Here is a 71010-nt window from a genome sequence, read left to right as displayed (position 1 = left end):
AATTTATTCTCGATTTTATGTCTTTTATTCTATTTTTTCTATTTTTTCTAATTATTCTATTTTTAAATTTTTTTATGTATAAAAAAATATTTTTTTCTACATAGAAAGCTTCTGATTGTTAGTAAGAATCTATGACAAATTTTAAGTGGTTTTTCAATCATCTTATTTTAAATGGATGGTGTCTTAAAAAATACAAATGAGTTGCTTTATTGGCTTTTTGGATCTTGTCTCTAAAGTTTTATGTAAAGTTTTTATTTATAAATTTTTTATTTTTATTTTTTTCTTTCATTTGTAAGTACTTTCTTTATTGTTGCTAATACCTACTATTTATATGCAGTCAATTCTTCCAACTTGGTTTCTTGTCAATGTCTAATAAAAACTACCATGTTGATTATTGTAACCCTCTTTATATACTAGTCATTCAATCAAAGAGTATAAAGTTTTTGCAACAATGAACTTTAAACAATCATTCTCTTCTCCAACTCCCAAGACTTTTTTGATATAAATTACCATCTTTGTCATTGATTTGTAAAACTTGTCAAGAAATCTTTTAAATGCAATTTAAGTGAAGATTTTAACAACTATTATACCTTCTACTATTTCTAGCTTTTGTAAAAAAATTATATTGTAATTAGAATCCTATGAATAAATAACTAGTATATAAAGATAGTTACAATAATCAACATAGTAGGTTTTAATTAACTAAGATAAATACAAATTTATAATTGGGATTCTATAATTAAAATATACACTAATTTTTTACAATATTATATGAAAAACTAATTCGAAATTACTTTTTTTAGAATATATATTTATATATATTGATATATATATATATTTTTCTTATATGAGTGATCTTTCTACTATCCATGAAAGTTGATTCAATCATTCAACAAATTGCCTCTATACAAGCTTCTCTCCAATAACACATGTCATTTCAACATGTTTACAAAATAATCCATTTTTACCTTAACTACATCATTATCCACTTCAAATTATTTAAGATTAGGCAGATGAGATTTGTAAAATTTCTTAACAACTCAAAATAACTGTCACCATGTCTTGCCCTTCCTAAAGTATATGAATACACACGAAGCTCCTCCTCTCGCTGGGTCTTAATGTCCTCCAAGCATTCTCTAACCCTTTCCCACATAGGTCGCCATTCACGAAACCCTAATCTAACCCTAATTAAAACTCTAAACTTGCCTGAAATCCCTTTGACTCCTCCATCCAGCTCCGGCAAAAATTACGCATTTTCATATTGATTGTGTGGTGAATTACAACCATGGGTCACTTTGCATCTGTGTCGGCCGAATCAGTTCACTTTATTATTATGCTGTTCAATTTTCGATAATGGACTTCATGAGTCTTGGAGGGGGATTGTTGTGGCACTGTCCTGATTAAAGTAGAAATAAAAAATAAAAAATAAAATCTCTTGCAATCCTCACCAGCAGTCTAAGCACCCTCTCATATATGATGTTCATTTCGAGGCAACTCGAGGAAATCTCGATGAAGTGCATCATCCCCATGTGTTGTTAGGACCCCTCTATGGAAGGCCGCAATTCAGCTCTTCGTATGCAAACGCACTTACGCAAGAGTCGTGGGTCTTTTTTCTCAGATGCCATCGCAACTCGAGCTTTCCCAGAGCCTTGTTTCGAGATTACTACAATTTTTTGTCTAATAATTTTGTTGGAATAAAGATTGCATAAATGTGCAGAGCCAACGAGCACCCACCTGATACGTTGAGGCAGACTTCAACTTCACACGATGAGCTTTGTATTTTCCGTGTCTCTGTTGGTCCGTGGATCTTTGTTTTTTTTAGCTCCTGATCGTTAGCAATCTCTCAAAGCGTTCGTTACATTGTTGTTCCAGTTCAAGGAAATGGGCTTACCTGGGGCCTGCAAGGTGCGTCACTTGGCCTCTCAAGGTTGGAGCGATGGATAAAAGACGAAATATCTGCACTGAGACAGATCAGTAAGGCTTTAAAAACAGGTGTCAACTTTCGCCTTTCATGCATGCAGCAGTGACGGAACCATGCGATAAGCTCCAGGCAGCTTTACATTGATCGTGTAGACAAGTGTGGAGCAATCTGTGATCGAATCAAAGCTGGAGTGCAATCTGTCTTCCTGTTTTGAATTATCCCGTCGGATGAAGCTTTCACTTGATCACTCCAGCAACTGTGCCTCAAAAATCGTGCCAGAAATTTTTAGCATTTATGTTTCATTAGTATCACTCGGACAGCGCCAACAAGTTTCATAATGTATTAAGAGTTTGCTTTTTATATTGCGACCATGGATTAGATCTCGTCCGTGTGGCCCCCCTTTCACTCTGCTAAAGTTGCATGCTTATGATATTACGATGTCCCATTATAGATGGGTGAATTGCCAACTAAGGAAGTAGCAACTAGAATTAGTGATAGCAGTAATGAAGGCAACAACTCTCATGGAATCAGGCTTCGAATCTTCGGTCGATCTACGTGTTCAGAATCACAAAGAACGAAGTTTCCCGACACTTAGAAAAACTGGATTGGTTTCTAACATTTTAGCAGGACTTAGAGAAGTCTGAAGCCGGAGCTCGACATGATTGAGAGAGAAACCCATCACTTGATTTTTGTTTGATTGTTTGTTTGTAAGTGATTTTGATATCAAGTTTGGTTCGCTCCTGTTTTTCTTACCCTTTTCTTTGAAGGCAAGGGCCTGGTCCTGATCCTAATCTCCATGAACTCAAATGAAAAGTCCATATGTAGTGTAGTAGGTTGCAAGATAATTCAAGTCTACAGCATTATAAACCGAAAGCCCGCCAAGGATGCTTTTTTCAGTCATCTTAAGAATTGGAGTTTTTTCAAATATGGAATTGCATACATGGAAAAGCTCTCCATACTCATGTCGCCAACATTAGCGGAGTTCCTGGGGTTTCGTGCTCTCACTTGAGCACTGATTCCAACATCTGAAATTCCATGTGTCACTTCGAAAGGCTAGTTGGTTTCTACTTGAGAACAGGAATTTGGTGACATGTTCAACTCTTCCTGTTGTTGAGACAAGTGTATACAGGAAGTACTTCCATTACTACTATTATTATTATTGTTAGAACAGTGACAAGCTCACTGCACGCCGAAGCTTCATAACATTGTACAAGGTAGAGCAGCGCCAGCTGAATTCGTCAAAGAAAATAATCCACACGTACCTTGAAAAGAATTTCCAAGACAAGGAGGGAATTCGTGAGTCCTGTCCTCAAGATACACGAAGTCTCACAGTTGGAATGAAAACTTTCGGAACCTGTTACTATTATCAAAGATTGGTATTAATTTTGTCTTGACTGTGAGATTAGTGAAAATAAAACCGATGACTGCATTTGCCAACACGAGATGAAAAACCAGGATAATTGAAGTATACGCAACACTGACGAGCTAAAGAGCTGTTGTGCATTTTGTATTTCCGATCTGTGCTGAGTGACAGCAAATTGTGGTTATGATAGTTGTACAGTGGGGTACAGAAATAATTCGAATTTTTTTCTAGAGCACCACTTTTGCTGAAAAAATCTTGTTGTTCAATTGAATGCTATGATCATGTTGGAAGGAATCTTTCCCCGATACTTAGCCATCTATTTTTGGAGTGCAAGAGGTGTCTAATTACATGTAATTAGCCATGTGTCTTCAAAATCAGATTGCAAATGTGATGATTAATGTGGAAGTGGTTAGGTGAGCTAAAAAATCATAGTTACAATTAGGCATGCATGCAGCCAGCAAAATGGAGTGATAGCATAGAATGCTTGGATGGGGTGACTTATATAATCCATCTGAAGATGTGAAGCACATTGCACTGCCACAGATTGAAATTGTGAAGCACATACAGATTTTAGAAGTGTTCTTTTTTGGTTTTGGACATCGTTAGCTTCAGTGACTCCTCTCTGTTAAACTAGAAGTTGGTTTGTGTTGTTTGAAGGCTTATAGCAAGCACCATGAAGTACATAACATTGTCCCCTATGCAGAAGAATCAGATTGTGGGGATGAGGAAGGCTGGGATGAAGTGTAAGGACATTGCAGAAGTCTTCAGTGCTCCCTATTCCACCATTTCAACTATCTTGAGTCATTGGAAGGTCCATGGAAGTGTGGAGTCGTTGAAATCACAATGTGGCAGACCCAGGAAGTTGTCTGAGCGGGATTTTCGAGTGTTATGTCGTGCTGTCAGTTCAAATAGAAGGCATACTCTGGTAGAGCTTCAACTCTACCTTCGTGAGCTTGGTTTTAGAAATTGTATAGCACCTAAAAAGCCCTATTTGAATGTCAAACATAAAGCAGATAGGCTTGCATTTGCACGTGCTTATGAGAGTTGGACGTTTGAAGATTGGTGTAATATTATTTGGACGGATGAGTCGTCATTCAAAACTGGCAAAAATCCACGGCAAATTAGAGTGTGGCGGAAGGCGTACGAAAAATATAATTGGGATTGTATAGCACCAAGTTTTAAGTCTGGGTGTAGTTCAGTGATGGTTTGGGGTGCCTTTATTGGCTTTGATAAGTCTCCATTGGTCACCATTCCTTCAAATAAGAGATCATCAAGTGATTTTGTCACTATTGTTTATGAAGGAGTATTAATTGGCTTTTATTTCTTACATGATGACCTTGAGCAATTGATATTGATGGAGGATGGTGCTCCAGTCCACCGTAACTCATTGCCAGTGCAATGGAGACGTGCTCATGGTATAGAAAAGTTGTTTTGGCCTGCCAATTCACCGGACTTGAATCCAATAGAGAACGTTTGGATGGTTGTAAAAGATTTGCTCAAACATCATAGTAGACCTAATAGTAAGCTAGAAATGATAGAAAAAATTCAATCCGTATGGGATACCATATCTATAGAGTGGCTTCGTACATTGATTTCCACTATGCCTTATAGGATGCAAGCGGTGATTGCAGCTGGAGGTGGTAGTACGAGATGGTAGATAGTATGTAACAAAAAACTCTCTTGATGTATATTTTCACAATTTTATAATGAAAAATTGTTACACCATGAAACTAGATTCTACTATCTTCGCAATGCACTTTACTGCTCAAAAATGAGTTCATTTTTGAAACTGCTGGAGCTTTTTGAAGTTCAGTGATTTCTAACACTGATTCACTTTGGAAAAAAATTCGAATTATTTCTGTACCCCACTGTACACTACGAAGTAGAGCTGAGAGCTAAGTTTGTCAAACGCTGTATAATAATGGGCATAGATTTTCAGTAACTTGTGAAACGAAAAGTGCCAAAAATTTGAGGATGCAGTTATGCAGTTATAAATCAGAAAAAGATCCCTAATTTGGGAACAATCAAGCATGATAGTAGGTTCCAGAAGCGGAGGTTCGTCAAAATAATAGTGTACAACGCCAGCTGTTCAGCCTGGGAAGCTAACAATGGGGCCTCAAAAACTTGGATATTGAAGTCTACATCTCCAATTGTTGCTTTCAATCTGTTACCATAGCACTTCCACCTATGTCGTATTCTTTCAGACTCTTTTCAGGTTGAAGAAGACTTTTTTGGCAGCGGGGGCAGAGCGGCATTTGCGGCAGCAGCGATGTTCTGATTGGAACGGTTGTATTTCATGTGGCTCTTTACAAGTTGCCCTGCAGCCAAAGCAGCCATGAGAGAGATCTCACCAGCCAGCACTGTACCTGCCACTACTCTAGCAAGTGTCTGCGCATTTGCTCCTGGATACTCTGCATTCGCTCCCTTCACTCCAAGCACGTTTAAACACGCTGTTTGTGAGGCCAAGATCGTGCCACCACCAACAGTTCCCACCTGCAAAGAGCATCAACATGGAACGTAAGAAGCTTGTCATGAACAAACAAACAAACAATTGAACAATGAGGGTCTAGGACCTGAGAAGTGTTCACAACATGCAGTTCTCAAAAACTGCACAGGAAAAGGACGGCTTTACAGAAAGTCGCACACCTCAATGGAAGGCATAGTGACAGAAACATGCAAGTCTTGACCATCATTCACTGCCTCCATCATGGTGATGCACTGTGAACTCTCAACATTTTGAGCAGGATCTTGCCCTGTCGCAATGAAGACAGCAGACACTATGTTGGATGCATGTGCGTTGAAGCCTCCTACCGCTCCAGCCAAAGCAGAACCAGCTAGATTCTTAATCATATTCAGTTCCACCAAGGCAGGAACTGAAGTTTTCAAGACTTTGGCAATAACTTCTCCTTTCAGGATTGCTTCACAAACGACTGATTTTCCGCGGCCATCAACCCAATTTACAGCTGTCGGCTTCTTGTCTGCACAAAAATTACCTGCAAATGAAAATATTGTGTTAGTACACCAATTCATTAAGAGATACTACAACCACCAAGTCTCAGAACAGCATCATGTACGACCTTGTACCATTGGATGGAGCATATCAATATACATAGAAACCTCTAATTTTGAGACATGACATACACAAGCAGGATGTGTTACATACCAGACACGCTTATGGTCTCCATATCAGGGTACACATCCTGAAGATAATCCAAAACATTCTGAACGCCCTTGGATATCATGTTCATTCCCATTGCATCGCCAGTTGTTGCCGTGAAACGAATATACACATTTCGTCCAGCCAACTGACATTTGAGTTTTTTCAGCCTAGCGAAACGACTAGTCCTGGTAATCAAACCGAACGTTTCGTCAGTCATGTTCAAATTTCAATATCCGGTCACCATGTCAGTATGCTATGCTGATTAAATGATGGAGGAAAAGGAAAAATCCGATGTAGTGGTCTTCTCATGACAACCTCAAGCAATCAAGGAAAGAAATGAGACGAAATTATCCAAGATGCACAGATTCTAATACAATATTTTGATTTGCGCGCTCCAGGTAAGAACACTGGATTGGCAAGTCTGGTTGGTGCAAAGCTAGCAGAACACACACGGGAATGTTCAAAATCCCAAGAACCTGACAGGTCCTAGACAAAGAAGATATATCTACTCTCCATGACTTCCATTCGGTTAGAAAGATTGAATCTGCATTTACTAAACACAGAGCCAGACCTGTTGAACATATGAGAGATGGTATCGAAGTTGTTGGGATCTTCCAGGAAGAACTTTAGATCGGCACATCGTTTCACACTTGGAAACCTGACCACAGGTGCCCTTGTCATCCCATCCTCCAGCAATTTGCTCGTAGCACCACCAGACTGGTAGATAGCTTTGCAACCGCGATTAGTGCTGGCCACTAGACATCCTTCGGTAGTGGCCATCGGAACTGTGAACTCAACGCCATTCAGCAGAAGGGGGCCAGCAACTCCCAACGGAATTTGCACGTAGCCTACAACCATCTCGCAGCATTGTCCTATAATGGAGCTGTAATCAAGTCCGGTCAATGGCAGGCCTTCGAGAGACCTCCCCGTGTTTAGTTCTACTGCCCTACGTCGAATGGCAGCGGCTCTCAGAGTGTCCCCTAGCTGCGTCTCCAATGAGTAAGAAGGAACATCGCCATTGCTAACCGCGCGGGCAATTTCTTCATCCTCATTGTCACTTAAACCCATGCCCATTAGCTGCACAGGAGGCTTCGGAGCTTCAGGCTGCATCTGACAGCTTGGTCTAAGATGTCTAAGGTGCTCTCTCTCATCATCTGAATCCCAAGATCCATCATTGCTCTTACTAATAAAGTTCTGTACATAGTCTATTCCGAAAAATCCTAAGAGATAAATAAACGACGCAAGCTGGATTAGAAGCACAACGATCTCTCCCAAATTCAGCATGTGTAGGGGCGTCGAGTTACGGATCTTGTCCCGCCACGACCGCATCAGAAAATACGACGCTATAAAAAACAGCACGATGGATATCTTGTTCGTCAATCCCACGGGCAATGGGAGTGCGTCAGACGCGAGCGCCTTCCGCAGCTTGGCAACCGGCTTCCGCATCTCCGCATACTCATGCTTCTCACCATGAACTGCCTCACTGTGGACCCCTTGCGGAGTCTTCATCATGACCGCCTCCACAATCCGTCGTCACTCAACTACCGCTTCTCAAAACAACAATTCCCTTTCCCTCCCCCCTACCTTCTCTTCCCTCCTCACACCAATGCCAACAAACACCTCAACACCCGCACACTCACGACATAAAACATCTCCGTCCCTGTCTAGACATGATCTCCTTCCATCCAACAAGACCAGATCGAGTACAAATTAATTAATTCATGACAAAACAAAAAAAGTGCAAATCAATTATACAAACAAAAATACCAGAAACCAGAAACAACCGCCGTGCAAGTGAGAGCAGAAACGAACCACCTCTCAACTACCTCTCTCTCTCTCTCGCTTTCTCTCTTCCCACACTGAAGCTGTGTAATGCAATTTCTTTCTTCCTTCCTGCCTTCCTCCCCCTGCCCTCCACAACTACCTGCACCCTAGGCCCCGTCTTTAATACTACTGACTTTCCATCCCTCCCTCCCCTGTAGCCGCGAGAGTGCGAGACGCGGGCGATGGTTCCAAGCAACTCGTCCGAAGGCTGTGGACCTGCCACTTCAAGGATCCCCACTCGAATCGACAGCAGCGAGAGACAGGGGCGGGGAGTTGCACACGACGACGACGACCATTCCGGACGAACGAACTAGTCAACGAACGATAAAGGAAATATTGAAACGAAAAATTAAAGGAACGAACAGTCGCGTGTATTAACGACTTCGGATGAATAATTGTAATTGTAATAATAATAGAGGGTGGGGCCAGACGGAAGTGGACGGCGTTAGCCCCGGCTCCGGCTGGTCCGTCGTCGTTGTCGAACCCGCACTGGCAGTCTCTTCGAGAGCATCGAGAGCTCCCCGTCTGGCAAGCGTAGCTTTCTCATTCTCTCGCTTTCTCCCATTGCCGCTGCCTTCGGATGCCAATGACGACGGCAAATCCTCGGCCTCCACCGAAACTCCCTCCCCCACTCACTAACTCACTCACTAACCCACTAACTCACTCACTAACTCACCCACTCACTAACTCACCCACTCACTCACTAACCCACTCACTCACTCACCCACTCACTCATTCACTAACTCGCCCACTCACTCACAAACTCACACTCTGACCCACCCTGCATTTCACGATCTGCGTCGAGTTCCCACTGGGTTCTGGTGGACGTCGGGAGCTTGGGGAACTCGTGCTGACGTGACAAAACCACGTGTTCATATTCCGGGTCCCAGTTTCAAATAAAGACGCCCCTCGTGGCGTGCAGGTGGCGGTGGTTGTGTCTGACGTGGACGGGATCAATGCTGACTTGGAATGGGGATGTTGGTGGGGGGGGTGAGGGGGTCTTCCATTGGCTCATGTGTACCCAATTAAAGGACTTTGTCCTTTCATTCAAATGGAAATTTGTACCGCTGGTTTAATAATATTAGTAAATTGTCATTCTATCATGTACTGCAATTAAGCATCATGGTTTTCAATCTAGGGTGGATTAAAAAAAGAACAAAACAATAGTCTTCCGCTAAAAAGAATATTTGTATTGATTGGAGGTGATAAATCATTAGCCTTAGTTCTAGAAAAAAAAGTTGTTGGATAAGATTTAATCTACATATAGAAGAGGCTTTTGTATTGTCTTTAGATGTGCACATTGTTTGTTGTAAATAAGTAGATTAATAATTTTAATTATGTATGGATATATATATATATATATATATATATGAATGTTAAATTGACCCCCCTATGACTTTGTGGTTTGAAATTGTGTGAATGTTTCTCTTGGCTAGCTCTAATTTCTTTGCAAAAGAGAGTTTCCTAGTCTAAGCAATATGTCTATTAATTCAAGCAAATAACTTTGGATGTCTTCCTTACAGTGGGGCACCACTACCTAATATATATTGTTTAAGGCAGCCTTGGGTGTTTGAGCCTTCAAGTCTTTGTATCAACTAGTGGTGGGACACCAATACATAGTGTGTGTTGAAGGCAGCATTGAATATTTCAGCCTTCAAACCTTTGTAGTGCTATTGTGGTGGATCAAACTAAGATCTAGGTGGGTCAATTTAATATTATCCTATATATATTGGCATGTAATCTTACATTTTTGGGTTTTTGTAATACGTAACAAACATGTTATTTGTGTGTTCTTACACTCCTAGAAAAAAATTAAAAATAATCGAAATAATATATATATATATATATATATATATATATATGTATATATGTATATATTTTAAAATTTATAAAATATATCATAGATTGGGCCACAACTACTTAAACCAAAACTTACTTTAAGAGGTTAACTTATATAAGTTTTAATTATAGTTGCATAATTCTTTTAGATATATAAGCATCAATATATTATTTTCAAAAAAATGGATTTGTATTATTAATTAAAATTTGATGAAATAATATAAATTTAGTAGAAACTATATTTCATTCACATGAGTGTGATTTTACGATCTAGGAAAAGAGCCTTACAAGGAAAAATTCAAAGATATTCTATTTTAACAGCAATAGTAATTTCATTCCATATAACCATACAACACTTAATGATGGGCATGATGAAGCATTCAAGGCGGATTTGCATAATGTTTCCCAGAATACATGATAAAAAGTTCCTTTGTCATTTATTTAGGTTTTCATTCACTTGTTAATAACAGTGTGTTTGTGTTGATCATTGTATCATTATATAATTCTGTCTAATTCACACAAGTTTTTAAATGGAAAGTATTTTAGTTTTAATTTTACTTATCATCATCCTTATATTGATCCTAAAATGAACTATTGTAATTAATCACAATGTTCATATTGAGCTTTTCCTTGTTAAAAATTTGAATGAGAACGTTTCTTTTTAATTTATATTCTCTTCTGATTGGAATCTTCGTCTCCTCCCTGTAATCAACAGATAAACTTTTCAAATGAATAAATTTTCAAGAATGATTTCGTTTTTAGAATTAAAGTCAATTTTTGATAAATTTTAAAAATGGACAGTTCTAGAACTTGTTTAAATTGGAAGCCATGTCCGTAAGAAAATGTCACCACCAATATGGTGGTGAAACTGTTGCCTTTTGATTGTTGTTGGTCGAATTGTTTAAACTATTTGGTAATGAAAACAGTTTAACTGACATCATAATGATATGTCATTTATTTTATGAGGAAGGTGGAACCCAATAGTGCATGATTATAGCAAACTGCTATTCAAAGCGAATAAGCTTCTACATTTGAAAAAATTAAAATAAAATAAGTTATCAAAAAGGGAGTAATGAAAAGAAGTCATTGAAGAGTTACAGTTCAAGTTGAATGAGCAATCAAATCGTGTATATGTATATATAAATAGATATAAATACTTTTACATACGTACTCACTGTTATTTGGGTTAGTCCAGTTTTTTATGAGATGCATGCAATGGTTATATTCCCAACCAATGCACTGGATCATGGTTCCAACTCGTTCTTGAGGATCCAAGTTTTGAGGCTTTCCTCGGAGGCCCCAATGCTTTCCACAACAGCAAGTCTCTTCATATCTCTGCTAGTCTCTTAAAACTAGTGCAGAAGCAACCATTTCTACAACTGCAACCATGGATTATCACAGACCCACCAACTAGAGATTATTCTGAGGTTATTCTGAGATTATTCTGAGACCCTTCGTAAATCTAGCCGTTTTTTTTACCTCTCTGACCATGGATTTCTGTGTGCTCACAACAACACCTTGGAAATAATAACAATAATATTAGTAATAGTACCCATCTCAATCTCTTCATACTCAGTCCCAGAACAAAAAAAAAAAAAAAAAAAAAAAAAAAAGGGAAAAAAAACACATGGATCCTGAATCCACAATACGATGCAAAACGAGTGGAGATATGTGCCCATGCATGGAAGCTGAAGTGCTCGATGACTGGTTGCCCTTGCAAGATGGCATGCCACTCGTGGGTGGGTAGGTTCTCCTTCCACAATGACTCATTACCGATGCAAACAAAGGAGGTGGCTATCACATACCCGGATAACAATAACAAGGAAAAGACTGCACTTACTTCACGACTGCGAGGTAAGGAGCCTGACACGGGTGCCACCAATTGCTCTTTAACAGCACCTGGTTTTTGGAGAAGTGGGTCAAGTTTCCTGCGAGGTCCCTCCAATTGCGAAAACACTTACTGCATCTGTTATGGCCTGACAACGTGTTAGCTTTTGTTCCCAACAGATTACGCAGACGCAGAGCGCTGTTGTATTCCAACGAAGTACTTCGCGTACAAGCCAGTGTCAGTGGCTTCACACACGAATATTTCGCATCACTCCACTGTTGGATTGTATGGGAAGATGAGGACCTTGAAGACCCCTCATTTTCAACTAAAGTTCACATCACTATGCAGACATGGTAACATGCCATTGCCCCTGTTCCACTGCATGTGTGAGTGGTGGCTTGATAGTATTGGACATCAGACCTCAATTCCTGACCTTTCCGGTCAACTCGAGGCACATCGTGTTTGGAGCCCTTGTCAGCAACAGTGGCTTGTACAACAAGTCCACATCTTACCAAGCAGGGCAAATCATTGATTTCAAGTCTTTTAAAATCATCTTGGTTGAAACTGAAGATTCAGACGGACTCACTCAGCCTTAGAGAGTTGCACCAAACTCGGTATTTTTCCACCTTAAAAGTGACCTTATCCAAAAGCCCATCGGTGGCAACATCAACAACTTTATATCACTCGGAGATCAAACTTCAGCTTCTAGATCAAAATAGAATCCCAACAAAATATAAGGGTTTTAGATGTTTAGTCCGGATAACTTACAACAATGATAATCTACTTGATTCCTGTTTCCTGAAGCCACACTAGGCAAGGCCTGGCAACTTGCAACCTAACCTAGACGGTGTATCGCTAATTAGCACCATAAAATGGTTCGTTAACCAGATAGTAGTTGGATGTAGAACCGATATAAACTACCCCAAATAATGCGTAGCAATGTGACATGAATCATAAACAACGTAAATAACGAGCGAACCTGTTGCAGTCACAATTTTACTGCGGGGAATCTCGCTGCTGGTGACCGTATATCGTCGACACTTTGAACGAGGCGAAGCTCAAGTTGTTCGGGTTTTGGTTCTGGTGATGCCCCTGTCTTACTGCGGTTTGCAATTGTGTTGTTCAGCACAGCCTGCAAGCACATGAGTTGTCTGAATTTCACTCCGAGAGAGCGAATACAAACAATAAGAATAATGGCCTTTCATAGCACCAGGATAAATTGCTGCTATTCTAAAGAAGCACGATTGAAAACTCCATATAGAAAGACTGATTTGATCACAAGAACATGGTAGTAAGCACTGAAGAAATCCTACCTGAAGGCTAGAAACAGCAAGCTCTGCTGCTTTATCAAGGTCGTCAGGAAATTTCTGCAAATTTTTTGTTCTTATTAGAGCCAACTTCTAATCATAAACCCTTGAGAATACTAGGATCAGTCTAATAATACACCTCAACAAACCCATAAATAAGAAATGCTCTGGAAAGTAGTTCAAGCGAGGACAATGAAGTCCTCTAAAAAACATTTTCACCAGTTCGCGACAAAAATGACCAGTACTCACATGACTCCACCCCAGTAGAAGTGCAGTCATTAAATCCCCAGTGCCCTGCATTTTTTAAAGTCTCGTCAAGCGGGAATATTAGGAAGTGATTCTTGACCCAAACAACATATGTGTAACTATGAAGGTATGCGAACCAGTCTACATATATACGCATTGGTAGGGACAACAGATATTGTCCAAAATAACCATTTGCCATAAGTGAGGCAGTAGGAATGGAGTGATAGCAGTGAATGCAGAAAAAATTAACAGTGAATTTATTTTATTCTATTCTATTTTTAAATAAAGTCCGAAGACTTATGCGGCTTTAGATGGCACATCCCTCCCAATGACATTGGATAATAATAGTACGTTGGGAGGTTTCATTGTGACCGAAACACAAAAATGACAATGGCAAAGATGGAACAAGTGTTAATTTAAATCTTATAATGGCTGTTGTCCAGAAAATGCAATGTATGCTGATGTATCACATACAACGAAATTAAAAAGACGCAAATCACAGAGGATAGTGGACATACAGTGAAATATGAATGTAGCTTTGGCACAGCTATTTTGAATTGTTCAGGTGACTTCCCCTATGCCACACTCCAACAACACTAGACTGTGAAAAAAATGAGTCTTTTAAAACGGATGGTCATGTGACAAAAGAAAAATAGCAATCCTTCAACATAATAAACATGACAAACTCTAGAAGTTTTAGGTGAGCAGAACACGCCCCACACATTCTTAAGTTTCCTGGTCGTCAACAGCAGTTGCTAGAGTATACACAAATCAATAGCGTCTAATACTATTCAACGAACCCTCATCCTACACCAAATGCATAACACAGAAAACAACGGTACTCACTCTGCTTTGAACATGGCTGCCTACAATGGTCAGCATGTTATCTATTGATAAGCTTGTGATTACCACCTGCAGGCAAAATATCCAAGCATTTAAAGAAAAAAAAATGGCTAGCTCCCGATGCGTGTCGAGGTCATTCACACGTAAGACAAAAGTCACATTTTAAAACGTTCAAACTAAATAAATAAAATGAATATTAAAATTAAAAAGTTTCTATACTTTCGATACAACGAAGTCAATAATCCTTGTACAAATTGCAGAAGAAAGGCAACACCTTTGAAGGACCTGCAGCATGGAGATCAATGCAAGCTGCTAATGCCTCTGCCTCTGTTTCAATACTGCCAATTTTGCCTTCAGCATCTCCTTGGCACATATGTAAGGGAGGACAGGGAAAACGAATGTGGGCGCTAATAACCAGTTTGCGGACAATTAAAAAAACCATGATCGCTTACAAGAAACGCCAGGAAGTACAGAATTAAATTCTTCGTACGAAAGGCAGGGATAGTTGACATTACCGACGACCAGTGAGTTGTTCCGCTTCAAAATGATTTGGTGTAAGCATTGTTGCCACTGAAACTACCTACAACAAATTAAGCGTTTGGAATAAAATCCCCAAACGGAGAAGCTTTCTAAGCCATCTATCATATTCAGTCATCTACTGCCACTGTCTCAACATCATCACATATAACACAGTTCGGTATAACGCAATAAATACAGCCCAAAAGCATGAGACAGGAACTAGAGTAACACAGCATTCTCAAAGAGTACTTAATGAAGAGAAAGCACCTTTTCTCGATATACGGGGACCAATTCGGGGTTAACATAAAACTCGCCATCGTCGCCCATGACAGGATCACATACTGAAAAACAAAGAGCAACTCGCAAAATTCAAATATCTCATCCAAACTCATAACACATCAATCGTCCCTCTGCAGTTCTAAGAAAGAATATACGACGAAAGCTAGGAATCTGATTTAAGTCTAGATTAAATAAAGAATTGCTAATGCAATACAACAAGGAACAGAAAAATACCATAAATAAGATTTGGGTTGACTGTTCGGAGCTTCTCCACCACACGCAATATAGTTTCCAGAAAAGAGACCGATCCTATGTACCCTGCTTAAAAGAAAAGAGAGCAATCAAATAGTGCATTCAAATTACAGGGTACAGATGTGAGATAAATAAAAACACCGTCGATAATATAACCAGCTGCAATTCATCAAATGAGATTAACTTGACACGTGTATTAAGACCTGTAAGAAGGTGAGTATAATGCAGCAGATCATTCGCTTGAAGGCCTTCAATGAGAGCCCACAATTGCTCACCATCGAGCACGTCCCCCTTCACCGTTGCATAACCTGCATCTCTTTTCTCCCCCACCCACTGTTCTTCCATCAGTCGCAACGCCACCATGATGTTTCTATAGAATGTATTCTTATCTTGTAAAAGGCATGAAGGCATTTACATCTCACATATGATAACTACTGATATTATAATAATTCACAGCGTTAGTTGGCAACACGATACAATTTAGGTGCTCGCCGCTTGCTGAATTTTTTAATATGAAATGTAACCCTGTCATTAAGAAAGGAATAGGACGGAAGTTCAGGGAACAGATATTGGTTGGCCACTCCATCCTTAGGCGTCTGGAAATAGTGAATATCATGCAGGAGATTGAGAAAAACAAATCAAGAAACATGCCTGTGTGGTTGGAAAATTGAACAGAGTTGACAGGATCCACGTCAAATCCTAGAAGTTGCAACGGTAATACTGCAGCCTTATTTCCAACATAGCCCTGCGCCCATCAAAACACAGGTTCACGGGATTGCTACATTTGGCTTTACAGGGTCTTGTAATGGAGTAATTACCAAAAGACAGATCTAAGGCTTATATGCAAGAAATCAAAATCAGTGAACTCTTAGAGGACAATTTGGCACGAGAAGGAGTGCCAGGCAGTTAAAATGTAGCTTACATGTACGGTGTGAGATTGAATGCTCAGCACACGGCCAGCTGAGGATAAGCCCAAGTCGGGCTCCATCGGAGGTGCCATACTGCCCCTTGTTCGCGCTCTCGCCGATTCCCGGCAGCTCAATATCCTTCCAGCACCCCACAATCCACCTACCACCCCAAGCCTACACTTGAAACCAAAACAACAGAGCTTTCAATTTACATTCCGCAACTCAAAACGTTGCAAAGGATCTAACGAGAAGCTAACACAAACTGCAACAATAAATTATGTGTGATTCATAAATTAGACGAAAGTCGTGATTCATCCCATTACAAGATGTTATGGAAATTAGGTCTCAACACTGTATAATGAAGTTGTCAACAAATGCAACTTTACCTCAGCCACCATGCTGAGTCTTACAACCTAAAATCAACTCAAGTTCGTAACACTCAATCCGTGCTGACTGGCTGATCACATTTCTGGCCGCAGGCAGAGAGCAGCGAAAAGAAAAAGAAAAAACAACACTGCAACAGAAGTCAACAATTGCAAAAAAAATCACAGAAAATTTCACCTACAACTCTATTGTGGGCGAGTAATGTAAAAAATGCGACAAAGCTATCACAGCAAGGGTCGGCATTCAAAAGGACTAAGCAAAAACATCTCTAAAATTGCGAAATCTGCCCAAAACACATCGTTCTTCCACCCATCTTCATTACGAAACTCGCCACGCGACAAGTATATAAACACAACAGAGATCAGAACCCACAAATGTCGTCACATCCGACTCTGGTGCTGTGGGTAATGAACCCATTACAGCAGCAGATTCGTAAGCGCGGCGCATGGTTTCTCCCATTCTTTGACACAATTTCCCAGAACACGAAATCCGTGCACAATTTTCTCGCTCCAGCACAAACAACATGTGCAATTCCATGAACCCACAGCCCACTAAAATCCATCCCGACAACGAAATCCACACAACCCCACAAAATGCCAAGACGTTCAACACGGAGCTCGGAACGATGCTCGCTGACCTGGACGACGCAGTCGCAATCTTCATGAGGATTGTTGAGCGAAATCGCTCGGCAACGACGGAGCTCGGCAGGCAAAACACACAAAACATGCTCACAAGAAAAGGAGCTCTTACATGTTTTGTGAAATTAGCGACCAAAAAGTATATTTGTTACTTTTTCAGTTTTTTTTTTTTTTTTTTTTTTTTTTTTAAATTAATGTGGATGTGCTTTGAATGTACACGTAGATGAGGGTGTGTATAGTGGGATGTGCCTTTTTCTATTCTAAGTTGGTTTTGGGTTCTTTTGTTACTAGGTGTGAATGTGGTATAATGTATGGTTGTGATATAGGAATAAGTTTTTTTTATTTTTTATTTATTTATTACGGTGTGTAATTAGATCTTGAACTTATGTTGGCTTGATTGGTTTATTGATTAATGATAGATTGAGAGTTGATTCTTTGAGTGAAGATTTGAATGGATGAGGAAGATGAAAAATGGAGAGTATGGTAAAATAGAGTGAAAATCTTTTTATTGGGGAGTTGAGTTGGAATGTGAAGTTGGATTTTTAAAAGGATTGAATATGAGTAAAAGGACATTCAATAATATTATAGAGGAAATAAGTTGGATTTGAGGAGTATTGAGGTGTGTTGAAGAACCTTGGAAAAAGTTGACGGTGGCTTTGCATATAATAGAGTTTTGTTGTGGTTTGACTTTGTTGATCTTTTTAAAAGAACATATGTTGGCATTCAATAGATTTTTTAAGGCTTGAACATGCAAACGTACCTCAGATTATAAAAGATTTGCACAAGTTGCAACAAATAAAACTTTGATTTATTCAAAAACGATGAACAGTAATTAATACACTAAATACATCTGAATACTTGATTTGCTTTGACTCAATAATAACTTTATTGAAATTAAACTAAATCATGTCAAAGCTATTTGTATGTTGAGGTTTAGACCAATACACATTGTCGTTATAAAGAAACCCACTAATTAAACTGAGTGATAATCAAAAGATGTAATGTATAGAGAATTAGTTTCGAAAATTTTCAATCATAAAAATGTAAGTGATATTGATATTTAATCATTAAATTTTCTGCATTCATCAACATTTAGTTTGCTTAGACATTTTTTATTCATTCAAAATATATAAATGAATTGAAGGAGTATACTACCATACAATATCTTGTATTGGCTTGTGTAACTTAAACTTAAATGAAAAAAAAATTGTTTTGTTATTTTATTTCATTTTATGTTAGCTCACAGAAGTCTACATAATATTCTAATCTCTGCACAGTAATTCTTGAAGGGAATTCTTATTTTTGTTATTATATTGTACACTTGCAATATGAAGTACGACGTTATTAAATTAAATACTACCATAAAAATCTGACAGGATATCAAATGTTGGAAATGATCAAATAAACCATTTCAGACTGCGTTAAGGTACTAGCATTGTTTTCCAGAATGGAAAATCACTTACTAAATCAAAGCAAAGTCCCAACTAAATCAATATTACAGAGACCCACAGACATAATTTTATCAGAATTCAAGTGGGTAAGTCCCTCACAGAAGATGTAAAGCACAAAACAATCCCTCAACACGAGATCGGCGAAGCAAAAGGACTTGAATGGGAAGAATTCGGGGAACAACAATGAAGTAGTTGCAAATGCGAGATTAGACATGAAGAATGGTGCTACAGCGAAACCCTAAAAAGCGGAGGCGGCGATGCGGGGCGATCTAAAACTTGTCGGGATGACGAAGCACATCCTGTCGGTGATGCAGCTGCTGCATCTTTGCGGATTCTTCCATGTACCCACCTGCTGGGTTGAATTGCTCCGCCCCAGCGTGTACCGGATCCGAGAACACACTCGCGTACACTTGATGCGCTTGCTCGGAGCTGATCGGCGCCGGCGGGACTACGCCGTGCTGGCCTGCAAACTTCGCCTCCTCAGGTTGCCGCAATCCGCCGTAGACGTATCTCCCAGCTCCTGCAGGTGCCATCGCTGCGGCCCTGACTGATGGAATCAGATCCACACTGGGAGGTTTCGTTGGTAAAGGGTAGCCTGCTTCACTGCCTGCAGGTGGTAGTGGTGGTGGTGGTCTGATTCCGTTCAGTGGATGCTCACTGGGTCCCCTTCTGGATGGATGAGCCATGTGCAGGTTATGTAATGGGTGCTCCTCTCCCTGAAGGTCCTGGTTCTAGGGTAGAGATTGGTCTCCTTGCAGGTCCCTGTGCGCTGGAGTTGTGTCCACCGTTTTGGTTCATGTAGGGGAGAGGAGGGTAAGCTCCTGCTCTTATGCTCCCTTCGTTGTCATCCCCCCTCGGACGCGGTGATGCTCTGTCTGTCACCCCAGAGAGTCCTTGAATTGGTCTTACCTCGTCCATCTCTGGGTCGTAAGCTCCGAATGGGCCATCGCGTTGGGAGGTTGGAGGCCCCGACTTGCCCCTCACTCCATTCTGCGGTCTTGTTCCCTGGCGATCTCGTTCCGGGTCGTAAAATGCAAATGAGTTTTCGTTCTCGTATCTGCTTCCCATGGTGGTTTGCGATGTCAGTCTTGTTGGAAAGAGAATTTTCTAGGTTGAAGAGCAGGTTGTCTGCAAACAGAAATCCTCGTCAGATGGCTGGTCTGACGAAAAGAAAAGACACGAGCAAGTATGAGTCTCGAGTTCTTGAAAGCCCATGCACTGATCGCATTTGCCTTCCAATCAAATAAGATGCCGTGAAGTTTGCATTTCATCGTAGTGGACAAGATGTGACGAGTTCAAACTCCAGACTTTTAATATCAATTGTGAACGGTCTTCAAGAACAGGAGACTAGTGTCACAAATCATGGGTAATTAGCTGCACCAAGCACATGGAATAAACAGCCTCCAGAGAATGCCAAAATCTAGCAGAATCAGAATTTGAACAATAGAGACTGGAATTCACATTCTTCAGTGCGACGATCACATTCACAAGCTCATAGTGGACAGCATGACCGTGCTTGCAGAAGAAAACAAGCAATACATAGCAGAAGACACAACTCTCGCCCCACCACTCTTCCAAACTTCCTCGGTGAAATACAACGATGCACGAACAACTCGCTGACAAAACCTAGTTACGAACGATTCTCATGACCACTGCGAACTCCAGGTTTTGAAGAAGATTGAGAGTTGTCAAAGGTCGTGAGAATGCACCCCACCACGTCCCACCACATGCACACACACACGCACACACACACGCACACACACTCACACACACGCACTGAAACCAAATCTCGGACACCACACGCCACATCTCCACAAACCTCGTCGCAATTATCATGACAGTCAATACAAACACCTCAACCCCAGAATATTAAATACCCTCGCATCCACTTATCAAAACAGGCCACCATTCTTCCTCCTCCTCAAAAGAACTTATAAAATTCCCACGTGTGAAGAGACGACCGGCTTGGACCCGGGCTTCCGCCACGTGGCATCGGAAACCCCGTTCGGAGGGGAGGCGTGAAGGCTATTAACAAGCCCCGTCGTCGTCGACAAAAGCCCTTTGAGAGTGATTGAGTGAGTGATTGTGTGAGTGAGGGATCGATCAGATGGGAGTGAGACTGAAGAAGAATCAAGCTCAACATTCTACTTTCCCGTTGCTCCGTGGTGCCGGAATCGTCCTCCCTTCTGGTATATTCATTCAGGTTGCTGGGCTAGTTTATGACGGTGGGCGTTGACATGAATCCGCATCATGGATACAGCCCAGTCAATGTCTGACGTCAGACGTGGCCGAAATTATGCTTTGGGTTTGGTGAGTTGGGGATAGTTTTGTGAGTAGGAATAGTTTGGTTTCTAGGCATTGGATTAGGGAATTCTTCATGCTTAGAGGGGACGGTGATAAGAGGTAACAACTTTTTATTAAAGTTTGTAATTGGTTGAAAGTGAGAAGCTTTCTCTTGATTGGTTTCATACCTAGACAAAACAATTGAGAAGTTGTGAGTGTGAAAAATGAGGTAGAGTGCATTTTGTTCTTATATATTACATATGATGTTGTTCCTTATAAATGTGCTCTATATCTTCTTTACAAAGTGATTTAAAAAAAGAAAAAAAGAAAAAAAAGAAATCAAGAATGCATATCAAAAATTCTTAACAATGTCCACAATAATTAAATAAATAATTAAATAAATAATTAAATATATATATAACTCTAATATTTTCTTACTATTATTGTTTATAAACAATATTATCTTCAAAAGGTTGATTACTTGTCAAAAATAGACTTTAGAAAAGAGTGTCTAGGAGAAATAGAAGAATAATAATTTAGATATAAATTTCTATATTTAAAATTGTATTAGAAAAATGATATAGTACATTTCATAGCTTCCTCTTATTTTACATTTCATAGCTTCCTCATATTTCCACACAATATTTAATATTTTATTGTTAGATCTAAACAAACTAATTTATATTGCATTATAAGCGTTTTAAAGTATTGTGAAATTCATTTGAAATATATATAAAATTAATCAAAGATTCAACAAATTAAAACTTTAAAGTTTTATTATTGATAATAGTCAATAGAAAAAGTAAATATAAATTGTAGTTTATAAGTCTACTAAAAAAAACTTTTTTTGTTGGGTAGTAATAAATACCTTGCTGATGCACATGATTTGACATTACCTTGTATTTAGTGTACAATGACATTTGTTTGGAAGAATAAAAGAATATTTAATCATATCGTTATTTAATAAACTAGGGCTACATTGCACATTTGATAAATATAACAAACAATCAAATCAAATATGATTGTTCTTGTTTTTAAAACAAATGGTTTTAAAGACTACACTACTATAAAATAATTTCATTTGTATACATATATTAACAGTGTATGAAAATTAAAAATTACATATTTTAGTTGGGTACAGTTTGAAAAAAAAGAAAAAGAAAAAAAAAGACTTGAAAGTCTAAAAACTATTTATTTATTGGACTTGTAACTAGTCAATTTTTTTCATGAAAAAGACCTTTGATAAAAACAAATCCTATACATTCTTATTAATTGCAAGCATATAATAAGTCACAAATACTCAAAAGCGTTGTTGGTTATTTATTAAACATAATTCAAGATTTTTCAAATAAAGATGTCTTTTAAATGAACAAGTATTTAGTATCTAATAAATTAAAGTTGTATTATTAATTTGAAAAAAATGAACAAAACAAACAAACAAAAAAAATAGACACTAATAATCAAGAAATGAAAAACATATTTTTTACAAGAGCTTAAAAATGTATAAGTAACATTGTGGATATTTTATATTTATAAACCATTAAAAAATGAAAAATATAATATATTTTACTATTTAAAAAAAGTAATTGATTTATAAGATAAAAGAGTACAATGCAGTTTATTTTTTAAAAAACATCAACCAGAGAATTTTAGTTTTAATTTAGTAAACTACTGGTTACTAATTCATTTACTGTATAATATTATACTTCTTATTTTTTTCATGACATCAACTAAATTATAAATGTAAAATAATAGATTATGTTTATGGTTGGTTTTTTGTACAAGCATTATTATAATTCCTGCATCGCTCACATTTGTATGCACATTAAAATATTTACATTAATCTACAAAAATCAAAACCAATCAACCTAAATATTTATAACTACTTATTTAAATTTCATATTTTCATTTGTTGGTCCAGTAAAATATACTATTTTAAATTAAATTTATATCAAATTTGAAAAATAAATGTAATATATACAAAATTATAATATAAAAATATATTTACATTATCTTAAAATACTTAAAGCAAAAAAAGAAAGTTGTTTAGATTAGATTCTATTTTGTGTTTAGATTACTAATTTGATACAATTCTTTGAACAATGCATAAGTTGTACATTTAGAAGATATTAGCATTTCTTTTGTTCTCTATCTAATTATAAGATGACTGACCAAGACCTCTAAAATAATTATATTAAATCGAAGGTAAAATTTTAATAAATTTTCTTGAATCATGCTATGATCTATGGTTTAGATTTGATCATTTGTTTAATTATAAATTATTTTAGTATTCTTATAGCAATAATATTATGATAATGTATTATAACCTATCTATTTATCTTGTAGATTATGCTCAGAGTGATTGTAAAATGAATGAAAATAACCAGATTCGTAATATTTTTTTTAAAAATGATCTCTAACTCAATAAATTTTATTTAGATTATGAAAATCAAAACATGAATTAAGTTTCTTCAGTTTGAAGACCTCTCTTTAACAATCAGATTAACGTCGTCAATATCGCCAAGAAGTATATTGATTTACGATCAATTATCTTACTTAAATGTTAAAAATAAAAAAAATATTTTTTAGTTATTGTAGTTATAACCATTAAATAATATCAATGATTGAAACATATTATGTATTTGATGTAGAAAAAGAGAATTTAAAAAATCATTGAGATTAAAGTTTTGGACCAGTGAAAACATGGATTTTCACCAATGAAATCATGCACCAATGAAATATTGGATTTCTACGAATGAATTCTCATACGAAGCAGTTTTTTATTTTATTTAATTATTATTATTTATTTATTTTTTGTCCCAGTCCCAAGTACTTTCGCATCATGAAATCTTAGATTTTCTGAAGCAAAGTGCAGAGCCAAGAGTGGAGCAGCGACTCAGGGAACGAATGAGATCATCCATCATCCGTCACTCCAGTCTTGTTCATCCCATGGATAAGATGCGAAATGGATGGGAATGGATGGATGACCCTGGATGCAGCAAAACTAGGAGCACAGATACATACACGTCGCCGGAGGCCTGTTGATCGTTCGCAGGCAAGCCGAGAAGGCATTGAAGCAAGCAGCCGCTTCGACCAACTAAGGCGGCCTCGATGATCATGAGCTGATGATTGTGCCGATCACTCGCCGGAATCCTATTTCTCTCTTCGATCTCAGGTTCGTGCTTTTGAAATCCCGTCTAACAATCCAAGGAATCCCGTTCCACTGCCAATTGCGTGGCCACAAATGTGCATGATCGGGGTGTTCGTTTCTATCGTGTGTCGAAAAATCGTTTAATGTATTCGGAGTGTTGTGATTGGTAATTTTTAAATTTTTTGCCTTTTGAAGGTTGCGGTTCCAGGGTGTAGGATTAGGTTTTGAGGTTAAGATTGAATATGCTGCGCGTAGCGAGTGGCGAGCTAGATTGTTTGTCATTTTTTGAAGAGAAGAGGAATTTGCACTAGAGTGGTAAGATTCAAGGACATTTGAGGTGGTATTCGAGATTTGAAATTCTTTAGAGTGGATATCGGAGGTTGGAGCAGGGAAGAGTTGGAGAGAGATGCGATTTAAAGTGCGCAATTTAAAGTGGGAGTAGTGCTGCAGGAGTGTCGGAGTTGATGAGGTTCGGGTGGTTAGCTCTGGAAATTAAGTTTTGGCGAGGTAGCGTAGTCGTGCTTGTTGAGGTGAAGGATGTAAGGTTGAGGTTCCTATGATTGACAAGAATTCGGATATTGCTGACTGGATTTGTAGGAGTATTGCGAAATGCTGCAGCACGGACCAGTAGGGTGTCAAGCGAGCCGCCACTTCCAACTCAATGTGCCCAAGCTTCCCTTACCGTGTGAGCCTCTCGAATATCAAAAGTCTTTTAGGTTTGACAGGCTTCTGAGAACTGGAGGCTTTGCTGTTTCGCCGAAGTCTGATCGTCATCCGCGGCAATCTCCAGTTGTCGCTATGGCGGTGCCGCCTGCGGTGGTTCAATCGACAAATCCGGCCGATGTATCTTCCTCATCTGTAAGTTCTGAATGAGCATGAGTTGTGTGAGTACTTATCTGTACGTTTTCCAGATACGTTTTCTATGATTTCTGTAAAAACAGAACACGTTAAAGTTTTATCAATTCCTAATTTGATGCGATTCTGTCAACGGGAGGTTTCTCTAAATAGGTGATTGGATCTTGTATGCTAGCTTTGACGTTTCATGCATTTTGTGGAGGATTCTGCGCACCTGTTTTGAGTCGGCCAATACTGCACAGCTTCAAGAAGTTGTGCTCCCGTGATTTTTGGTTGGCATGTCTATTATTTTCATTAGCATAGCATGCTTGAAATTCGTGGAGGACCGAACCTTACTAGATGCAAATTGGCAGAAGACACTGGGAGAGGTGGTGGTGGTCGGAGCTGGACCGGCTGGGTGTTTATTAGCCCACTACCTTCTCCGCCGAGGCTTTTTCGTCCATCTGTTCGATAAACGTGCTGGCGCTCCTTCTTCTCCTCAGCACGGTACATCATACAACATCTAACTTTCCCAGAACGGGCAAACGGATTTGATCTTCTGTGTCAGAATGTCGTAAGATGTTTGTCTTGTTAGAACGTTACTACGGAATCTTAGAAGTTGGTTCGAGGAATTGGCAGATGGAAATGGGAGCGATCAACAATTCTATGCGCGAAGGGATCCGCGTTCGTACAACATCCTGCTTACCTCAAGAGCTGTAAAAGCCTTCCAAGGGGCAGGGTTGGAGGTGCCTCCTAATCTTCTCAATCAGCTCGTGGGCAGCTGCACGCACCTACCAAATGGAAAAAAGGTAAGTAAGCTAGTCACTTGTGCCCAATTTCCGTAGGTTCGTAGAGCCTTTAGCAACATTGCCTCTACTTACTGGCTGTGTCTAATTTATATATTCTCTGGTTCGACCCGGCAATCTCGTTTTTCAAATGACTCGGCTAGTTCTGTCAACACAGGGTTTTCAAATGAAGTGACTCGAGCTTGCAATGTTGTCCTGTGTGCATATTCATTTTGGACATTGGTAATGAACGCAGAGAAAATTTGACTATTCGAACGAGCCCGGGCTGTTGAGTTTTGGTGTTAGCCGGAACGCACTGGTAGCATGGTTGCAATGTAGCCTTCATGAGAGGTAGAAGTGCACTAACATCTTATGATCTTATTTTGGCTTGAGTCCTCTAGGCTAAGGTTCTGTTTTGGTTTTTATTTATTTTAATTATTGTCTTGTTGCGCAATATCGAGTTTAATGTGTAAGTTGTGGAAGAGTTTGAACTGCCGCATCTCGTGTTACCCTGAAGACTTCGTGGTTTTTAATGCCTCTTGTGCCATTTCAGGTATTCAAACTTGAAGACGTACTTTGAATATGAACTTAAATCTGTCGACACAACTACAAATAAAGCCTCATTCAGGCTTAGTTCCAAAAATTTCTTTTCACCAAAACCGGACTTGGTGGAAGTTAAGTATGATCTGCTGGTGGGTGCAGACGGCGTTAATAGTGCAGTTCGGTCAGAGATGATTCATTTAGACAGCACCGCTACTTCTTCCTTCAAAAAGTAAGAAAAGATTCTGGAGATTTGTCAAGTCAGACATCCTTTCGGCTGTTTGTCGTTCACACCTACTCATGAGCATTTGAGTAAAATTTAAGACGTTCTTTTGTTCCTCAGGAAATCAAAGCCTTTGGAATTGGACTTCCAACCGAGCAGTGATGTATACAAGTCTTTCTATGTGAACCCTGAGGTCGCAAAGAAGTCTCCCCTTTTTGAAGATCATAATCGAGTTCAGGTAACATATTCCACAAGCTTATGCCACTCACAAGAGTTGCTTCCTACCCTTACAGACTGAACTTAGCTTTTTACCATGTGTATATGAATACTATTCAAATCAAAACAGATCTGCGTCGACGGCCAGGAAAGGCCAAGCTAATTGTAAGAGATGTATTGATCCAGATGTAATTATTATGTGCAAATGAAAGCTTTGTGCAGTGGTTTAGCCTTCTACATCTGTCTCTGTGCTCTCACTCGTGATCTGGGTTCCTTAAAATGGGGATCTTGGATCCGCTACCCTGCTCGATTGGCAATTTCGTTCGAAATTTTCCCTGTAGCTTGTGTGCCTCACCTTACCACTTGATAATTTTCGTCTCGTCTGACCCGTTTGGGAATGAACATTACATGGATTGTTGGCACAGTCATGGCCTGCAATGAATATCATCGTAACAGGAATGGCTGATGGCAGCTTTTGGGGTGGCTCCAAGAATAAGCAACTTATGAATGCATCCTCTGCACACGAAGTAGAAATTCTATTGAGGTCAGTATGTTTCCAACTCCAACTGTGTACATGTCCTGGCAAGACATCTTTGCATGCTTGACTCTTTGATGTCTGTAGTGTAGGTGCACAAAATTATACAAGAAAGACACTAGTGCGTCAACTTAGAGATTTCTCACGAGGTTCATGTGAACAATGACAGTTCATTTTGTTGTCATTCATGGTAGTCTTTGTTCTTCTTACCTGGTGTGACTTCTAGTTGACAATATCAATTGGGGATGAAACAGAGGAAGTGCGCCAGAACTGTTTGAACTGCTATTAGAAGATAACCCCAATTTTTGTGAAGATTTTCTGAAGCAACCAGCGATTTCCTTTGGTGGGGCTGTTACGCTCTCACGATTTAACCATGAAAACATTCTTGTGATTGGTGATGCTGCGCATGCCATGGTGAGTACTGTAGTCTATTTCGTAACATGACTGAGGAAATTCAAGGACGTTTTGAGTCTTGTATAATTTGAATGGCTACCAAGCAAATGACTCTCTTCCAAATTTGGAGAATTTACATGCTAATGGACTTTTGTTGATCTCTTTATATGTCTTAGTGCGACCTGAAAATCTCTTCTTTAAAATGACTAGTCTTACAGACTCGTTACATTACATAATTTCCTGATGTTACACTGGAAATACTGATGACCACTTTTGTTCAGTTTCCATCGTATGGCACGGGGTGTAACGTCGCACTCGAAGACTGTCTACTCTTGGACCAAATCCTCGAAGAAAGCATTCCTGGTATTCATACTAAGCCCTTTTTTCAAGCGATCTGATAGACGACTAGATGGCCAGTGATAGGTTTCAGTTGTTCTATTGCGGACTTGACACAAGTACTTCTTCCAACCATATGAAGCCTTCGTTCATATGATACCAATTGAGGCCTCTCAAGGTGTTGATGTCAGGGTTGTTGCTAAGATACTTTCAATGTAGCCATAAACTTTGGGGTTTTCTTCTAAGACTGTAATCTGCTTAACAGTGCAAGGAGACATCAGCTTTGTGGAAGTTGCAAAAGAGTTCTCCAAGCGACGGGTGGAAGACGCTCACGCAATTGTTAGGATGAACACCACCCAAGAATTATTCCCGCGTGGGTTTTTCGGTATCTTACAAGTAATGCTGTTCACCTCCCTCCGCAAACTGGCACCATCAATATTCAAACCGTAAGTGGACCTCTTTTCGTTGAACTAATTTCCACTTTAAGCGTACAGCTCACTGGTATCTGTTGGTTGTATATTAGAGCCTGTATAAATTATTGCTAGTAATTTAGCCTTAGCCTTGTATCTACTGATTACACCGTCTCTGAGATCTTCCTGTTAATACTCAAAACCCTGGTCAGCTTAAATTCTCACACCATAGTTTCAATCAATATATTTTTCGCTGGAAACAGTGAGTTGTTTCTTACATAAAAAGTATTCTGTACTATGTGCCCTTAATATGTCGTATACGTAAGATGGGTTCTTTGTGTTGTACAGGATTGCTTACCAGCAGTTGTGGTCGGACACACGATTTCGACAAATTGAGCTGCAGAAGCGCACCGAGAACACATTGTTCTTCGGTATGCTTTTGGTACTGGCACTGCTAGTGATCGCAGCCCTGTTATTCGCATTCGGTATCCAGCCCAAGTTCAAGATATCTCCCTCGTAATCTCGAACTCTCATTTTTGCTCCGCTGGTGTTTTTTAACCTGGACCTCAAGATTAGGCCACCATAAAATTTATGTAAATTAAACGTGAAAACAAATACTTTCTATTGATGTATTGGCGTTGCCTTTCATACTTGTCGTATATTGGAATCAAACCCGTGTTACCTCGTACAAAACAACCTTGTGGCTGAATCATGGCAATATTGTGAATGGAACTTGCCATGTACAAGAATTTGTTCAAGCTGATAAGTCTTGTTCAGTAAATTCCCCCTTGCAAGTCTTCCCAACTCGGGGCTTTGAAAACTCTTCACAAAAAGAACCTTTTAAGTAAAAGGTATCTAACACAGACATTGTTCTTCAAAACTAGTGATTCTACACAACTTTGTGATCTACTGGGCATTACTTTTCCTCTAGTATATACTAATCTGTTAACCAATGTTTTCTTCTTCACCTAATCATTCACATGGGAGCATTGTGGTATAACACCGTGTTAATAAATAAGAATGCTTACACATCAATGAATGTGAGAACTAGTGTAAACCAATACAATTGAGATTTATTTTCGATCCAGATCCACGAGGAATACACGTCAGATCGACGACGGTAATGGGGGTCCGTCTTGGAATTAGGGATAGCGAGGGAAACCCGTTCTGCGGCGTTATAAACTGCTGCTTTATTTGAATTTGAACTTCTGTGCTTCGTTTCCTTTGGAATCCCTTGCTCGACGAGAGCCTCTGCACTCCGCGACTCCATCTCTTCATCAATTCTTGCTTCTGTATATCGGTTCTGTGTTTCGTGTCCACTGTCTGCGCTTACAGCTCCGCTTGTGCCCTTCTAGTTTAGCTTTCAGCGAATATATTGACGCCTGGGTTCATCCACTTTTCGTGCGTGCCCATCAAGTAAGCTCTGTTTCCTCAATATTTCGTGGATGGGTGGGGATCTCACTTCACATGTCTCGATCGGCAATGCATTTACACTCCGCTGGTATTGTTCAGCTTGGGCCTGAGTTTCAATGATGTGTTTTGAAACACTAGAGGAGTACTTTGAGTTGTGGGTATTTTGGTGGCTGTTTTGGAATGGTCGAAGATGGTCTGTTTATGACGGTGATCGTCGATGCATGATGAGTTTTGAGAGTGTGGAGTAGTCCCGAACTGTGTGAGTTGGGTGGTTAGTTTGCAGAGATTTAGTAACGTGGTGTCCTTTGGACAAGGATTCAATGAGCTGGAGGGTACTTCCAACTCTTTCGTTATGTTTGTATTTGGGTGTTCGATCATTTTGTTTTGAAAGACTCCTTTGGCTTGCTGCAGTGTCATGATGTAGAGATCGGCTGACCTTCAAGGTATTTTGGTTTGCGAATGAGGATTCAGGTTATTTGATCTAGTTCTGTAATGGCGTCGAAGGCAAGAGCGAAACGGGCTCCGAAGGGAAGCGAGGTGGTGTCGGAAAAAGAGAATGTTGATGTCTCGCCTGTGTCTTCGAAGGCTACTGGGAAGACGAGGGGGCTGAAGGAATCCAGCAACCTTTCTCTCGAAGAGGAACTTGAAGCCATGACAAAAGCCTTGAAGCAGGTCTCTCTCGAGAAAGAGCGCAACGAGGCTAAGCTAAGAGAGAAGGAGGAACTGTTATCTGCCAAAGCTGCTGAGGCCGAGCGCATGCAAATCTTGCTGAAGAGCAGGGATGAAGAAAAGAAGAGGCTCGAAGACAAGCTACGAAAGCTTCAGAAAGTGCAGGGGTTCCAGCCCAGTTTGGTGAGATTCAATTGATTAAGCATTTGAATTCGAATTGGTCACGTTTGTCCTTTTCTAGTATTAAATAGATCATTGAAATTGGTTCATCTTCAATCCCACTCCTATTCATTCTTATATAAAAATATTGCTGTCAATTGCTGTAGTCATTGCTCTTTAGAGATTTATCGCTTGTATTGGCAAGTTTGTTGTGTAGTATAGACGGGGGAGTGAGTAATAAGTTGTGTTTTTATTGTATTTTTTTCTTCCAGAATCTTTCAGTGCCAAATCCTAGTGCCCCAGAGGACAAGAATAAGAAACAGAAGAAGGATCCTAAGCGCCTTAAGAAGCCCAAGACTGCTTTTCTTCTGTGGTGCAAAGATTATCGTCAGAAGGTGGAATTTTCTAAACCCACCAATTTGGATTCTTGATGTTGGTTGTAAGAGATTTACAATCACTTCCAATTCTCGAAGGGGCCTGGGCCATCTAACTGAACTTTAATTTTCTCAGGTCTGCGAGGAGAACCCGAATGCCACTTTTGCAGAGATCAGTACTATTTTGGGAGATAAATGGAAGAATGTCCCTGAAGAGGAACGAAAGCCATACGAAGACAGATATAAAGTGGAGAAGAACGTCTACCTGAAGGTGCTTTGCTTGAACTCCTACAAATAGTTCTTGTACTTCATCCTCACCATGGAGTCGGAGAATATGCTTTAAACGTTGTATAATATGAAGTCCGGGCGGTACTAAGGGTGGTCCATGAGGTTTAGTTCTGGATAGTTCTTAGATCAGTCCCACTCGCACTACATGCCATTGTTAATTGAATCCAGTATACGTTTTGTTCAGTGCTAGCGCAGATATGTACTATGCCTGGCATGTAGACTTCGCAGCTGTTCCCGTCTAATCATGACGATTTCTGGTTTTTTTTCTTTCAGTTGGTTGGTGAGGAGAGGCGAGAGACAGAGGCTTTGAAACTGTTTCATGAGGAACAAAACAAGAAGCAGGCCCAGGAACTCCTTGAACAGTACCTTGCATACAAGAAGGTACTTGTGGCACCCGGTTTAGGTTCTCATCAGCTTAGAGCTAAAGAGTTCAGTGGCAGAATCTGAGATCTTGTGATACTATCAAGCGCGTTCTATGCATGCTTCTTTGCTACTAATGAGGCTAGTACCATATAATTTGACAAAAAGCTTTAACGTTAGGCACATTAATGTCTTCTACATTGTGTATGGATCTTCTTTTGTATGGATCATGTTCTTCTTTTGTATGGATCATCTCTAAGCTGCTCTCAATGTCTCTGCAGGAAACTGAGAGTGGTAGTGACAAGAAAAAGAAGTACGTGTTCAAAATTCCTCCCTCTTACTGGGTGTTGTCTGACTCACGAATTAATATCAGAATCCGTACAGATCATCTAACTTGTGCTTTTTCAACTTCTATTTGATTTGTTTTGGCCGGATTCACTTGTGAACCCAGTGTCCGAGCGACAATAAATAGAACATGTTATGTCCCCAAGATTTGGTGGATTTACCCTTCCCTATCACGTAATATTCTGCCTTACGCATGCCCAGGGTTGCTTTGAGTGGTCTGTCTGGTTGTAATATCTCAAGTTCCTTATTAATTAAAAGCTTACAGGAAGGAGAAGGATCCGTTGAGACCCAAGCACCCAATTTCCGCCTTTTTTGCGTTTTCCCAATCTCGCCGTCCAGCTCTATTGGAAGAAAATAAGCCCGTAACTGAGGTAAAATTTGGTAACTTTATATGAGGTATTCTGTTCAATATCGTCTTTTCCTTCCGTGTGCTGAACGCGCAATTGTTGCAGAAGGTTGACAACTATCCTTGCCATTCATGTATGCACTTTCACAACTCCAGCTTGTTATCATACAATATCTGTGAGAATGACCAACCTTGACTTTGATTGCAGATTGCAAAGATACTGGGAGAGGAATGGAAGAGCATGAGTCCTTCAAAGCGGGCCCCTTTTGAGGAGGTACTTGTGTTGATCTTTCTCAATTAATTTGAAGTGGTAATTTCTCTTGGTATCAACGTTCGAATTGGGCTTAACAATGTTTTCCGCAGATTGCCGCTAAGGAAAAGGAGAGATATTCTGTGGAGCTTGAGACTTATAAAAAGAACAAGGCTGAGGTATTCTTCCTATCCATTTTTTTCTCATAGTTTTTCTCATACGTGTCTTAGCCCCATCTCATTATGGTCTACACTTTTTCATCAGGACCTTTCAACGCTGGACCGGGAAGCCGAGGAGAAGTCTAAGCTGGAGAAAGCGCAAGCTCTGAAGCTTTACAAGGAGAAAGAAAAGTTGGATCAAGCTAAAAAGGTAATACGGCATCACAAAAGTTGAGGTTCATCTCTTTAACATACTGCTGTTTTTTCTTTTCTCTTTCGCAAGGGATTTAACGATCTCTTTGTATAGCTCTTGTCGTTACAGTTCACTGCAAGGGATTCCCTTTATATTAAGAGTTTTAATTCCTCTGCAGATGATGAAACATCAGGCAAAGGAAAAGAGAGACCTTGCCCAAGAGAAGGACTTAGCTCAGGGTAAGAAGGACCAAGCCAACGAAACGAAAAAGAACAAGGACCCAAATAAACCAAAGAAACCTCTTTCATCGTACTTGATTTTCGGGTAAGAGGCCCAAGATGCCAGAAACATGTCATGTGTGTAAACTTGGCTGACATGTGAACAGCATATTGAATAGAGTTGTGGGGTCTTTTCAATATACTTGTTGTGGGACTCCCTGAAAGCTGGCTTGAGGTGAACGTATCTTATGAATGCGTCTTGAGTTTTCGTGCATGCTTGTCATTCTCTTTTGCCGTGATCCAACTTTCAGAAATGGGTTGAGTGTCTGACCGTATATAGATAGTATCTGTACAGCAAAAAATGTCTGGAAACTACACCAATAGATGTCAAGTGATTGTATACAGTGGTGTGGTCTCGATATCCGTCATTGACAGAAGTGATAATTTAGGTATATTGTGGTTATCTAATCCTCTGGGTATGTGGGTGCAGCATGGAGATTAGGAAGACTCTCTCAAACGATCAAGCGGGATTGAACTTCGCTGACACCAACGCCCACATCTCCCAGAAGTGGAAGGTAGACCTCCGCACAAAACACTTTTTATATTTGAGCGAACAATTTAACATGTCGGGGTGCAATTGTACTCCTCATACCACTATGAAAATTTAGTTCTTACTGTCACTGCCGCCACTGACATCTCTGCAATTTTCTACTGAACTTGTACCCAGGAACTATCTGATAAGGAAAAGGAAGTTTGGAATGTGAAGGCAGCAGCGTTGAAGAAGAAATACGACGTGGACATGGAAGAGTACCGCAAAACTCATCCCGAGACTTCTGTATGAGGCAACACCTGAACGTGTAACCTTGTTGTATACATTCAACACTCCTTGTTGAATGTTGTGGCAAATGTCCTTTTTATGCCTTGGTGGTACAGCTGAATGATTTTGCAGCTAGAAGACCTGCTCCTTATCTTACGACTTTGCCATGGACACATTTAGAGTCCAAATTGAGATACTCTTTTATGGTATCATCTTTACGAATTTTGTAAATTTGTCCAGTAAATCAAACATATTGAATTGCTACTATGTGGATCTAGTTTCCCTCGTTGTTTTATTTTGCGAAACGTATCAGTCTGTGCATCGCATCTCATTTCATACTCTAGTCGCTTCAAACATTAAATGGCGTTTTAGTGACAGCCTGTCACTGGCAAACCTGTAAAACGAGTCAATGTGCTAACTTTCCGATTCTTGGTTGCCCCTCTAGTAGAATACAGCTTTCTTCATACTGGTGTTGGGCAAATTATATGTGATCTATTATAACAACTACTATACACTCTCCCTAGTCGGTCAAAGTCTTCGGTAACTTCACGTACTTATCAACGTCAACGCTGTCATGTGAAAGAAAGGCATCACCATTCACATGGATCGGTGACCGAGGTCCAGTGCAGTGTGGTTGATGCATTGAAGGCTTTGTTTACACAATGTGCGTGGCCATTCTCGCGAAAACCCTCAAGTCGGTGGTTCCCAGTGCATTTCACCTTAGACGTGGTGTCAGATACTTGTTCACAAGAATGAAATTCCATAGCGAAGAATTTGTATTATCTTCAAAACGAAGGAACTCTCGAGTTGTCATTTCAGGTGATGTCTTCCATACACACGGTAAGCAGGAACATCCACAGGTCTCTGTGCAGTTTGACTTTGTAGGGCAAATCAATGCACAATTTCTCTGTACATCCGAGACCTCGTTCAAGAGAGTATGATTTGCATATTGCACAACAGAAAAGATTTTGACTCTAGTCAAAAACCACAATCAGTCGACTTGGGCAATGCAACACACAACCACGAAAGTTTGCTACGCAACAAGCCACTGAGATGACTATATACTTTCAAGCAATTGTAGAAATCTGAGTTCCTTAATACGTATTAATACCCTCAAATAAAGATAAAATTAAAAGACCTACGAACTTCATGACATTATTCTCAATATAAGTTGTGACATGATTCTCCATGCCCAGACCCACTTTCATATTTAGAGAGGAACAAATTAGTAATGTCCACATCCACGCTGGCAAGGGGAAAGTTTCCTTCTTCAAGGGGGGTGGAGAATTATTGTTCCTCAGAGTCTGAAGGATGAACAGAAGTGTAACGAATGGAAAATCATTCAACGAAGCCCACCTCTTTCTGCCCAGACGACTTTGGCTGGAACTCACTAGTATCGGGACTTGGCAATCTTGTGTTGATAGTGCAGTGAGTCTAGTGTGTGAGAGTGTGAGTGTGTGTGTGTGTTTTGTGTCATGCAGGGAGGGGCGTTTGATCGCTGTTGCTAGGGGTTCCTTGGCCGCGGTTTCTACCTCCACTTCCTCTTCGTTGCACCTCGTGAAGCCCCGCCCTCAGTCATGGTATGATCCACACCGTCTTCCGCCTCTTTTTGCTTTTGAATACGCACTTTTTCGTAGAAAACTCGCTAAGATCGGTGAAGAAGAAGAAGGTCTGGCGTTTGTGTCTATTGACCTGGCCTGAGTTTTCGTGTTTTTCCCCCTCGCTGGAATGGGAGGGTAGATCCGTTTGGTTCTTTACTCGTGGAATGCCAATTTCCGTGGCGTTTCAATGGCTTTGCCGAGGTCGCGTTTGTTAGGGTGGACAGGCGAGGGTTACTTGGAGTTAGATCTTTTAGTTGAAGGCTTGGATTCAGGAGATGTAGGTCTGGTGGGATTGGGGTTAGTGAATGGGTAGTCAGGGTGAAATAGTTTGAGACTTGAGGATTGAGGCCCGATGTCTCGCATTGCCGGAGATCTAGGTTTGTTGACTGTGATTTAGGTGGTAGGATGGCGGGTGTGCTTGCATTGCAGCCGGTGATGAATAGATCATTGGTACTATGCGGTGTTGTGTTTTGGGGTCTAGCTCTTGCTAGATTCGTATCTGGTATCTTAATAGACGATTACTCAACGGGAGAACATATAGCACTTTATTCGTACTGATGGGGGATCGGGATATGTCAGAGGAATCGTACTGGAGAACTCGATCTATTCCTGGTTTCTGCAATGTTGGGCAGTGCACACACACACACACACACACATATATATATATATATATATATATATGTGTGTGTGTGTGTGTTGAAGATAATCAGTTGTAGTTCAGTAAGTAAATTAAAACATCCTATTACACCTGAATCTCATCGACTACGGTTTTCTTCATTATTTTTTTAATTTTTTGGTCAGGAATAGAGCCATTGCGGTTGATCAAATTACACAAATGGATTGTCATTAAGCTTTGAAAATAGTCACATTGTAGGTTAGAGATTTGATTTATCTAAATATGTTGTTTCAAGCCTGTTGCGGACTGTCTTCATCGTAGAGGGAATCTCGGATTTTTTTTTTTTGGTAGCGTTTTGTAGCTGTATTCTGTCAGAAGTTTTCCTATGTCGGTTCTAGAGTACTGCTATGTTTTGGATGGATATTTTACACCATCCCGTAATGTCGAAAGAGAATCAAAGCGTTGCCTAATGCGTCAAAACTTGATCCTGCCGCATCTTTGAAGGTGAAAATAATGTAGTTCGTTTCTTGTCAACCTTAAGGCTCGTGCTTTGGAAGTTTATAGTTGTACCTCTTTTCGTCAATTACTTTTGCAATCCTTTCTGACCGACATGTGGCCTTGTGTTCTGCTACAGCCGCTCCGCCTGGAGATCAAGGTATCTTTCACCCGATTTTTTAATTTAGAAAGTTCTCCCCCATTCACATGCGCATAAGTGATGTAAAATTAATGTTCATTAGGCTTAGTATTTTTTATGACAACTCTTTGAACGAGTTGTGAGCGCATCCGGAGATTATTGGTATTCAAAGCAAAGAGTATAGGAGAATCGTGGTGTACTTGTCAGCTGGATTCTTTTCCTCAGGATCACTGGTTTGATTATTTCTAAAGAATATCGTTTCTAACCCTTGTGCTTCTTAAAACAGCGGAAGCTTGCTCAAAGGTCCGATCGGGTCAAGTGCGTAGACATCCATCCAACAGAACCATGGTACGTTTATCCTTATGTTCAACATCTAAATTCTGGATTCGAATTTCGTCAAAACTACAGAGCAATTGATTCTTGTAATAGTTTGGGTATCCTGCTTATAGTAGGTTTGAATCGGTTTGCAGCATCACGTTTACGTAATTTGTTCCTCTTATTTCTGTAAGCTTAGAATCATAAGCTGTAAACCCAGCTGTTTGAGCAATCTGTTTCTAATTCATTTCCCAACTTGGTTGTCAATTTTAGTCCTTCGAAACAAACTTTTGGTGTGAAAAACCTGTTGATTTTCCAATCTGTGTATTTTGCGTGTGTTTAATTTTAAATACTACTTTAAGTACGTTGAGGCCCTTCTAAGATGAATTTGTTGAATTCCTTATTTCAGGATTCTTGCGGCTTTATACACAGGCAGTGTCTGCATCTGGAATCATCAAAATCAGGTGTCTAGTTTCTCGTCTTTTACAAGTCAGACTATGCTTCTTCTAAGGTGTACGCACTCCTATAAGTTCTTTGTATTGATGACATGATAGTGGTGGTATTGGAGGCTCTGTCTTCCCCCGCTTAGAACTATTTCTAGTACATCTCCGTTCCAAAGAAAAGATTTTGAGAAAGTTTTATATTTTATGTTCACATCTTTACAGCGATCGAATTGTTTTGCGTCTACGGTGATCCTCTTGTTTGGCAATGCGTTTAGCTAATACGCTATTATTCGGCAGTTCACTTTGTTTAGGGTACACTTGCTGAAATTGCATTAATTATGAATTTCACTGAGTAAATTTTCTTTTGGGTTGCTGCAGACACTTGTCAAGTCTTTCGAAGTGACAGAGTTACCAGGTATACTTTATTGATCACTTGAAAGCTTTATTTTTGTAGATTCATGAAGCTGCGGATCTGCGTAAACTTTTTTGCTTACCACGAGAATTTCGTGCTGATGCTCAATTCTTTCTTATATGGCAGTGCGATCTGCGAAGTTTATATTTCGGAAGCAGTGGATTGTGACTGGTGCGGATGACATGTTCATCCGAGTCTATAATTACAACACAATGGACAAAGTGAAACAGTTTGAGGCCCACTCCGACTACATCCGTAGTGTCGCAGTTCATCCTACTTTGCCTTATGTTCTGTCTTCATCTGATGATATGCTCATTAAGCTTTGGGATTGGGACAAGGGATGGACTTGCACCCAAATCTTTGAGGGGCATTCACATTATGTCATGCAAGTGACCATCAACCCGAAGGACAACAACACTTTCGCAAGTGCATCTTTAGATCGCACCATCAAGGTACTTCTGAAGTGATGCAGCGCTTCTGGGCATGTTTATGCTTGTTTGAAAGAGTATTCACTCAGCTAAATTGTGTCAAAATATTTTTGATTTTATTACTTGGTCTGATGTCTTCATCGATTGGAAGGGACAGTGCCAACTCAAGTTACTGTCCGCTATGAACTACTCGCTTCTTACGAAGCATATAGTGCATGTTTTTGACGTTAAGCATGTATTCTGCACAGATCTGGAATCTGGGTTCACCCGAACCCAACTTCACTCTAGAGGCTCATCAGAAAGGAGTGAATTGTGTCGAATACTTTAGTGGTGGTGATCGACCTTATCTCATAACTGGTTCAGATGATCAAACTGCCAAGGTAATGACTTTATCTTGTCTGTTGCTAATCTTAATTCTCCAGGTCAATATAACTGAAAGACTTGGTTCTATAAGGCTTTCGGGATTTGCATGAGTATCATTTTTGACATAGCATGACTTACTGTAATCCATGTTCGATTAAATGTATTCTGATGTGTAGTTCAGTAACTTACAATTTTTTCCTTGTCGGGCAGGTTTGGGATTATCAGACCAAGAGCTGCGTTCAAACACTGGAAGGACATACTCACAACGTATCTGCAGTGGCATTCCATCCTGACCTGCCAATTATCCTTACAGGGTCTGAAGATGGGTATGTCCGCATCTGGCATTCGACCACCTACAGGTAACCCATTTACCAATTCTGTCTTCTGTCATATGCTCTGTTTCTTTGGTACTGTAGTTATCTAATAAGTTTTCTAGATAGGGGTTTCTGCAGTTTCCTTTATTTGTTTGGCTGTGGAAAGAGAAATGCCGAATGGTAGGTTCAATTCTCCTCATATGCTAGCACCGTTTTTGGAGCTCACATTTTTGTCTTGTTTTTTTGGCTTATGGCAGGTTAGAGAATACTCTTAATTATGGACTCGAGCGAGTGTGGACTATCGGTTATATTAAGGGATCTAACAGGTATGTTATCCTTAACAATATCCATTACAATATTAAGTAGTGAGTGCATGCTCATTTTAGTTAATGCGAAATTTGGTATTTATTGTTTTTAGTTGCCCGATCTTCTTCCTCTAGGAATTTCAACTAGGCTTGCTATTGTTTTTTATATCATATGGTATTGCACTTTGTAAATATGTTAGGTTGTTTGTCATTACCGTACTTATCCCTGCTATCACTGTTCTCTCGTTGGCCAGGGTTGCGATTGGGTACGATGAAGGTACCATTATGATCAAACTTGGACGTGAGGAACCTGTTGCAAGCATGGATAACAGTGGAAAGATTATCTGGGCCAAGCAGAATGAAATACAGACTGTAAATATTAAAGCAGTCCCAGCAGATTTTGAGGTATTCACTAAGTTCCGAGTGGCTAGCTATTGTGGGTTGGTCGTCATGAACAAGAATCCTTATTGAAGTCGTTGAATATGGGCACTTTTAAGAGCTTGCATCTGGTTTCACAGATCACCGATGGGGAGCGACTGCCTTTGGCAGTGAAAGAACTCGGAAGTTGCGACCTTTACCCTCAGGTTAGATTCATAGTTACAGGCTTGTGATTTGTTTATGCCTGGTTCCTTATCAGGTTACTATGTGTTTATCCTGATATTGCAAACTTCGAGGTACGCTGTATCTCTGTGTATGCACTAGGTTACAGAACTTTTTCATGGCTTTTCAGCGAAAGCTCACTCATGGTTCAATTTTTGCCTTGGTCTGCGTAGTTTGCCTTAATTTGTGCCTTTTGCTAGAAAGCTTCTGCCACCACTTCATTACTGAGGTGCTTGAGGTGTAACCTGGTCATAATTATTGTCTGTGCTTGAAACATGTCAATTATAAATATTCATGGATGTGTGTGTTTGTGTCTTGTTGTGCAGAGCTTGGAGCATAATCCTAATGGCAGATTTGTGGTCGTATGCGGTGATGGAGAGTACATTATTTATACTGCCCTGGCATGGAGGAACAGATCTTTTGGCTCTGCTTTGGAGTTTGTTTGGTCCAATGATGGTGAATATGCTGTGCGAGAGAGTACTTCTAAAATTAAAATATTCAATAAGACTTTGCAGGTTTGTTTTCAGAACCTTCATAGAATAATTTTTATACTAATATCTCTTTCCTTACATGTAGTTTTGAACGCTAGATTGTTGTGTAATCACCAGCAGTTATGAGGGCTTCAACTTCATATTCTGGTTTAGATTTTCTGAATGAAGATATAATTTGTTACTTATTTGGATTTCCAAGCCCTGATTCCGAATGATACCTTGAAGGTGATATTTGTTGTTTAAGTTATATCTTTCATGAGTTTTTTTCTCTTAGTTGGTCATACTTGTGATGATTTTATACACGAACTTATGACTGTTTAATGTGTTATATTGACTCTGGCATAAACCATTCTAAGTTTATATATACTTTGGATATTTTGTGTTTTCAGGAGAGAAAAAGTATTCGGCCTACTTTCTCCGCTGAAGCCATCTATGGCGGAACTTTGCTTGCAGTGCGAACAAATGAGTTCATATGTTTCTATGATTGGGTGGAATGCAGAGTTGTTCGGAGAATTGACGTTGTTGTGAAGGTAACTACCGTATTATGTTATTCGTGTTTTTACTTAAACCTGCCATCCTTCGCTGGGCTACGAAGATGTGACTTCACGAGGATGACGAATCTTTTTGGCTTTTTGGTAACTACCGTATTATGTTATTCGTTTCTGGTTGCAGAATGTCTACTGGTCCGATAGTGGAGATCTGGTTACCATTGCCAGCGATAACTCGTTTTATATCCTCAAATACAACGTAAGTATCAATATCATATTTCTATGCTCTCTTTAATCTTTTTCTGTCCTACACCAATTTGTATTTGCTCATGTCATTAACACTCTTTGGGTGGAATTCAGTCAACTCATGATTGTGTGCTGCCTTTCAGAGGGACGTTGTAACATCATATTTGGATAGTGGCAAGCCTGTGGACGAGCAAGGTGTTGAGGATGCGTTTGAATTACTTCATGAAGTATCGGAGCGTGTTCGTACGGGTATTTGGGTGGGCGACTGTTTCATATATAACAACTCAGCGTGGCGCTTGAACTACTGTGTTGGTGGAGAAGTAAGTTTTGATCACTTCGAGAAAGTTAAGCATTCTCATTTGTGACATGCAGTAGTATTTTAGCGGTTCACTCATACAATCTTCTGTTGCATTTTCTTCCACAGGTTACGACAATGTTTCACCTGGACCGTCCGATGTACCTGCTTGGCTACTTAGCAAACCAAAGTCGAGTGTACCTGATTGACAAGGAATTCAAGTGAGTATTACGTGCTAAGTGATTTGTATGCTAAATCGTTTGTGGAACACTAGTGTAGCTGTGATCAGTTAGAGTTTTTGCTGGAATAGTTTTGGTAGTTTCTCTCATTTCCATTTTGTGTCACTAAATTGTGTCATCCAGAAATCTGTTCCCCGAATCGGACTATGCTACCCCTAATGGGCGCTAGGGTTTATTCTGTCAAGTAGTGGAGTCCGCTCTAAAATCCGAATTTTAATGATAAACATCATTTTTTGTTGGAAATGAAAGCATCATGAGCTACACGCTGCTGCTGAGTTTGATCGAGTACAAGACTCTCATATTGCGAGAGGATTATGAAAGAGCAGAGGAAGTCCTTCCAACAATTCCCAAGGAACACATGAACAGGTACGATTTATTTCTTTTTGATTAATTTAGAAGGTCGATGAGTTCTGTATTTTAATCTTAGACTTTTCCATGATGCCCTCTGTCAGCTCTCTATTGCTTTAGTTTTAATGCTGTTTGTCCATACTTGTGCTTTTGTCTTCTAACAATTTACGATGGTTCCTTTCATCTGTCACTCACTCAAAGAACTTGAATGACAGTGTTGCGCGCTTTTTGGAATCACGCGGAATGCTTGAGGATGCCCTCAATGTCGCAACAGATCCTGATTACAAATTCGATCTTGCTGTGCAGCTTGGGAAGCTTGATATGGCAAAGGTTGTATTTTTAATAACATGAATTTTGAAAATTCATTCATTATGTTCGTTACATTTAGACTCGGTTACGTCAAGTTTAATTTACAGATGCACTAACTAGAACATGTTCATATGTTAACCAATGCAGGCTATTGCTGAGGAATCACATAGTGAGTCCAAGTGGAAGCAACTGGGAGAATTGGCAATGTCAGCTGGAAAGGTATAGGTCTGTTTGAAGCAGATGCGTGTGTGTTTTTCAAAGCTCTAACATACATCTAGAGTAATGTCCATGCTCTTTCATTTGCACACGTTGATTTCATTCGGTGCATGGCATGTGTTTCTGCAGTTGGATGTTGCAGAGGAATGCCTGAATCAAGCCAAAGATCAAAGTGGTTTGCTGCTTCTCTATTCGGCAGTGGGCGATGCTGAGGGACTAGAAAGGCTTGCTGCGTCTGCCCGAGAGAATGGAAAGAACAATGTTGCTTTTGTGTCTTTGTTCTTGCTTGGAAAGGTGGAAGAATGCATTGATCTCCTTATTGAAAGGTATTTTATTTGCCAGAATGTGGAAAATGCTTATTGAGTTTAATAAATTGAGATCTATGGTTTGCTTTATCTTGTGTCAACGCTTTACCTGTTAACCAAAATAGATGAAGTCAGCCGTGTACATAAGAGATAATCTAGTGAGTCATCCAGGTATACCATTATGCCTTATGTAATTTCTTTCTGTTTTACAGCAACCGTATCCCTGAAGCTGCATTTATGGCACGCACATATGCCCCTAGTCACGTGTCGAGAATAGTTTCTCTTTGGCGCAATGATTTGAAGAAGGTATGTATTTTTTATTTTTTATTTTTTCTCAATTGTCTCATTCCATAGACTGCTAAAGGCCATTGAATTCCCACCTTGAATTGGAGATGTGCCTGTTTATTAATGTTGATAAGTTTCGAAAGATTGTAGAGCGCTGACTGAACACTCTTTCCTAAATGTTCTCCTTATGGTTCTCTTTTGGCAGATCAACCAAAAGGCTGCAGAATCTTTGGCAGATCCAGAAGAATACCCCAACTTGTTTTCAGACTGGGAATCTGCGTTAGCTACTGAGGCCAAGATGAAAGATCTGAGGTAAGGAAGTTCTGTTTGTAGCTTGAGCTGTTGTTCGAAGTGGTGGCCGTATTGAATCTGCTGCTCACGTGGATACTGTATGGTTCAGCATTTACACTTGCTGACTAGGATTTTGAGGCAACAGAATATGTTCTAAAATCGTATTATTGTGTAATTGGCTATTGGTGACATAGGAGTAAGTACATCCCTGCAGCAACTTACTTGAACTTCATCAACGGGGTTGAGGAGGAGTTAACCGAAGACTTGCAAGGTTTGGACATAACTGGAGACGAGCCTGCAGAAAACGGCCATGGTTTTGAAGAGGTAATAATTTATCGACATTTTATTTGAAGTTGTACAGATCGTTGTTACATTTGGGTGATTTTACTGATTGCGAGTGGAAATTACTCTGCAGAAAGTTTCTAGATAGCAAGAAAGTAATTCTGTGCCGAGATTTTAAAGAACTGATCCTGGTTCATGATATATGTACTGAATCTAGAACGAGGACTTAATAGAAGAGGACGGACAAGAGCAAGATGCTCATCAAGTCGTAGAGGAGACGTTTGAAGACGCAGAACAGAGTGCGGATGGTAAGAGTGAGCTTGGGGAGGAAGCGGCTAACGGAGACCATGAACCAGCAGCAGATAGCTAGGTGTAAATGTGTGGAGTAGTCCCTTGCTTTTTGTTTTTGTAGGACGTTCAAGAAGTTGGCCCTAAATTTGTTCATTTCCCCAGTCGGATCGTACCGTGTTAGGAATGAATCATATTGGATTACGTGGTCTGCGTAGACAAGCGCAGCACATTATTCGTAAGTTCCAGTAGTTGAGCGGTAGACATTTTGCAACCTTTGGGGAAGTGAATCTTTTGCGACATTGCGCTTTAAGTGCATCGTCTAGCAATATATGTGAATGTCAAGATGTTCGCACTACTTGGTTATATTCTTTGGAAATTGAACCTGGCTTCAGCATTTTCCCGTTGTTGGGTGCCTTCGTTAAGTAGTTAAATGTTCCGTTTCAAACCCGTCTTCTTCCGCTGCCTACTCAAAGTTAATATTTTGTGGCTCGACTCTAGCTTTTGTTGTTTACGGGGTTTGTGCTTGTTGGAGGTCATGTAAGCCTGTGACTTTCCTAATGTTGTGCACAGTAACACACCCATTGTATATCAGTCTGAGCTATACTGCACTCCTATTTCACCAGGTATGTTTAATGACATGAAGCATTGTTGTTATGACACGAGAGCAAATGTAAAATTCTAAGAATTGTATCGTACTTCAAAAGTGAATTTTATTTTCTTAATCCAGATGTTGAAGAACCTTGCAATCATGGTTTGAACTTACTGAACGAGTTGATAGTGCTACATAAATGCTCTTCGGCTAACATTTTGAAATTTGACCCTCACCGTTGACTGCATAAACTAACACAAACACAAAGACGAATACAATCGTCGTTTGAATAGAGTCAAGTACAGTTACTGTCGGGAATGAACAACGGAAGTGTTTCTTCGTAAACTGTGATTTGTGATTTCTTGAGCAGGCAAATATTGGATTACGTTCGGGTTGTTTATTCGTGGTTGAAGTATATTAAAACTCAATATGCACAAGTGTTATTTTTTTATTTGTATTTTTTTTTTAACACTATTTGGGTACAAAATTTAATAACGAATTATTATTTAAGTTTTAACTCAAAATTATATGATTGCAAAGTTATAAAATAATTGCATTACCCACTATTTTACATTATTGACATTACATTTTCAGTAAACTAGTATATTACATGTGATATGCTTCCACTAATGAGCATTTTCATTTAAAATCAACAATTATGCTATATTCTATTGACCCAGATTTGTCTTAGTTGTAAATTGACTAGAAGTGAGACTAAGTCAAGCTTGTCAATTACAAAGATTGTATAAGCAGAAAAAGATGTTAAATAGTTTAAAAATTAGGTATTATGAAAAATTTATTTATAAATTTAATATTTACTTATCAAAAAAATTGTATAGAATCAATTAATAAATTAAAAAATAAATTATATATATATATAATAAGTTAATCTTGAATTATTGTTGTATTTTCTCCATGAGTGTTCTTTCAAAAAGGTTATTAATAACTATTTCATTCATCTTTTTATTACAATAAACATATTTACTAAAATAAAAATAAAAACATTTGAGTTGCTATCTACCTTGTAAATGTGCTAAATTAACTATTTTTATTAATTAGTCATGGCTAATTTTAAAGATAATATATATGTAAGTAATCATGCAAATGTTATCATTAGGATGTAATTGTTGCATAGAAACTCATAAAAAGATCTTATATATATATATATATATATATATATATATATTACAAGAAGTGAGATGGTTATGCTAAATGAAACTTAAACTACTTATCATTTCTATTAGAAATATGCATGAAAATTTAAGGTTTGATACATAACTCTAAAATCTAGTGTGACTAATGCAATGGGATAGTTACTAGTATTTTTGTCAAATAAAAACAGATTTATGATATACATTACATATCATTTATTAAACAATCTATATGCACAATAACTATAGAAATATTATCTCTATAGTCTCTATATTCATCAATATTGTTAAATTTGAGATGTCTAAATAGAACTTTTATATTATTAGTATTTAAGCAACTACAATCTTGAAACAATGTAATCTTTTAAGCTATGCATTCTACCAAGTATATTTTTAGGATTGATTCTCTAGTTAAAAGGCTATTAATCATTAGTCTTTTATTCTGTGGTCCTATATAAAAAATATTTTATTTATATAGATATATTTTTTTTTCTTTAACACAATTATTTTCTTATTAATATTAAAATACATTCTAAAATTGATTTAGAAGCAATCTTTTAAAACCTATGGCCCACTATTTCTTTATATTCTATGTCTTTATACATCTATGATGATTTTTTAAATTAAAATTGGTATAAGGAGTCAACTACAAGTGTATACAAGGTTTGTTTATTGTTTGTTGATTTCTTTTTGAGGTGATTTATGTCAATGTCTTTATTCCCATATGCTTCTAGTTTAGAACTTTGTTGTTGCTTTTGTTTAAGACTAGAGAATCTAAAATACTTAGGAATTTTAGAAGATATTGTAATATTTTCAAAGATCTATCTTTGTTTTCATTTATTCTATTCTTCCTTGCAATAAACTAATTTATTCTACATTTGGATGAAGATTTATTCTTATAAACATCTATGTTAAGTAATAATCTTAATACTTCAATTATTTGAGCTACATTGTTTTCATAGCTTTGCAAATATGTAATTTGATTTTTTGGTTATTTAATTTGTTTTCTATAACTTTCTTATTTTTAATTTAAGATTCATAAGATTGTCAATTAAAAATAGCCAATATCTATCTTTGCATCAACTTATCAAAGTCAAATATGAAAATTTTTTATTTTCATTTTCTTCATATTTTACTTTTAGCATGATGCAAACATTTATTATGCTTTTATAATAGCAAAGTATCCGCAAAATTACTTCTTTATATTTTACTAGATTTATCATTATTTTTCAAATTAACTTATAGCATATGAGATCTTTAATATAGTGTACACTATTACATATATAAAAGTATTAATTACACTTGCATATAGAATGTTAGAATTTTTATTTATCATCCATAATTCTAGAAAATTGTGTTAAAGATAATCTAAAATGAGATGCTAGATGAGTACTTATTTATTTATTTATTTCATGCCAAAATATATCAATATATTACCAATATATTTTTCTCGTAATACAAAAAGTTTATTTATTTTGTATTCTTTTTAGATTTCAATTCATAGAGCTTTAAGAAAAATCTTGCTTATTTTATATTAATTTTTTTAATTAATTGAATTATTTATTTAATTATATAATACTTTTTAATTACCAAAAATAATATATTATTTATGTGCCAATCAAGTATAATATAATTATACAAGCTAGACTATTATATTTATTTAAAATATATACTACACTTACAATAATTACAATTATAATCTTGATTTACTATAAATACATCAAATTCTTGACATCATTGCTTAAGTCTTTGCTTTGATTCTATATTGATCTTTTTTAGTGTATACAACATTTTTTTTTTTTTTTTTTTTTTTTTTTTTTTTTTTTTTTTTTTCAAATCTTGCAAATATTTCATTTCAATGAAGATATTTTTATTCTTCTAAATTTTTATATAATAAAGTAGTAGTAATATTCAACTACTCTATTTCCAAATCATGTTGTGCAACTATTAGCAATATTATAAAAATAGGAATAATTTTAATTATAAAAAAATATTTATTAAATTTATGTATTTCTTTTAAGCATATCTATTTTCTACCACATTGGTTTTATTATTTAAAAATCTCCTAGTAATTCTTATGAACTATTTATAATTATTTAAACAAAAAGATAAATTTTATATATATTTCTTTAAATTAAGCAATTTTTCCACATCTAATGTTTAGCTCTTATAAAGTAAAATCTTTTGCTTTATCCATTTCTTTCTTCTATTTTTATTTTTTTTTAAACTTTTATATGATTTAAAATGTATAAGAAGATTTTTTTTTATTAGAATAAATACTATTAAATTTAAATAGCTAAATTTATTAAGAATTTTTTTCTTTCTTTGTAACTTCTAAAATCCTTTGATTGAAATTTCATCATTAGTAATTACTTTAAGAAGAATAGGATCTTAAGTCTTTTTAACACTACATAAAGTTCCAAGAACATCAACCTTTATCTTAAGAATATCAATTATAATCTAAAACTTCTTTCCTTTATGTAAATCACTTTCTTTAAATATAGAACTTCACAAAATTCTATTTTCATATTTGCAATGATCTTACTTGTATTTAGATCCCAAATGCTATATTTCTTTCATAAATGTTTTTGACATAATATCCAAATTTGATTTTTTTTTTTTTGTATTAGACATGAACATATGCTTGCCATTTAAAAGAATTAGAGTAATATGCATGTCTACTATGTTATTTCTTATGAAGTATCTTAAATTTAATAAAAATAGAGAAAGAAAGATTTACCAATACAATAGTAGTGTTCATAGCTTTAGCTTGGAAGTACTACTCTTATTTAACTTTATTCAATATGCTTAAAGTTTTCTCAAAAACCATACAATTTAGGCTTATTGTTTTTCTATTTTGTTGAAGAATTATTGTGACAATAGAAAAAAAATTAGTATATACTTTAGCTCACATTTGGTATGATGAACAAAAATATTGAAAAATAAACTTTAATATTTGTATACAAGGTTTGTTTATTGTTTGTTGATTTCTTTTTGAGGTGATTTATGTCAATGTCTTTATTCCCATATGCTTCTAGTTTAGAACTTTGTTGTTGCTTTTGTTTAAGACTAGAGAATCTAAAATACTTAGGAATTTTAGAAGATATTGTAATATTTTCAAAGATCTATCTTTGTTTTCATTTATTCTATTCTTCCTTGCAATAAACTAATTTATTCTACATTTGGATGAAGATTTATTCTTATAAACATCTATGTTAAGTAATAATCTTAATACTTCAATTATTTGAGCTACATTGTTTTCATAGCTTTGCAAATATGTAATTTGATTTTTTGGTTATTTAATTTGTTTTCTATAACTTTCTTATTTTTAATTTAAGATTCATAAGATTGTCAATTAAAAATAGCCAATATCTATCTTTGCATCAACTTATCAAAGTCAAATATGAAAATTTTTTATTTTCATTTTCTTCATATTTTACTTTTAGCATGATGCAAACATTTATTATGCTTTTATAATAGCAAAGTATCCGCAAAATTACTTCTTTATATTTTACTAGATTTATCATTATTTTTCAAATTAACTTATAGCATATGAGATCTTTAATATAGTGTACACTATTACATATATAAAAGTATTAATTACACTTGCATATAGAATGTTAGAATTTTTATTTATCATCCATAATTCTAGAAAATTGTGTTAAAGATAATCTAAAATGAGATGCTAGATGAGTACTTATTTATTTATTTATTTCATGCCAAAATATATCAATATATTACCAATATATTTTTCTCGTAATACAAAAAGTTTATTTATTTTGTATTCTTTTTAGATTTCAATTTATAGAGCTTTAAGAAAAATCTTGCTTATTTTATATTAATTTTTTTAATTAATTGAATTATTTATTTAATTATATAATACTTTTTAATTACCAAAAATAATATATTATTTATGTGCCAATCAAGTATAATATAATTATACAAGCTAGACTATTATATTTATTTAAAATATATACTACACTTACAATAATTACAATTATAATCTTGATTTACTATAAATACATCAAATTCTTGACATCATTGCTTAAGTCTTTGCTTTGATTCTATATTGATCTTTTTTAGTGTATACAACATTTTTTTTTTTTTTTTTTTTTTTTTTTTTTTTTTTTCAAATCTTGCAAATATTTCATTTCAATGAAGATATTTTTATTCTTCTAAATTTTTATATAATAAAGTAGTAGTAATATTCAACTACTCTATTTCCAAATCATGTTGTGCAACTATTAGCAATATTATAAAAATAGGAATAATTTTAATTATAAAAAAATATTTATTAAATTTATGTATTTCTTTTAAGCATATCTATTTTCTACCACATTGGTTTTATTATTTAAAAATCTCCTAGTAATTCTTATGAACTATTTATAATTATTTAAACAAAAAGATAAATTTTATATATATTTCTTTAAATTAAGCAATTTTTCCACATCTAATGTTTAGCTCTTATAAAGTAAAATCTTTTGCTTTATCCATTTCTTTCTTCTATTTTTATTTTTTTTTAAACTTTTATATGATTTAAAATGTATAAGAAGATTTTTTTTTATTAGAATAAATACTATTAAATTTAAATAGCTAAATTTATTAAGAATTTTTTTCTTTCTTTGTAACTTCTAAAATCCTTTGATTGAAATTTCATCATTAGTAATTACTTTAAGAAGAATAGGATCTTAAGTCTTTTTAACACTACATAAAGTTCCAAGAACATCAACCTTTATCTTAAGAATATCAATTATAATCTAAAACTTCTTTCCTTTATGTAAATCACTTTCTTTAAATATAGAACTTCACAAAATTCTATTTTCATATTTGCAATGATCTTACTTGTATTTAGATCCCAAATGCTATATTTCTTTCATAAATGTTTTTGACATAATATCCAAATTTGATTTTTTTTTTTTTGTATTAGACATGAACATATGCTTGCCATTTAAAAGAATTAGAGTAATATGCATGTCTACTATGTTATTTCTTATGAAGTATCTTAAATTTAATAAAAATAGAGAAAGAAAGATTTACCAATACAATAGTAGTGTTCATAGCTTTAGCTTGGAAGTACTACTCTTATTTAACTTTATTCAATATGCTTAAAGTTTTCTCAAAAACCATACAATTTAGGCTTATTGTTTTTCTATTTTGTTGAAGAATTATTGTGACAATAGAAAAAAAATTAGTATATACTTTAGCTCACATTTGGTATGATGAACAAAAATATTGAAAAATAAACTTTAATATTTGTATACAAGGTTTGTTTATTGTTTGTTGATTTCTTTTTGAGGTGATTTATGTCAATGTCTTTATTCCCATATGCTTCTAGTTTAGAACTTTGTTGTTGCTTTTGTTTAAGACTAGAGAATCTAAAATACTTAGGAATTTTAGAAGATATTGTAATATTTTCAAAGATCTATCTTTGTTTTCATTTATTCTATTCTTCCTTGCAATAAACTAATTTATTCTACATTTGGATGAAGATTTATTCTTATAAACATCTATGTTAAGTAATAATCTTAATACTTCAATTATTTGAGCTACATTGTTTTCATAGCTTTGCAAATATGTAATTTGATTTTTTGGTTATTTAATTTGTTTTCTATAACTTTCTTATTTTTAATTTAAGATTCATAAGATTGTCAATTAAAAATAGCCAATATCTATCTTTGCATCAACTTATCAAAGTCAAATATGAAAATTTTTTATTTTCATTTTCTTCATATTTTACTTTTAGCATGATGCAAACATTTATTATGCTTTTATAATAGCAAAGTATCCGCAAAATTACTTCTTTATATTTTACTAGATTTATCATTATTTTTCAAATTAACTTATAGCATATGAGATCTTTAATATAGTGTACACTATTACATATATAAAAGTATTAATTACACTTGCATATAGAATGTTAGAATTTTTATTTATCATCCATAATTCTAGAAAATTGTGTTAAAGATAATCTAAAATGAGATGCTAGATGAGTACTTATTTATTTATTTATTTCATGCCAAAATATATCAATATATTACCAATATATTTTTCTCGTAATACAAAAAGTTTATTTATTTTGTATTCTTTTTAGATTTCAATTTATAGAGCTTTAAGAAAAATCTTGCTTATTTTATATTAATTTTTTTAATTAATTGAATTATTTATTTAATTATATAATACTTTTTAATTACCAAAAATAATATATTATTTATGTGCCAATCAAGTATAATATAATTATACAAGCTAGACTATTATATTTATTTAAAATATATACTACACTTACAATAATTACAATTATAATCTTGATTTACTATAAATACATCAAATTCTTGACATCATTGCTTAAGTCTTTGCTTTGATTCTATATTGATCTTTTTTAGTGTATACAACATTTTTTTTTTTTTTTTTTTTTTTTTTTTTTTTTTCAAATCTTGCAAATATTTCATTTCAATGAAGATATTTTTATTCTTCTAAATTTTTATATAATAAAGTAGTAGTAATATTCAACTACTCTATTTCCAAATCATGTTGTGCAACTATTAGCAATATTATAAAAATAGGAATAATTTTAATTATAAAAAAATATTTATTAAATTTATGTATTTCTTTTAAGCATATCTATTTTCTACCACATTGGTTTTATTATTTAAAAATCTCCTAGTAATTCTTATGAACTATTTATAATTATTTAAACAAAAAGATAAATTTTATATATATTTCTTTAAATTAAGCAATTTTTCCACATCTAATGTTTAGCTCTTATAAAGTAAAATCTTTTGCTTTATCCATTTCTTTCTTCTATTTTTATTTTTTTTTAAACTTTTATATGATTTAAAATGTATAAGAAGATTTTTTTTTATTAGAATAAATACTATTAAATTTAAATAGCTAAATTTATTAAGAATTTTTTTCTTTCTTTGTAACTTCTAAAATCCTTTGATTGAAATTTCATCATTAGTAATTACTTTAAGAAGAATAGGATCTTAAGTCTTTTTAACACTACATAAAGTTCCAAGAACATCAACCTTTATCTTAAGAATATCAATTATAATCTAAAACTTCTTTCCTTTATGTAAATCACTTTCTTTAAATATAGAACTTCACAAAATTCTATTTTCATATTTGCAATGATCTTACTTGTATTTAGATCCCAAATGCTATATTTCTTTCATAAATGTTTTTGACATAATATCCAAATTTGATTTTTTTTTTTTTGTATTAGACATGAACATATGCTTGCCATTTAAAAGAATTAGAGTAATATGCATGTCTACTATGTTATTTCTTATGAAGTATCTTAAATTTAATAAAAATAGAGAAAGAAAGATTTACCAATACAATAGTAGTGTTCATAGCTTTAGCTTGGAAGTACTACTCTTATTTAACTTTATTCAATATGCTTAAAGTTTTCTCAAAAACCATACAATTTAGGCTTATTGTTTTTCTATTTTGTTGAAGAATTATTGTGACAATAGAAAAAAAATTAGTATATACTTTAGCTCACATTTGGTATGATGAACAAAAATATTGAAAAATAAACTTTAATATTTGTATACAAGGTTTGTTTATTGTTTGTTGATTTCTTTTTGAGGTGATTTATGTCAATGTCTTTATTCCCATATGCTTCTAGTTTAGAACTTTGTTGTTGCTTTTGTTTAAGACTAGAGAATCTAAAATACTTAGGAATTTTAGAAGATATTGTAATATTTTCAAAGATCTATCTTTGTTTTCATTTATTCTATTCTTCCTTGCAATAAACTAATTTATTCTACATTTGGATGAAGATTTATTCTTATAAACATCTATGTTAAGTAATAATCTTAATACTTCAATTATTTGAGCTACATTGTTTTCATAGCTTTGCAAATATGTAATTTGATTTTTTGGTTATTTAATTTGTTTTCTATAACTTTCTTATTTTTAATTTAAGATTCATAAGATTGTCAATTAAAAATAGCCAATATCTATCTTTGCATCAACTTATCAAAGTCAAATATGAAAATTTTTTATTTTCATTTTCTTCATATTTTACTTTTAGCATGATGCAAACATTTATTATGCTTTTATAATAGCAAAGTATCCGCAAAATTACTTCTTTATATTTTACTAGATTTATCATTATTTTTCAAATTAACTTATAGCATATGAGATCTTTAATATAGTGTACACTATTACATATATAAAAGTATTAATTACACTTGCATATAGAATGTTAGAATTTTTATTTATCATCCATAATTCTAGAAAATTGTGTTAAAGATAATCTAAAATGAGATGCTAGATGAGTACTTATTTATTTATTTATTTCATGCCAAAATATATCAATATATTACCAATATATTTTTCTCGTAATACAAAAAGTTTATTTATTTTGTATTCTTTTTAGATTTCAATTTATAGAGCTTTAAGAAAAATCTTGCTTATTTTATATTAATTTTTTTAATTAATTGAATTATTTATTTAATTATATAATACTTTTTAATTACCAAAAATAATATATTATTTATGTGCCAATCAAGTATAATATAATTATACAAGCTAGACTATTATATTTATTTAAAATATATACTACACTTACAATAATTACAATTATAATCTTGATTTACTATAAATACATCAAATTCTTGACATCATTGCTTAAGTCTTTGCTTTGATTCTATATTGATCTTTTTTAGTGTATACAACATTTTTTTTTTTTTTTTTTTTTTTTTTTTTTTTTTTTTTTCAAATCTTGCAAATATTTCATTTCAATGAAGATATTTTTATTCTTCTAAATTTTTATATAATAAAGTAGTAGTAATATTCAACTACTCTATTTCCAAATCATGTTGTGCAACTATTAGCAATATTATAAAAATAGGAATAATTTTAATTATAAAAAAATATTTATTAAATTTATGTATTTCTTTTAAGCATATCTATTTTCTACCACATTGGTTTTATTATTTAAAAATCTCCTAGTAATTCTTATGAACTATTTATAATTATTTAAACAAAAAGATAAATTTTATATATATTTCTTTAAATTAAGCAATTTTTCCACATCTAATGTTTAGCTCTTATAAAGTAAAATCTTTTGCTTTATCCATTTCTTTCTTCTATTTTTATTTTTTTTTAAACTTTTATATGATTTAAAATGTATAAGAAGATTTTTTTTTATTAGAATAAATACTATTAAATTTAAATAGCTAAATTTATTAAGAATTTTTTTCTTTCTTTGTAACTTCTAAAATCCTTTGATTGAAATTTCATCATTAGTAATTACTTTAAGAAGAATAGGATCTTAAGTCTTTTTAACACTACATAAAGTTCCAAGAACATCAACCTTTATCTTAAGAATATCAATTATAATCTAAAACTTCTTTCCTTTATGTAAATCACTTTCTTTAAATATAGAACTTCACAAAATTCTATTTTCATATTTGCAATGATCTTACTTGTATTTAGATCCCAAATGCTATATTTCTTTCATAAATGTTTTTGACATAATATCCAAATTTGATTTTTTTTTTTTTGTATTAGACATGAACATATGCTTGCCATTTAAAAGAATTAGAGTAATATGCATGTCTACTATGTTATTTCTTATGAAGTATCTTAAATTTAATAAAAATAGAGAAAGAAAGATTTACCAATACAATAGTAGTGTTCATAGCTTTAGCTTGGAAGTACTACTCTTATTTAACTTTATTCAATATGCTTAAAGTTTTCTCAAAAACCATACAATTTAGGCTTATTGTTTTTCTATTTTGTTGAAGAATTATTGTGACAATAGAAAAAAAATTAGTATATACTTTAGCTCACATTTGGTATGATGAACAAAAATATTGAAAAATAAACTTTAATATTTGTATACAAGGTTTGTTTATTGTTTGTTGATTTCTTTTTGAGGTGATTTATGTCAATGTCTTTATTCCCATATGCTTCTAGTTTAGAACTTTGTTGTTGCTTTTGTTTAAGACTAGAGAATCTAAAATACTTAGGAATTTTAGAAGATATTGTAATATTTTCAAAGATCTATCTTTGTTTTCATTTATTCTATTCTTCCTTGCAATAAACTAATTTATTCTACATTTGGATGAAGATTTATTCTTATAAACATCTATGTTAAGTAATAATCTTAATACTTCAATTATTTGAGCTACATTGTTTTCATAGCTTTGCAAATATGTAATTTGATTTTTTGGTTATTTAATTTGTTTTCTATAACTTTCTTATTTTTAATTTAAGATTCATAAGATTGTCAATTAAAAATAGCCAATATCTATCTTTGCATCAACTTATCAAAGTCAAATATGAAAATTTTTTATTTTCATTTTCTTCATATTTTACTTTTAGCATGATGCAAACATTTATTATGCTTTTATAATAGCAAAGTATCCGCAAAATTACTTCTTTATATTTTACTAGATTTATCATTATTTTTCAAATTAACTTATAGCATATGAGATCTTTAATATAGTGTACACTATTACATATATAAAAGTATTAATTACACTTGCATATAGAATGTTAGAATTTTTATTTATCATCCATAATTCTAGAAAATTGTGTTAAAGATAATCTAAAATGAGATGCTAGATGAGTACTTATTTATTTATTTATTTCATGCCAAAATATATCAATATATTACCAATATATTTTTCTCGTAATACAAAAAGTTTATTTATTTTGTATTCTTTTTAGATTTCAATTTATAGAGCTTTAAGAAAAATCTTGCTTATTTTATATTAATTTTTTTAATTAATTGAATTATTTATTTAATTATATAATACTTTTTAATTACCAAAAATAATATATTATTTATGTGCCAATCAAGTATAATATAATTATACAAGCTAGACTATTATATTTATTTAAAATATATACTACACTTACAATAATTACAATTATAATCTTGATTTACTATAAATACATCAAATTCTTGACATCATTGCTTAAGTCTTTGCTTTGATTCTATATTGATCTTTTTTAGTGTATACAACATTTTTTTTTTTTTTTTTTTTTTTTTTTTTTTTTTTTTTTTTTTTCAAATCTTTCAAATATTTCATTTCAATGAAGATATTTTTATTCTTCTAAATTTTTATATAATAAAGTAGTAGTAATATTCAACTACTCTATTTCCAAATCATGTTGTGCAACTATTAGCAATATTATAAAAATAGGAATAATTTTAATTATAAAAAAATATTTATTAAATTTATGTATTTCTTTTAAGCATATCTATTTTCTACCACATTGGTTTTATTATTTAAAAATCTCCTAGTAATTCTTATGAACTATTTATAATTATTTAAACAAAAAGATAAATTTTATATATATTTCTTTAAATTAAGCAATTTTTCCACATCTAATGTTTAGCTCTTATAAAGTAAAATCTTTTGCTTTATCCATTTCTTTCTTCTATTTTTATTTTTTTTTAAACTTTTATATGATTTAAAATGTATAAGAAGATTTTTTTTTATTAGAATAAATACTATTAAATTTAAATAGCTAAATTTATTAAGAATTTTTTTCTTTCTTTGTAACTTCTAAAATCCTTTGATTGAAATTTCATCATTAGTAATTACTTTAAGAAGAATAGGATCTTAAGTCTTTTTAACACTACATAAAGTTCCAAGAACATCAACCTTTATCTTAAGAATATCAATTATAATCTAAAACTTCTTTCCTTTATGTAAATCACTTTCTTTAAATATAGAACTTCACAAAATTCTATTTTCATATTTGCAATGATCTTACTTGTATTTAGATCCCAAATGCTATATTTCTTTCATAAATGTTTTTGACATAATATCCAAATTTGATTTTTTTTTTTTTGTATTAGACATGAACATATGCTTGCCATTTAAAAGAATTAGAGTAATATGCATGTCTACTATGTTATTTCTTATGAAGTATCTTAAATTTAATAAAAATAGAGAAAGAAAGATTTACCAATACAATAGTAGTGTTCATAGCTTTAGCTTGGAAGTACTACTCTTATTTAACTTTATTCAATATGCTTAAAGTTTTCTCAAAAACCATACAATTTAGGCTTATTGTTTTTCTATTTTGTTGAAGAATTATTGTGACAATAGAAAAAAAATTAGTATATACTTTAGCTCACATTTGGTATGATGAACAAAAATATTGAAAAATAAACTTTAATATTTGTATACAAGGTTTGTTTATTGTTTGTTGATTTCTTTTTGAGGTGATTTATGTCAATGTCTTTATTCCCATATGCTTCTAGTTTAGAACTTTGTTGTTGCTTTTGTTTAAGACTAGAGAATCTAAAATACTTAGGAATTTTAGAAGATATTGTAATATTTTCAAAGATCTATCTTTGTTTTCATTTATTCTATTCTTCCTTGCAATAAACTAATTTATTCTACATTTGGATGAAGATTTATTCTTATAAACATCTATGTTAAGTAATAATCTTAATACTTCAATTATTTGAGCTACATTGTTTTCATAGCTTTGCAAATATGTAATTTGATTTTTTGGTTATTTAATTTGTTTTCTATAACTTTCTTATTTTTAATTTAAGATTCATAAGATTGTCAATTAAAAATAGCCAATATCTATCTTTGCATCAACTTATCAAAGTCAAATATGAAAATTTTTTATTTTCATTTTCTTCATATTTTACTTTTAGCATGATGCAAACATTTATTATGCTTTTATAATAGCAAAGTATCCGCAAAATTACTTCTTTATATTTTACTAGATTTATCATTATTTTTCAAATTAACTTATAGCATATGAGATCTTTAATATAGTGTACACTATTACATATATAAAAGTATTAATTACACTTGCATATAGAATGTTAGAATTTTTATTTATCATCCATAATTCTAGAAAATTGTGTTAAAGATAATCTAAAATGAGATGCTAGATGAGTACTTATTTATTTATTTATTTCATGCCAAAATATATCAATATATTACCAATATATTTTTCTCGTAATACAAAAAGTTTATTTATTTTGTATTCTTTTTAGATTTCAATTCATAGAGCTTTAAGAAAAATCTTGCTTATTTTATATTAATTTTTTTAATTAATTGAATTATTTATTTAATTATATAATACTTTTTAATTACCAAAAATAATATATTATTTATGTGCCAATCAAGTATAATATAATTATACAAGCTAGACTATTATATTTATTTAAAATATATACTACACTTACAATAATTACAATTATAATCTTGATTTACTATAAATACATCAAATTCTTGACATCATTGCTTAAGTCTTTGCTTTGATTCTATATTGATCTTTTTTAGTGTATACAACATTTTTTTTTTTTTTTTTTTTTTTTTTTTTTTTTTTTTTTTTTTTCAAATCTTGCAAATATTTCATTTCAATGAAGATATTTTTATTCTTCTAAATTTTTATATAATAAAGTAGTAGTAATATTCAACTACTCTATTTCCAAATCATGTTGTGCAACTATTAGCAATATTATAAAAATAGGAATAATTTTAATTATAAAAAAATATTTATTAAATTTATGTATTTCTTTTAAGCATATCTATTTTCTACCACATTGGTTTTATTATTTAAAAATCTCCTAGTAATTCTTATGAACTATTTATAATTATTTAAACAAAAAGATAAATTTTATATATATTTCTTTAAATTAAGCAATTTTTCCACATCTAATGTTTAGCTCTTATAAAGTAAAATCTTTTGCTTTATCCATTTCTTTCTTCTATTTTTATTTTTTTTTAAACTTTTATATGATTTAAAATGTATAAGAAGATTTTTTTTTATTAGAATAAATACTATTAAATTTAAATAGCTAAATTTATTAAGAATTTTTTTCTTTCTTTGTAACTTCTAAAATCCTTTGATTGAAATTTCATCATTAGTAATTACTTTAAGAAGAATAGGATCTTAAGTCTTTTTAACACTACATAAAGTTCCAAGAACATCAACCTTTATCTTAAGAATATCAATTATAATCTAAAACTTCTTTCCTTTATGTAAATCACTTTCTTTAAATATAGAACTTCACAAAATTCTATTTTCATATTTGCAATGATCTTACTTGTATTTAGATCCCAAATGCTATATTTCTTTCATAAATGTTTTTGACATAATATCCAAATTTGATTTTTTTTTTTTTGTATTAGACATGAACATATGCTTGCCATTTAAAAGAATTAGAGTAATATGCATGTCTACTATGTTATTTCTTATGAAGTATCTTAAATTTAATAAAAATAGAGAAAGAAAGATTTACCAATACAATAGTAGTGTTCATAGCTTTAGCTTGGAAGTACTACTCTTATTTAACTTTATTCAATATGCTTAAAGTTTTCTCAAAAACCATACAATTTAGGCTTATTGTTTTTCTATTTTGTTGAAGAATTATTGTGACAATAGAAAAAAAATTAGTATATACTTTAGCTCACATTTGGTATGATGAACAAAAATATTGAAAAATAAACTTTAATATTTGTATACAAGGTTTGTTTATTGTTTGTTGATTTCTTTTTGAGGTGATTTATGTCAATGTCTTTATTCCCATATGCTTCTAGTTTAGAACTTTGTTGTTGCTTTTGTTTAAGACTAGAGAATCTAAAATACTTAGGAATTTTAGAAGATATTGTAATATTTTCAAAGATCTATCTTTGTTTTCATTTATTCTATTCTTCCTTGCAATAAACTAATTTATTCTACATTTGGATGAAGATTTATTCTTATAAACATCTATGTTAAGTAATAATCTTAATACTTCAATTATTTGAGCTACATTGTTTTCATAGCTTTGCAAATATGTAATTTGATTTTTTGGTTATTTAATTTGTTTTCTATAACTTTCTTATTTTTAATTTAAGATTCATAAGATTGTCAATTAAAAATAGCCAATATCTATCTTTGCATCAACTTATCAAAGTCAAATATGAAAATTTTTTATTTTCATTTTCTTCATATTTTACTTTTAGCATGATGCAAACATTTATTATGCTTTTATAATAGCAAAGTATCCGCAAAATTACTTCTTTATATTTTACTAGATTTATCATTATTTTTCAAATTAACTTATAGCATATGAGATCTTTAATATAGTGTACACTATTACATATATAAAAGTATTAATTACACTTGCATATAGAATGTTAGAATTTTTATTTATCATCCATAATTCTAGAAAATTGTGTTAAAGATAATCTAAAATGAGATGCTAGATGAGTACTTATTTATTTATTTATTTCATGCCAAAATATATCAATATATTACCAATATATTTTTCTCGTAATACAAAAAGTTTATTTATTTTGTATTCTTTTTAGATTTCAATTCATAGAGCTTTAAGAAAAATCTTGCTTATTTTATATTAATTTTTTTAATTAATTGAATTATTTATTTAATTATATAATACTTTTTAATTACCAAAAATAATATATTATTTATGTGCCAATCAAGTATAATATAATTATACAAGCTAGACTATTATATTTATTTAAAATATATACTACACTTACAATAATTACAATTATAATCTTGATTTACTATAAATACATCAAATTCTTGACATCATTGCTTAAGTCTTTGCTTTGATTCTATATTGATCTTTTTTAGTGTATACAACATTTTTTTTTTTTTTTTTTTTTTTTTTTTTTTTTTTTTTTCAAATCTTGCAAATATTTCATTTCAATGAAGATATTTTTATTCTTCTAAATTTTTATATAATAAAGTAGTAGTAATATTCAACTACTCTATTTCCAAATCATGTTGTGCAACTATTAGCAATATTATAAAAATAGGAATAATTTTAATTATAAAAAAATATTTATTAAATTTATGTATTTCTTTTAAGCATATCTATTTTCTACCACATTGGTTTTATTATTTAAAAATCTCCTAGTAATTCTTATGAACTATTTATAATTATTTAAACAAAAAGATAAATTTTATATATATTTCTTTAAATTAAGCAATTTTTCCACATCTAATGTTTAGCTCTTATAAAGTAAAATCTTTTGCTTTATCCATTTCTTTCTTCTATTTTTATTTTTTTTTAAACTTTTATATGATTTAAAATGTATAAGAAGATTTTTTTTTATTAGAATAAATACTATTAAATTTAAATAGCTAAATTTATTAAGAATTTTTTTCTTTCTTTGTAACTTCTAAAATCCTTTGATTGAAATTTCATCATTAGTAATTACTTTAAGAAGAATAGGATCTTAAGTCTTTTTAACACTACATAAAGTTCCAAGAACATCAACCTTTATCTTAAGAATATCAATTATAATCTAAAACTTCTTTCCTTTATGTAAATCACTTTCTTTAAATATAGAACTTCACAAAATTCTATTTTCATATTTGCAATGATCTTACTTGTATTTAGATCCCAAATGCTATATTTCTTTCATAAATGTTTTTGACATAATATCCAAATTTGATTTTTTTTTTTTTGTATTAGACATGAACATATGCTTGCCATTTAAAAGAATTAGAGTAATATGCATGTCTACTATGTTATTTCTTATGAAGTATCTTAAATTTAATAAAAATAGAGAAAGAAAGATTTACCAATACAATAGTAGTGTTCATAGCTTTAGCTTGGAAGTACTACTCTTATTTAACTTTATTCAATATGCTTAAAGTTTTCTCAAAAACCATACAATTTAGGCTTATTGTTTTTCTATTTTGTTGAAGAATTATTGTGACAATAGAAAAAAAATTAGTATATACTTTAGCTCACATTTGGTATGATGAACAAAAATATTGAAGTTTATTTTTCAATATTGAAGTTTATTTTTCAATATTCTTTTAATACAGATTTTTGAAGTTTATTTTTCAACATTTTTGAACATATTTTGATACAAATAATGTGTATTTTTAGAGTCTTGCATGGCATGTCATTTTTAATTAATAAAATTCTATACTTGTTAAATCACAGACCATCGTTCTAAAGGTATTTAAATAATCTAAGAAACTTTGATTTTTTTTATGCACAAAGTATAAAATTGATGTTTCAAATCTACTCAAATTTTCAATAAATTTGTAATATATAAGCTCTTTAATTTTGACTATACCTTATAAGTTAAATTCTTGTTTATAACATTATGGAAAATTTCATATCCAAGACTCAAAAAAATTGCAATTCCTACTCTTAAGTTAATTTCTTCCAACTCTACATTATTCTTGTTAACAGACTTTTATTTTTATTGCTTGTGGAATCTTTTTTGTACAAGCCAGTATTTACCTCCAACTTCTACAACCCTAAAACTTTCTTCTTATTAAATTTTTTAACTTTAAATTTTGTCTTTGAAATTTAGCCACTATTATGTCACTTCAACCACACTTTAATAATTGTTTTTGAGAAATTAGATACAAAATTATATAAGCAAAAAATTTGAAAATTTGTGACAAAATGATTGTAAGTTTAGCTTAATACGTTTTCAATTGTTTGCCAAGGCAATACATTTGGAAATAAACTGGTATAGTTTACATAGTTGGAACTCACATAATACTCTAAAATATTTTTCTAAAAGCAGCTTTTGTTTTGACATTAATATTGTAGATGGGAATTAATTAAGAAGTCAATCTTTTGTTAAATCATGATCTTTTATATCTAAAAAAATGGTAATTATTGATCAAGAATCAAGAATTCTAATTATAATTTTGCAGTACATTTGTGTATTTATTTTTGAAAAACTTATGGGTTAATTTTTATTTACATTTTTTTAGTTTGTACATTTTTTTAATGATGAGCAATAGTTGAAGAATTATAGAGCATCTAAAAAGTACTGGAGATGTTGCATGCGCCTTCCATTTAATTTTACTTTCAACAATTAAAGCGAATCTATGTAATCTTCATCTTTTACAGCAAATTTAATAATATATTTGAAAATTGTATTCAATCAAAAGTATGGTATTTCAGTTTGGTACACTTAAAATATATATATATATATATATATATATATATTTCTTAACATCTGCTCTTTTAGTTTAAGATATTTACAGAATGTATTATAATTTTAAAATTATCATTGGAACTAAATCAGAAGTATAAACTTACATCTTCAGTTGTAAAATTAATGTAGTAAGTGAGATATTTATTTTTGCAAAATAATAAATTATGTACAAAAAATAAGAAATAAAACATATAATATTCATCACATGTCTAAAAAAAAGTACAGTTTTTTAATGTAATATTTAAATGAGTGGATATAAAAAATTCTTTATAAATAGATAAATTGTAAAAAATAACTATCATGTTATATTCAATTTTTTTTTTACTGATAAAATATTTTTTGCATATAACATGATAGTTATTTTTCAAATGCAGTTATCGAAAAGAACTAGTAGATGAATTTTCTCAAAAAACTTAAACCATAAGATAAATAAATAAAATCAATAAAACACTATTTTAAAAAGTTGAATTAAATCAACACTTTAAGATGTTTGTGCATGATGTTAGCAATAATCTAACCTAAAGCATCAACCAAAAAAACTGAAGAAACAGTTTGAAACATATTTTCATTTCAATTATACATATATCCTTGAAGGGGAACGAGTTGAGATCCATTAAATCCACTGGAAACTGTTTTTGAAACTACAAAATTATCTGCCAAGTTACAATGCTTAAGTCTTATGTAAAGCTCTCAACAATCACGTTTTTAGAATATGCATATGTTACCATTGGCAACTCTGAAGAATATGAACATGTTACCATTTTAGTTTATTTTCTGTTTGTAGCTCTCACAGTATGACAGTCATTCATGAAGCAGAACAAACCAGAGCTCCAAATTGGTAAGCTTACCAGTGTGGGTGCAGGTCTCGGAGACTTTAAAGCTTGAAGATGCTCCTGATCCAGACCCCCCGAGACTGCAACAAAAGATCACGGATTGTAGTAATCCTGCAAGAATGCCAAAAATTGTACAATTCTGATCGGATTCGATTCCCCTTGAGTAGCACATCTATTGTCGGCATCGAGCACAGAAGTCATGAGCTCATCACAGAGACTTCACGAAACGGCGGTGGAACGTGGACCGACTTTACTGCAAAGGAATCGGCAGTGACCGACTTTCGCTTCAGCCCCAGGATGAGCTAATACAGTGTCAGTAGGGTTCATTTTAAGCAGATTAAAATAGGAGTGACACGGGGGCCGCTCCCCATGCTATGAAGAAACGGTGCACTGGAAGGATTCGTGTGTCCAGGTCTGTAAGGAAGCTTACTGCTTCTTCTCCCCTCTTTGACCGCCCTGAAAACAATATTCTCCGTGCATGGACGACCTGGGGCACACGAAACAGTTATACTCGGGATGGGTTTGGTACGAAAACAGCTTCAACGGCTTCGCAGTCCATGTGCATCGGCAGCTTGCCTGTTAAGAATTTCTAGTTGGTCTACAGCAACCTCTCAAGCTTCGCCTCGTCTTCGTTGGATGCTGAAAACCGGTGCTACGTTGCGTAGCTTCTTCCTTATCGTTCCTGTGCAGAGATAAATCATGGAATGGTGGCTCACCTCTGCAAGTGGAGTCGAATATTTGTCCAGCTTGCAATGGGATACGGCGCTAGTTCTTCACCGACGTCTCAGCACCACACCTGAAATCTCATCACCATCACCACCATCACCGTGCATTCGCCTCCAGTGCCTGCAACAGACCGACACCACTGCAAACAGGAAGAACTCTACGGTGAAGAACCCAACTGGCTCCTCTTTCCCCAACAGACACCGTCGTCTCCCCAACCCTACCATCGCAAGCATCCCAAGCATCGCGACCTCCGTTGTCACAAACGAACTAGCTCATTCCGTCAACGAAACCCACACAATTTCGTCCGATTCGGTGCCGACTTACCACCATTGGGGACCCTCAACGGGTCGCTCCAGATGGCACTCTGCCATCCACGAAATCCTCCCCCCCCAGTCCACGAAATCCCCCCCCCCAGTCAACGACAATGGACGGATAACGCTGACGAGGGACGCCGCTCCGAGATCTCTACCGACACGAAACTGACTTACTAGCACGTGTCTCCTTATGAACGGCCTGAAGCTCTGCGCGCATGCAATTGGCAGGGAAGAGACCCCAAGCCCTTGTTCCGAATGGATGAGCGGAGTATTAATCTCATTAGTGGATGGATATACGGATGGAATTATCTGGGTTTTCCACCGAGCCCGAGGTCCCAGCCACGCCAGCCACCCACTGCACCCACGTGCTCGCCCATGAACCTTTCCCGTCCATCGTGTGACTAGTTCAATGGCTCCCTGAGAAGCGGACCGGGGAGGACGGAAGATGACCGTCGATGAAGGGAGGAGGAGCTCGGGAAGAGGGAATCGCCAGCGTTCGTAATGACCTGGAAAGGAGAGAGGGGGCCGGGATTGGTCAGGAGGGGAGAAGAGGAGGGGTGGCCAATAGGGCAACGGGATTAGGTGGTGGCGCCACCCCTGTGCCCTATCCATGCCTGAGTTCTCATTGGCTGCACCCCTCGTGACACCAGCTTTTTCCTTGCCCCATCAGCAGGCTTCCCTCGCTGACTCAGCATCGGCTCTGACACGTCCTCCCTCTCCCACGGTGTCAAGCTCCGCAATTTTCGTGCTGGGGTCCAGCATCCATTCATCCATTCATTCATGATCCCATCTACCCATCCATCTAGAATCTTCCAAGGCTTGCTTTGGAGCTTTCTCTGCTTGTATTTGGCGCGTTTGTATAATTTAGCATTCGTTGTTGACTTTTTGGGCTTCGGGTTCCTCATTCTTCCACTTTTTAATTATTTTTGTCTCCCTTTGTGTGTGCCTTTGTTATATTGTGTAATGTTCTAGAAGTTTCTTCTACTTTTTGTTGACATATTTGGAAGGGTTCTTTTTGTGCGGAGAAGGCTTTGTGTAGCAAAAAGAGGCTAGTGCTTTATTGAGTAATGTCTCCTTGTGTTCCATGTTTCCCTTTCTAGGCTACTTAATCATTCTTTTATTCATGCATTTTTTTTTTTTTATTGTAGTAGTTTCTGTTGTGAAAAAAGTCTTTTAAGAAAGATGCAATTGTAGTTATTTCAAAAATTGCAATTGTAGTTACTTTAGAAAAGGAAAAAAAATCATTTCGGATATGTTGAGTATAAATTTCACAATGATGTTCTGTCAAGGTGATAAAATCATAAATTAGTTCATGGTTGTTGAATTAAAAACGTTAACAGAAAATCCTTCCAATATAATCCTTATAGATTTTGATTACTCATGAATCTAAAAAAAACATATCAAAGTAACCGTAATATTATTAACCAATGTTTCACACAATTAGTGAAATTTCTGTATCTTCATAATTTTTTGTATAAACTTATTCCTTATTTCATTAGGTAAGAAAAATTCACCATAATTTAATTTGGATTATGGTTATATATATATATATATATATATATATATCTATATACTTGCTGAATCCATGCTGTTATCACAAAATATATATATATATATATATATATGAAGAAGAAAGAGTTCCATTATTAGATAAAGTATTGAAGTCCAAAGTAAAACTTATGAAGGAACTTAATCCCAAGAAGGCAACAAAATCTACCACAAAAACAAAAATAAATAAAGCTGGAAAATTTTGTTCAAAAAAGCTTAGCATGAATCATTCAAAAAATGAAAAACCATATGTTTCAAACTTTGTACTATTCATGGAAAGACAACTACATAATAAACATATAAACATGCCAATGTACATCCAATATTTCATACCAAAAGAAAGCTACTAATCCATTTTTAAAAGTACTCTAAACAAATTTCAAATTTCAAATGCCTAAGAATGATCAAAATTTCTTCAACTCAATTCCAAATATTTCCCTCCTATATTGATCCTTCTAAAGACTACAATCAAAAGATTTATAAATTGCAGGTCTAATGACTCAATTTCTAGTATTGAAAATTTAAGGTTAAAGACTCTCTCTCTCTCTCTCTCTATATATATATATATATATATATATATATATGTGTGTATGTGTGTGTGTGTGTGTGATGACCATGCTACTTTAAATTAGGATTTTTTAGCAAAAAATCTTAGTTTTCTTAAAAGAAGGTTCAAAGATGTCTTAAAGTAAGACCTTTGTGATCTTTTTTTATACAATTGAAGAGACATATCATGAAGAAATGTGCAATCACATTAGTCATATAAAGGAATATGTATGTCAATTTTAGAATGGTAAAGGAGCTATAGACACCTTAAAAATCTACTATAGGAACAAAGTTTAGTCTTATGTCTAATCCATAAGATAAAAACATAGATCACATTGTCTTAGTCTATTGCTTATTCTCTAAGAAGCTTGGCTACAAAGAAGTTGATATTACAAGGCATGAGTAGAAGGAGACAATGAATGTAAAAACCTTTACAATTCTATTTTGTATTGACAATATTACAACACACATGAAGTCGTAGTATGTTAAGGCATGGACAATATATAATGCACTTTTAAATGCCTCAAAGAAGCAGTTCTTTGACCATGTGAATTTCAACAGCACTCTTGTAATTTATTTTAATGGCAAGAATACATTTATATTTACAATCAACTAAGACATTATAGACGTGATTATTGATGATATGTTATTTAATACTAATAATAAAGAATTTGTGCCAATACATGAACAAGCACTCTGAACTTTTAAGTTCTTAGAAGATGCAAGCATTCACTAGATTGAGTTTAATAGAGAACAACACTTACATTGAGAAGCATACAAAGTGGAGATTATATCTTTTTGTTTGTTCTATCTTGTGATCCACTTCATTTTATGTGGAGCTTTATTTCAAATGGCAGTACATCTCATGGATGTCATCAAAATTGTATCACACATGAGCTATTTCAGTGGATGTAGTAAAAATCACATGGCTTTATTTGTTAAATTGATTTGTTCTATGAGCCTATAAAAGATTATGAAGCTATTATATATTTATTATACATTTTTGCTTACTCTTGATGTTGGCTCAAAATAAGGGACCTTATACCTTGACTTTTAAGCTTAATTTAAGCATCATGCAAAGCTGCACAACTTCCACTTTCTTGTCATTCCTTTCTATGATTGCAAGACAATTGAAGTCATCTATGATGTAGGTTTAAAACTTTTGGATGTTCTTGTTTCAAAATGGAAGATTGTCAAGGACATGAATCTCAAAGAAAGATAATCCTTAATATACTCTTATGCCACTGAAGAGAACTAGAAAGTCACTCAAAAGATAATATAATATTAACTAGAATGACTATTGCAAAAAAACAAAAAGACTAGAAAGTCTTGAAATAAGACTAAAGACTATAATGGCATTGAAAAGAGTGAAGAAGGCTTCACTCTTGCCTCTATATATACTCTTAACTAGGAGCTATGTGGCAATGTTCTATAGGATCTCAAAAATATATTGACTTTGCTAGATACATGTCTTAACTTACAAGGCAAGTTATCTATGTATGCGCCACATAGTTAGCTTATTCCACTAGCTACTACGTGGAGTTAACTTGTTCCACAAGCTACCAATACATACTGAACCTATTAGCCAACTTTTTATCCTACAAATACATCTATAATCAAAATTGTAACTATAAAGCTTTTAAGAAGCTTCATTATAAGAATTTATGAAATTAATCTATATTTAACTACTTCTATCTAATTATATAAATAACTATTGGAATAAATGTATATGTCCATGACAAAGATACAACTTATTGGTGTTAGCACAGATGACAAGCAAACAATGACAAGATCACTATTTGGCATTGCAATGAATATAGTGAAGGCAGTTGCTAATAGCATTGTTTGGATGTTGTCACGGACACAAAAATACAGACTTGAGATCCAACAAGAAATTCAAGAAGAACTGGCAAGAACTAGATTAATCAGATGAATACAAGAACAACAAAAGAGAGGTGAACTAGAGCTCCAAGAGATGTGTTGTCGAGACTTAAGAACTCTTCAGCCTCGATTCCAATATATATTCCTATTTAGGAAGCTTCTCAAGCAACTTCTACCAACTAGGAAGCTTCTAGAAGGTTCCAAAGACTTGCTTTTAGAAGGTACTAGAAACTTGTCTCTAGAAGGTTCTAAGGACTATGTCTCTAACATCTTCTACTAACTAACAAGTTTCTAGAAGGTTCCAGAGACTTGCTTCTAAAAGGTTCTAGAAATTTGTTTCTAGAAGGTTCTAAGGAATATGTTCCTAACATCACCCCCTCCTTTAGCTTCGAGGTCTCTGAGAAGTAATGTTGTTGTCAATCAGTACCAACACAAGAAAATGAAGATCTGTCATATAACGTTGTCGTATTACGTGCTTTCCTGCTTGAAAACGCGCCGGGCGTCTAGCTGTAGAAGGTAGTATGGAGATTCGCCGATAGTCAAGCAGTCTATCAGTTTTTGACTGTTGGAATATAAACGACTGCAACAATGTACCGTAAATCTATACGGATGCTCTTCGACTGCTTGTCAAAGTCTTCTTTTTGCCCCAGCCGGTAGTTCTCTAGACGTTACAGAGAACCCCGAACAACCCAAACTCTTAATCTTCAATACCCCTTTGTACTTACGATCTTGTATCCACTGACTGTCCTGTTAGATTAACCCAATAAATTTCATTCACTCCGCATATTCAATCCTATAGACACCCTTTTAATCCTTCAATCACAGACGTAACTCGATTTTACAAAACAGTCAAGAGTATTCAAACCCACTTCATTTAAAAATCCCGATTCACCATTACAACACTGACTTTAGCAGCGATTGCTTCAGTCTTCCCAAAATTCTACGAAGAAGAAAAATCCAAATTCTATGTCTTTCCTTCCACGACCCGAAGCATGAAGCTCCTCTCTCTAATTCCCTTGATCTTCAAAAACCTCCAATGAAACCAAACTGGTAACCTTGCAAAAGCTTGAAAACTAGCTCCCCCCCGATTCCCCGAAAAAAAAAAAAAAAAAAACCTCCCCTCCCTAAAACTATATTCTCCCCTAACCTTATCCTCTGAATTTCTTCGATCTTCCGTCTTAGATCCGGAATTGGCTCCCGCCGTCAGAGCTTAGATCCGAAATTGGCTCACGTAATCAAGGCCTTCTCCTCCGTTTTTACCTTTAAGAGATCCATTTACCGTACACAACGTTCCCTGAAACGGCACAGAGAATAGGA

At 34.3% G+C, this 71010-nt stretch overlaps 5 protein-coding genes and 1 long non-coding RNA gene across 20 annotated transcripts; 3 read left to right on the top strand and 3 right to left on the bottom strand.

The window, feature by feature from the left end:
• Positions 1 to 4942: 4942 nt before the first annotated feature.
• On the bottom strand, positions 4943 to 8399 carry LOC112288197 (3-hydroxy-3-methylglutaryl-coenzyme A reductase 1). Its single transcript, XM_024532153.3, has 4 exons — positions 7016 to 8399; positions 6448 to 6629; positions 5931 to 6277; positions 4943 to 5777 (listed from the first exon to the last, which is right to left on the bottom strand). Exons 1-4 carry the CDS (start codon positions 7954 to 7956, stop codon positions 5496 to 5498), a joined length of 1752 nt encoding a protein of 583 aa, XP_024387921.1. The 5' UTR covers positions 7957 to 8399; the 3' UTR covers positions 4943 to 5495.
• A 4254-nt stretch (positions 8400 to 12653) lies between these two features.
• LOC112288136 (pyridoxal kinase) lies at positions 12654 to 17415 on the bottom strand. 2 transcript variants are annotated; one of them, XM_024531997.3, is made up of 13 exons: positions 17311 to 17415; positions 16304 to 16463; positions 16033 to 16126; positions 15585 to 15689; positions 15364 to 15447; positions 15118 to 15191; positions 14847 to 14911; positions 14606 to 14669; positions 14335 to 14400; positions 14007 to 14063; positions 13492 to 13536; positions 13249 to 13302; positions 12654 to 13067 (listed from the first exon to the last, which is right to left on the bottom strand). In XM_024531997.3, the coding sequence occupies exons 1-13, from the start codon at positions 17397 to 17399 to the stop codon at positions 12924 to 12926; spliced, it is 1101 nt and encodes a 366-aa protein (XP_024387765.1). In that variant the 5' UTR covers positions 17400 to 17415; the 3' UTR covers positions 12654 to 12923. The 2 variants fall into 2 exon arrangements, with proteins under 2 accessions (XP_024387765.1, XP_024387768.1); XM_024532000.3 differs by lacking the exon at positions 17311 to 17415 and adding an exon at positions 16676 to 16815 and having other exon boundaries at positions 14606 to 14694; positions 14847 to 14907.
• Positions 17416 to 24055: 6640 nt separating this feature from the next.
• LOC112289138 (kynurenine 3-monooxygenase) lies at positions 24056 to 29116 on the top strand. Of its 3 annotated transcripts, none has more exons than XM_024534099.3 (12): positions 24056 to 24220; positions 24794 to 25054; positions 25405 to 25537; positions 25670 to 25839; positions 26072 to 26166; positions 26369 to 26587; positions 26699 to 26816; positions 27220 to 27338; positions 27584 to 27743; positions 28004 to 28085; positions 28324 to 28504; positions 28817 to 29116. In XM_024534099.3, exons 2-12 carry the CDS (start codon positions 24806 to 24808, stop codon positions 28986 to 28988), a joined length of 1698 nt encoding a protein of 565 aa, XP_024389867.1. In that variant the 5' UTR covers positions 24056 to 24220; positions 24794 to 24805; the 3' UTR covers positions 28989 to 29116. The 3 variants fall into 3 exon arrangements, with proteins under 3 accessions (XP_024389867.1, XP_024389869.1, XP_024389868.1); XM_024534101.3 differs by having other exon boundaries at positions 24081 to 24220; positions 25408 to 25537; XM_024534100.3 differs by lacking the exon at positions 24056 to 24220 and adding an exon at positions 24380 to 24511.
• Positions 29117 to 29675: 559 nt separating this feature from the next.
• LOC112289139 (high mobility group B protein 13) lies at positions 29676 to 34325 on the top strand. 4 transcript variants are annotated; one of them, XM_024534104.2, is made up of 13 exons: positions 29676 to 29969; positions 30353 to 30733; positions 30982 to 31104; positions 31220 to 31354; positions 31645 to 31752; positions 32013 to 32044; positions 32342 to 32447; positions 32631 to 32696; positions 32786 to 32851; positions 32937 to 33041; positions 33202 to 33347; positions 33732 to 33816; positions 33969 to 34325. In XM_024534104.2, the coding sequence occupies exons 2-13, from the start codon at positions 30374 to 30376 to the stop codon at positions 34080 to 34082; spliced, it is 1446 nt and encodes a 481-aa protein (XP_024389872.1). In that variant the 5' UTR covers positions 29676 to 29969; positions 30353 to 30373; the 3' UTR covers positions 34083 to 34325. The 4 variants fall into 4 exon arrangements, with proteins under 4 accessions (XP_024389872.1, XP_024389870.1, XP_024389871.1 ...); XM_024534102.3 differs by having other exon boundaries at positions 29684 to 29884; XM_024534103.3 differs by having other exon boundaries at positions 29686 to 29884; positions 30293 to 30733.
• Positions 34326 to 35458: 1133 nt separating this feature from the next.
• LOC112289137 (coatomer subunit beta'-1) lies at positions 35459 to 44571 on the top strand. The gene is made up of 24 exons (XM_024534097.3): positions 35459 to 35638; positions 36910 to 36930; positions 37196 to 37257; positions 37634 to 37688; positions 38046 to 38082; positions 38206 to 38531; positions 38756 to 38887; positions 39081 to 39229; positions 39442 to 39510; positions 39744 to 39894; positions 40008 to 40073; positions 40416 to 40604; positions 40970 to 41110; positions 41253 to 41327; positions 41458 to 41634; positions 41739 to 41830; positions 42098 to 42214; positions 42412 to 42526; positions 42653 to 42724; positions 42851 to 43047; positions 43239 to 43332; positions 43517 to 43623; positions 43797 to 43926; positions 44102 to 44571. The coding sequence occupies exons 1-24, from the start codon at positions 35636 to 35638 to the stop codon at positions 44252 to 44254; spliced, it is 2730 nt and encodes a 909-aa protein (XP_024389865.1). The 5' UTR covers positions 35459 to 35635; the 3' UTR covers positions 44255 to 44571.
• Positions 44572 to 57081: 12510 nt separating this feature from the next.
• On the bottom strand, positions 57082 to 65743 carry LOC141045905 (uncharacterized). Of its 9 annotated transcripts, none has more exons than XR_016505420.1 (4): positions 65395 to 65703; positions 65109 to 65165; positions 64694 to 64789; positions 57082 to 63748 (listed from the first exon to the last, which is right to left on the bottom strand). It is a non-coding gene; the product is annotated as an uncharacterized LOC141045905 (long non-coding RNA). The 9 variants fall into 9 exon arrangements; XR_016505418.1 differs by lacking the exon at positions 57082 to 63748 and adding an exon at positions 64245 to 64498 and having other exon boundaries at positions 64694 to 64758; positions 65255 to 65743; XR_016505417.1 differs by lacking the exon at positions 57082 to 63748 and adding an exon at positions 64245 to 64498 and having other exon boundaries at positions 64694 to 64758; positions 65395 to 65736.
• Positions 65744 to 71010: the final 5267 nt, after the last annotated feature.

This window comes from Physcomitrium patens, chromosome 11, assembly GCF_059467195.1.
Source record: "Physcomitrium patens ecotype Gransden chromosome 11, ASM5946719v1, whole genome shotgun sequence".
Taxonomy (NCBI): domain Eukaryota; kingdom Viridiplantae; phylum Streptophyta; class Bryopsida; order Funariales; family Funariaceae; genus Physcomitrium; species Physcomitrium patens.
This window is presented reverse-complemented; position numbering and strand designations above follow the sequence as displayed.

Coding starts and splice junctions, on each gene's coding strand:
- LOC112289137 (XM_024534097.3), top strand. Junction 41,111..41,252: donor GAATTGACGTTGTTGTGAAG/GTAACTACCGTA, acceptor TTCTGGTTGCAG/AATGTCTACTGGTCCGATAG. Junction 43,624..43,796: donor GCCAAGATGAAAGATCTGAG/GTAAGGAAGTTC, acceptor TTGGTGACATAG/GAGTAAGTACATCCCTGCAG.
- LOC112288197 (XM_024532153.3), bottom strand. CDS start 7,956: ATGATGAAGACTCCGCAAGGGGTCCACAGTGAGGCAGTTCATGGTGAG. Junction 6,278..6,447: donor GGAGACCATAAGCGTGTCTG/GTATGTAACACA, acceptor TTTCATTTGCAG/GTAATTTTTGTGCAGACAAG. Junction 5,778..5,930: donor TCACTATGCCTTCCATTGAG/GTGTGCGACTTT, acceptor TGCTCTTTGCAG/GTGGGAACTGTTGGTGGTGG.
- LOC112289139 (XM_024534104.2), top strand. CDS start 30,374: ATGGCGTCGAAGGCAAGAGCGAAACGGGCTCCGAAGGGAAGCGAGGTG. Junction 31,105..31,219: donor GCAAAGATTATCGTCAGAAG/GTGGAATTTTCT, acceptor TAATTTTCTCAG/GTCTGCGAGGAGAACCCGAA. Junction 32,045..32,341: donor GGTAGTGACAAGAAAAAGAA/GTACGTGTTCAA, acceptor AAAAGCTTACAG/GAAGGAGAAGGATCCGTTGA.
- LOC112289138 (XM_024534099.3), top strand. CDS start 24,806: ATGCTGCAGCACGGACCAGTAGGGTGTCAAGCGAGCCGCCACTTCCAA. Junction 26,588..26,698: donor GCTACTTCTTCCTTCAAAAA/GTAAGAAAAGAT, acceptor TTTGTTCCTCAG/GAAATCAAAGCCTTTGGAAT. Junction 28,505..28,816: donor GCACCATCAATATTCAAACC/GTAAGTGGACCT, acceptor TGTGTTGTACAG/GATTGCTTACCAGCAGTTGT.
- LOC112288136 (XM_024531997.3), bottom strand. CDS start 17,399: ATGTTTTGTGTGTTTTGCCTGCCGAGCTCCGTCGTTGCCGAGCGATTT. Junction 15,448..15,584: donor TTATACTCACCTTCTTACAG/GTCTTAATACAC, acceptor TCTTTTAAGCAG/GGTACATAGGATCGGTCTCT. Junction 13,068..13,248: donor TTGCTGTTTCTAGCCTTCAG/GTAGGATTTCTT, acceptor ATGTGCTTGCAG/GCTGTGCTGAACAACACAAT.